This window comes from Punica granatum, chromosome 1 (assembly GCF_007655135.1).
Source record: "Punica granatum isolate Tunisia-2019 chromosome 1, ASM765513v2, whole genome shotgun sequence".
In the NCBI taxonomy this organism is placed as follows: domain Eukaryota; kingdom Viridiplantae; phylum Streptophyta; class Magnoliopsida; order Myrtales; family Lythraceae; genus Punica; species Punica granatum.
Window position 1 is genome coordinate 20,101,664 of NC_045127.1, and position 71,646 is coordinate 20,173,309.

At 42.5% G+C, this 71,646-nt stretch overlaps 3 protein-coding genes, 3 non-coding genes and 1 pseudogene across 9 annotated transcripts; 5 read left to right on the forward strand and 2 right to left on the reverse strand.

Moving 5' to 3' along the window:
• Positions 1-6,307: 6,307 nt before the first annotated feature.
• On the reverse strand, positions 6,308-18,507 carry LOC116204227 (annotated as a pseudogene).
• A 991-nt stretch (positions 18,508-19,498) lies between these two features.
• Positions 19,499-19,605, forward strand: LOC116193388. The gene has a single exon (XR_004154295.1). It is a non-coding gene; the product is annotated as a small nucleolar RNA R71 (small nucleolar RNA).
• Positions 19,606-27,041: 7,436 nt separating this feature from the next.
• LOC116191280 (polyadenylate-binding protein-interacting protein 5-like) lies at positions 27,042-29,922 on the forward strand. Of its 2 annotated transcripts, none has more exons than XM_031520245.1 (3): positions 27,042-27,199; positions 28,527-28,952; positions 29,286-29,922. In XM_031520245.1, the coding sequence occupies exons 2-3, from the start codon at positions 28,536-28,538 to the stop codon at positions 29,448-29,450; spliced, it is 582 nt and encodes a 193-aa protein (XP_031376105.1). In that variant the 5' UTR covers positions 27,042-27,199; positions 28,527-28,535; the 3' UTR covers positions 29,451-29,922. The 2 variants fall into 2 exon arrangements, 1 of the variants encoding a protein (XP_031376105.1); XR_004153387.1 differs by lacking the exon at positions 27,042-27,199 and having other exon boundaries at positions 29,286-29,512; positions 29,580-29,922.
• A 297-nt stretch (positions 29,923-30,219) lies between these two features.
• Positions 30,220-32,917, forward strand: LOC116191254 (dnaJ homolog subfamily B member 1). Of its 2 annotated transcripts, none has more exons than XM_031520243.1 (4): positions 30,220-30,376; positions 30,736-30,906; positions 31,360-31,748; positions 31,929-32,917. In XM_031520243.1, exons 2-4 carry the CDS (start codon positions 30,742-30,744, stop codon positions 32,368-32,370), a joined length of 996 nt encoding a protein of 331 aa, XP_031376103.1. In that variant the 5' UTR covers positions 30,220-30,376; positions 30,736-30,741; the 3' UTR covers positions 32,371-32,917. The 2 variants fall into 2 exon arrangements, with proteins under 2 accessions (XP_031376103.1, XP_031376102.1); XM_031520242.1 differs by having other exon boundaries at positions 30,222-30,376; positions 30,540-30,906.
• A 635-nt stretch (positions 32,918-33,552) lies between these two features.
• Positions 33,553-39,221, reverse strand: LOC116191227. 2 transcript variants are annotated; one of them, XM_031520240.1, is made up of 5 exons: positions 39,064-39,221; positions 36,141-38,360; positions 35,666-35,786; positions 34,957-35,016; positions 33,553-34,774 (listed from the first exon to the last, which is right to left on the reverse strand). In XM_031520240.1, the coding sequence occupies exons 2-5, from the start codon at positions 38,246-38,248 to the stop codon at positions 33,875-33,877; spliced, it is 3,189 nt and encodes a 1,062-aa protein (XP_031376100.1). In that variant the 5' UTR covers positions 38,249-38,360; positions 39,064-39,221; the 3' UTR covers positions 33,553-33,874. The 2 variants fall into 2 exon arrangements, with proteins under 2 accessions (XP_031376100.1, XP_031376101.1); XM_031520241.1 differs by having other exon boundaries at positions 36,141-38,224; positions 39,064-39,219.
• Positions 39,222-43,884: 4,663 nt separating this feature from the next.
• LOC116193339 lies at positions 43,885-43,993 on the forward strand. Its single transcript, XR_004154251.1, has one exon. It is a non-coding gene; the product is annotated as a small nucleolar RNA snoR99 (small nucleolar RNA).
• Positions 43,994-44,057: 64 nt separating this feature from the next.
• On the forward strand, positions 44,058-44,183 carry LOC116193357. The gene has a single exon (XR_004154266.1). It is a non-coding gene; the product is annotated as a small nucleolar RNA SNORD14 (small nucleolar RNA).
• The last annotated feature ends 27,463 nt before the right edge of the window (positions 44,184-71,646 follow it).

The window sequence follows — 71,646 nt, forward strand, 5'->3', positions numbered from 1 at the left end:
CGTTCGTTTTAGCCACGAACCTCATACACGCGATCAATCGAGACTCGAACTTCGTCCCTAACTTCCCTCAAGGCCTGCAGGACCCACGGCCTGCCCTAGGGCAGCCGTAACCCTCCTTTGCCACCCTTCCTCCTCGGCTTCTTCCTCCATGCAACTTGCCTCCTCTTCCATGGAAATATCAAGCCTACAATTCCATTTCAACACTCCATCTTCATCAATGCTCCTGTCTCTTCTCCATTAATGCAATGGATGACGATTGAGCTTGATATTTCCCTAAGCTAACCGCCCAAGCCTAATCCAAGAGGCCAATTACACTTTTCTTCACTTAATTGCACTTAAGCTTTGCCTATATATTACATTTATGTCATTAAGCTAATCACAACATCCTCCATGACATCTCTCTAGCATTTCTCACTCTTCAAAAGCTCTCAAAACCCTCAAGCAAACCGCAGCAATCTAACAAGCATTCAGCAAAGAGAAAACCAAGCAAAACCCTCAAGAACTTAAGTCGGAATCATGGTGATCACCATCCCGGTTCAAATTCAAACTTGACCAAACTTCATATCTCACATGTTTTCGACCCCCTCAATCCATTTTCGAAGTTAGATTTTAAGTTTGAAACCTCTAAGCCATAGGAATAGCCCACCACAGAACCGAATCCTTGTTTGGTCCTTCTCGGGTCAAAATTTCCTACCCGGGTTTCCCACCCTTTCGGGTCACTTGGAGCCGAAATACCACCTCCCTACATGACCTAACGGTGTCTAGGAGTCGAGAGATCTCGGAAAAACCAGTTGGTTTTGGCTCACTTGTAGTTTTCCTAGCAGATCGGGTCAACCCGAGACTCTTTTCTTCAAACGAACACCACAATCACCTCCGAGGGTCTCTAAGGAGTCGAGAGCCACCGACCTTACAGCAAAATTCCATCGGGATCCACCGTGATGACGTTCGATCCGAGACTTGCCCAGTCAAGTCTGTTTCTAGGCGTACTTTGTTTTGCTTAATCTTTGTAGGGCTATAAGGGTCAAACCAAGACCACTGCAACCAAACGACCACCACTGAGTCCCTTGGCTACCCAGAACCGCAGTGAATCGGCCAGAAAAACAGTCGAAACGACCCGAACCAGCTTTTTCTTTCCCGGGTGCCAATCGGGTTTGTCCAGCGCCCCAGTCGGGTCTGTTGCTTCCATTGGAGTCTGTTCAAGCAAAAACAGCCCAAACCCGACCCACCAACGGTCCAATCCGACTTTTACAGTCCCATCCCGCATCTCGGGACTAGGTATAACCATTCCCGACTTAGAGGAGTGCCCTGTTTGGATTCAGGAACAAAAAATTTTAACTTTAACTTTAACTTTAACTCAACACACTACACAACAAAAACACACATTTCCAAAGTCAAAAATTTTAACTTTAACTTTAACTTTAACTCAATACACTACACAACAAAAACACACGTTTCCCAAGTCAAATTTATAATCACATCTCATTTGTCATTTTCCACAATCAAAATTAAAATCAAAATCAAAGTTACTTTAACTCTGAATCCAAACGCACCCTAAGACTTTTAGGGCCCGTTTGGTTTCGAAGTTTGATTTTAGAATCATGATTTTGATTTTAACTCTACCCACTACACAACAAAAACACACATTTTCCAAGTCAAATTTATAATACCATCTCATTTGTCCTTTTCCACAATCAAAATCAAAATCAAAATCAAAATCAAAGTTACTTTAACTCTGAAACCAAGCGCACTTTAATCAAGCATGATTACTTGCAAAAACTCCATTTCTATGCATTTTCCCTGTTATATCATGCATGTTTATCATCTTATAACGTGTTAACATGTCGGGAAATGTTTAAATCGTAGTCGAGGAAACCATCCCGACCCTAAAAAGCCAAGAAACCTCTCGAGTTAACCTCTTGGAAAGGTAACCGAGGGTTTACTTGACCTTTTCGGGTCAAGAGTGGATTCCTTGCCCCGATTTAAGTCGTTTCCCGAGTTTTTATATTTTTTCCGCATCCATGCAGTCACGGGTCAAAGGAGTTCACGGCCATCCTCAAGAAGAAAGAGCCGAGAGTTCTTTGACCACATTTGGTTTAAGAACGACCTCTTTACCTCGATGAAATCCATTTCTCGGATTTTGTGCAATCGCAATTAAATTTCATCGCAAATCCCGTGTTAAAATTCCTTTTAGAATGTCATTTTCCAAACAAAATGCATGGATTCACGTATCGGTGACTCTTTCGGGGCCATTTGGATTCCGATGGTATTTTGGTCATTTTGACCTAATTATCCTCGACCGTCCTAGACCCATCTTGGTCGTTGTGTCGTGAATTGTTTTCATTAAATTAAGCTTTTTGGGTATTGAGACTTCATCCAGTGGATCAATTCATGATTTGTTTGACTCAGTTCAGGATACCGAAGATTCTTCTAGATCACTTACGGGCAGATCGATTGGTTCTTTGGCTTTTTCGGGGTTCTTGCTTAACCTTGAAAGATCCAGGGAATTGGTCGACACCAGCTACAGGCCGAGGTGGCCCGCACTGCGATGTTTTGTTTTTCTAAAAACAATTTCAAGTAAAGGGCAAAATCATCATTTCACAAATTAGCAACAACTCTAAGGTTAGCTTAACAGAGGCACTACAGTATCAGGATAAGAATAGACTACATGTTCTGATGCAGGTTCATCTGCAAAGCTTTTTCTTATCTAACTGATGAGTTTCTGTCATTCTATCGTAGATTACGGTAATTAGAATAGTTATCTCTATCAGAAAACATGCCAAAATTCTGATTAATCATTCACTCGACCTAACCAAACGTTAGACAATGGTTAAGGGGAACTCTAGGTTCCAAATCTAGAGTCAAAACACGAGTTTGGCGAATTTAGTGGAGTTACAGTGTCACAATACAGAACAACTTTAAAAGCAATCCACATACAAATGACTTGCCTACAGACACCATGTCTGTCAGGTCCTTGAAACAAAGCCGAATGCAAAATGCTTTACACACGTTTGCTTGTTTAGCATAGGACATTTGCATGCCAAAACATTCAGGGTTAATAATATTAACTCACGTAAACTTGGTAATGATAAACAACTTGTCTATAATCCACATGTTGTTTGTTACTTTTCTGCTCTTGTTTGTCCATGCGAGTCGAGCTCGACCCATAGGACGCATTGCACTTAGGGTCCAATGCCCTAATCACCGATCATAGGGTCCAACACCCTATCCACTGAGAGCACATGTTGAATTTCAGTTTTCGGTATTTTCCTGAACTTACGGTGAGTCAGAGCGGAATAATAACCGAAAGCAAACTGACTTGGATTCAACCATTTGTAATTTGTAATTTGTAATTTGTTGTATTATTTTGAGAGCATTGTGAGGAATTTTCTTTGTACATTCATTCTGTAAGAATCCCGGTCGGTGAGCGAACGCTCCGAGAGTCGAACTAATCGAATCGATCCAATGCTTGCCTAGACAAGAGTAATCCCAAGATCTCGCGGTTCTGGTTCACGCAGGAATTCAACCTTTATAGTTTGATGAACTGTAATGCAAGATAGTGAACTGATTCCCCAACATACGGGCCTACTTTTCTCTCTTGGCTTCTCAATCGACATCGTTTAGTTCACAGAATTTTCGGTGTCAAAACGTGTAAGCCGAGGGCAACCTAATTCACGTGGTAAATGAAATAAAATTGCAAACCTAGCAAGCTAGAGTACCGAAAGGGTGTGCGGGATATAGGCCAGCACGTAACGTGAACCCCGAACTCGGACTCTCCGGTTCCGTACAGACCAATGCCTTAGCAAAACTAGGTATACCATTAACCCTAAACCCGGGCAACTCATCGGCCCTCGACCTTCGGGTCGTAACTAGGTAGTGGCGACTCTTTCTCATGCGTGTCCGTCATGCACCCCCGGGAAGGTGGACACTCCCAAGACATGCGATTCGGTCGAGCGCATGCAAGCCCCGACAAGAGCTCATTTGGGTCCGTACATGGCCCAATCTCCAATCGTAAACTGCCTAGCCTTTATCTTCCTGTTGAAGTACTTCGCAACCGAGTTTCTCGCGCGGGCCATAGAGTCAATTACCTCAAGTCGTAAGCCCTCCAGATTATCTAACTCCTCAGCTCATATCCCGTTGTTTAGATCTTTATTATATACCTACACCCTGTAGGTGTGAAGTCTAATTTTCGTTGGTACAATTGCCTTAGATCCATAAACTAAGCTGGAAGGGGTTTCGTAAGTTGCCCCTAGGCGTGGTTTGATAGGACCAAAGTACATTGTATAACTCGTCCGCCCAACTTCCTCCTAGCTTAGCGAGCCCGGTGCGCATCCCATGGCGAACTGTTTGGTTAGTCCTCTCCACAAGCCATTGGTCTTTGGATGCCCTACTGACGCAAATCGTTGCTCGATCTGCAGCTCACTACAAAACTTCTCGAACTCTTTCCTAGCGAATTGTGTGCCATTGTCAGAAATTAAGGCATGTGGGACTCCAAAATGGTTGATTAAGATTGTGAAGAACTTGATAATCGCCTTCTCAGAAATAGAGGCCACCGCTTCAGCTTCAACACATTTGAAAAAGTATTCTACAACCACAATGATGAATTTTCGTCAACTCGAAGCTGGCGGGAGCGGTCCCACGATGTTAATGCTCCAAGTTGAGAATGGCCACGTAGCTAGAATTGGTGTAAGCTCAGGTGGAGTTCCTTCGACGCTCTTCGCATTATGCTACCAACTTTAGCACTTTCGGACTAATTCCTAAGCATCAACCCTCATGGTAGGCCAAAGTATCCTTGCTTAAGTGCCTTACCATAAATGGTTTTCGCTCCCTGATGTGCTCCAGCAATTCCTTCATGGAGTTCGCGAAGGACGTAATTTGCATCCGCGGGTGACAGGGAAAGCAGCATGGGCTCTGAGTATCCTCACTTACAAAGTATCCCATTTAGTAAGGTGTGGTGAATTTCCCTTTTCTTCAGGCATTTCGCTTCTTAAGGTCCCTCGGGAGAACATCCGTGTAAAGGTATTCTCTTATGGGAGTCATCTAGCACTTCTCTTCTACATTCATCACGATTTCCTTGGACTGGCTTTCATTCGTCCTAAGTAACTCCACGAAGCGGACCCCCTTCGCTTCTAAGCCCCCAGTAGTCACTTTACTCAGAGAATCTGCTACTGCATTTTTTCGCGAGGCACTTGCTCCACAACTACCTTAGTGAATCCGGAGAAAAGGGCCTTTGCTTTATTCCCGTACCTACTCATCCTATGTTTTTGTGGCTTTGCATTGACCCAAGACTTGTTGTACCACAAGCTGGGAGTCACATTTGACGTGGAGATTCGTAATTTCGACCCCTTTCGCGATCAGGAGTCCTGTGATCAAGGCATCATATTTTGTATCGTTATTAGTGGCTAGGAAGGTGAGCACCAGAGCGTACTTCAAGGGTTCTCCTTCTAAGAGAATGAGGATACATTCGATGCCTAAGGCCCTCACTGTGGAGGATCCATCAGTCATGAGAATCTAGGGTTTGTCCTTAATGCATGTGGGGCCATCATATATCTCTAGCTCTGCAAATCCTGTCGTCTCACTAATGAAATCTACCAAAACTTGTGCCTTGATTACCGTTCTTGGGGCATAGTCTAGGTCAAATTGCCCAACTTCAATTGCCCACTTGATCATTTGCCCAGAAACGTCAAGACGTTTAAAGACTTGCTTCAGTAGTTGATCGGTCCTTACGATTAACCATGAAGTAGGGCAAAGTTTCCTAGAGGCCACTATTAAAGTGAAGCCTTACTCCTCAATGGTGGAGTAATTATTCTCCGCGGGTAGCATGAACTTGCTCACGTAGTAAATCGGTTGTCATAGTGTTCCCTCTTTGCAAACCACAACTAAGCTCACTGCCATTGTAGAAACCCTCAAGTAAATGTACAAAGTTTCCCTCACGCGAGGCTTAGCTAGCGTGCTAATGAATGGAGGTGCTCTTTGATGGCCTAGAAAGCTACTTCACACTCATCCGTCCATTCGAAATTCCTTTCCCCCTTAAAGGCCTTGAAAAATACATGGCACTTGCCTCCAGATCAAGCCGGAAAGTGACTAAGTGCAACGAGCCTTCCAATCAGTCTCTGGATGTCAAGGGGGACTTCTACGAGACCATGTCTAGGACAGCCTGAACCTTCTCTAGATTGAACTCAATGCCCTACTGCGTAATCATAAACTCTAGAAACTTCCCAGATTGGACCCTAAAAGTGCACTTCTCAGGGTTCAACTTCATCTAGTACTTCCAAAGCATCGTGAATGTCTCCTTTAGATCCGCGTGGTGCTAAGCGGCGAGGAGGGATTTGACGATCATGTCGTCCATGTAGGCTTCAACATGCCTACCCAGCTTTTTCACGAACATTCTATTGACCAGTCTCTGATAGGTTGCCCCAACATTCTTTAGCTTGAAAGGCATTACCTTATAGCAACAGACTCCATTGTCTGTGTAGAAAACTGTGTGCTCCTCGTCCGTAGAGTGCATCCTGATCTGGTTATACCCAGAGTAAGCATCCATGAACGTTAGCAACTCATTGCCTGCAATGGAGTCCACTAATTGGTCAATGCGTGGTAGCGGGTATGCGTGTTTTGGGTAGGACTTGTTCAAATTAGTGTAGTCAACGCACATCCTCTACTTGCCATTACTCTTCTTGACAAGCATGGTATTCGCGACCTAGGTTTAGAACCTAACTTCGCAAATGAACCCTGCTTTCTTTAGTTTCTCGACCTCTGCCTTCATTGCTTCGAGCTTTTCTTTCGCGAGGGGTCTGACTTTTTGCACCACACCTTACTCCATCCTTGATGCCTAAGCAATGGGTTATGATGCTTGAGTCTATTCCCAACATATCCGAGGCTTCCCAGGCAAAGCAGTTTAGGTTGGAGGATAAAAAGTCCAATAAAGACTCTCGAGCATCAAGAGAAAATATGGTTCCCACTTTCAGCTTCTTTCCATCAGGGCCTACTTCTACCTCTTCAAGTTCCTCAACCGAGGCAGGTCCAAAGGTGCTCTCGCGTGGATCTAATTCCACTATCAGTGTTTTCCCTACCTACTTCCCTTTCAACGACGCTATGTAACAGTTTTGCATCGTTGACCGGTCTTTGTAAATTTTCCAGCTCAATTGTAGGTGGGGAACTTTAGTGTCAAGTGGAAAGTCGAGGCCACGACCTTGATAGCATTGAGTGTGGTCTGCTTATAATGGCATTATATCCTGAAGGGAGGTCTACCACTAAGAAGTTGCCCATCCTGTTGACTCTCTAGGGTTCCTTACCGAATATTATGCGCAGGTTGATAGAGCTTAGTGGCGCGTTGACCTGTTTAAGGCTTTCCTTCGCTAACCCTATTTGGTTAAAGGCATCCAAAAAGAGTATGTCCTCGGAGCTCCCTGTGTCCGCCAGAATTCGCTTTACAATGTAAGCCTCGACTCAAGTTGATGTCACAAGCGCATCATCATGAGGGTGGAGTACATGCTTTGAGTCCTTCTTAGAGAAACTAAGGACTGGGACCTCGGGTCCTCTGTCCTTGACTCGTTTCCGTGCTAAGGATGTGTCCACAAACTTTATTTGCCATGTATAGGCTCTTCGTGCACTATTAGACGCTCCTTCAGAGGCTTTTCCCCTAAATATCACATGGATGACCCCTTGAGGGTATGCTCCCTCCTGGGACTTCCTGATTCGTGACGATCTTCTTGAGAGTTGTCGCGATCACAATGTCAACCCTTGCAGGGCCTGTCCCTTTCAGGGGACTCCCTCCTTAACAAATAGTGGCCCCGTCTATTAGGAGAAGACCCTCGCGGATGCTTCTGTCATAGCCTCTACCCCAGACAAACTTCTTTAGGTGCCCTTGCTAGATTAGGTTATAAATTTCAAACCTCAACTGCTTGCATTTGTCAGTGTCGTGATCATACTCCCCATGGAATTCACAATAACTGGACGGGTCATTTCTTTACTCCTTTCTTGGACAGCGGAGGTGGCTTGATCAGTCCTAGCTTCGCCAACTCATGAAGAACTAGTGACCAATGGGCAGTGAGAGGCGTGAACTGCTCTGGACGTTTCCCTTTACATCTTTTATCCCTAGGGGGAACCTTTTGCTTTTCTCCCGAGCGGTACATACCCTTCTTTCTACTGCTAGCGACTCCTCGAGGGTCATGTACCTCTTGGTCTTCGCGAAGAGGTCACTAAGGTCTTGAGTAGGGTGTACAATGAGTTCCTTCTTGAAGTCTCCCTGCGTACACCCTCTTTGGAATGCAAATATGGTTTCGCACACGGTGACTTCAAGCACCTCTACAATCACTCCAAAGAACCGCTCGTACCAAGCACAAAGCGTCTCCCTTTCTCGCTGCAAAATGCTGAACAAGTAATTCACATCCTTATTTATTCTATGGTTACCCGCAAACCTCTGCACAAACAACTCCCGCAGTTGACCCAAGTTGGAGATGGATCCTATGGGGAGTGAGTAGCACCACTCTGCTGCTAACCCAGTTAAGTCCCTAGGAAGAGTAAACATTTTACCCTCTCATTGGAAGTCTTTCCTAACAGCGAGGTGACATGTCTACAAATGTGGTCATTGGGGTCGTACTTACCGTCGTAAGTGGTGATCTGGGGGAAAGCGAACCTTTGTAGTATACTGGTATAGAGGATTTCCTTCGATATAGGACTTTTGTCATCCACATGAAAGAGCACGATTCCCCATTTCTTCTTTTCATTCTTCGCGATTCAATCCTCTATAAGCTTGTTAAGCTCCTCAACTATCATCTCCACCTTCAGAGGAACAACAAGTCCCCCTTGCGGAGCGAAGGTTCTTCTTGACTCGAACCTCCTTTCTTCTTCTTGTCCTTCTGGAACTTCTCAGGAAATTCCTCACGCTCTGATTGAGCTTGAGACCCCTCACGCTCTGCGAGGCCGCTTTAAGAGCCCCACAAGGTACCAAGGGCATTCTTCAGAGCCATCTAATTGTACTGTAGAATGGTGGCCCAAACTTGATCCCTCGTCTCCGGTGAGAGGGCCTCTAACAGCTCTTTTTTAGCTTGAGAATCTCCTTCAAGAGAGGCGGTGACGAGTACTGGAGGACGGGAGTCGTCCACAGACTGTTGGCGAGGCAAATCGTTGTTACTTAAGGCTTAATGATCAGTGGGAGGTGTTGGCCATCGTTGCCGGGGGGCAGCTTTGTGTTAGGGTTACGGACAGAGCCCCTAGCACTGGGGCAGTTGCATGCGAAATTATCCCGACTTCGAGTGAAAACCATCTTGCTAAGCTCTTGGACGGTGACAATGTTAGGACCACAAAAATCGGGTCCCAAACCACAGGTGATTCACGTGTGTCTTGTTGATGAAGAAACTGGATCCACAACCCACATTTGACCTCGAACACCTACACAAGGGAAGATCGGAGGTGGTGTCCAATTTTCCTCTTTAACGTTCAAGTCAGTGTGAGCCGTGAATATGGGAAAAAGTAATGAATTTTTTATCAACCCCAAAAACATGTAAAGTGCATGTATATATAGAAGGCTTAAGGATAGATTGCGTTACCACCCTGACGAGACATTCAGTATATTTTTGTATCTCATATCTAGATATATTAGGAAGTGCATCTTGTTGTCGTAGAAAATTTATTATAATAACCCTTGATGATAGGCTCTGGCCCGTGGGCCTCGCTGGAAAGATTAGGTATGTCTCGTGAATGAGTGGATTGGGCCTTGTAGGGCCTCGCTCGTGTTACTAGGCCTTATAGGTCGTATCGGATCGGAGCTCGGAATCCTATCCCCAACACAATTGAACTTGCATGTAGTTAATTTGTTTATTTTCTCTTGATCTAATGAGTTTTTGATCTTAATATGTTTATTCTATCTTGTATTAATTAAAAGGTATTCTATCAATATATAAAAGAAACACGCTTAATTCAACTTAAATGGTGTGCCTAGTACTATAATCAACAATAATACAAGAAAATTTTGGAAAAAATAATTCGTAAAATAGCATTTCATTAATTTTGTTGTAACTACCAAGGAGAATTTTTCGATCAATTCAAGAATAATTAATAAATATTTATAATAATCTACATATAGGGTTGGAGGCATCTTGGGGTTGAAGAGATTAAACCCTGTCAGCATCCCATTTGGGTTCATCAATTCAAGCAATGCGCCTCAGCAGCAATTCAGGGTATGACTTGAGCATTGATACAGAAGAAAGCTCGACAAAGCAGCAAATTGCTATTCATCCTCAAGTCAACAGAGACAAGCAGATGATTCAAGCATACGACAGAAGAACTTCCAGAATCATCCAGCGATATATAGGGCAGATAGAGAGCCTAAACAACTTCCAAACCGGCATTTTCAGAATACAACACTAACAACGCTTTTTTCTACTGATCCACTCGACCATCAGAAGATAGTCAATATTGGACTTCAAAAATCTCTTGCGGTGCCAAACAGATAAAAAGTGTCTTCAAACACATTTCGCAGATCATCTGCTCTATACAGAGCAATTTTCTAAATACAAACAACTTTTCTGTGGAACTCCAAAAATGCCGGTTCATTAGACAAAAGCTAATGCCCAATGCTAGATACAGTCATACCCCGCAATTCTACAGATCATGAGCATCGCTTTAGATTACTTCTCGGAAGTCCCACAGACTCCTCAAATGACTCCCGAGTGACAAAACAAGCATACCTTTCAGTGGAAATGCGTAACCGGAGATTGGTCTGACGAAACATCGGCAAACGAAGTTAACCAAGCATTGCCCCAAAAACTGCAACAGTCGTACACAATTAGCTAAATCAGACTGCATAACTGCTTTTAGTTTCATGAGTGACCTCCGAGTTACAGAAAACGTCGTTTTCAACATAAATCCATAACCGGAGGTCTTTTTGGCGGAAACTTGACGCCGGATGATTGGTCAACCCAGTGCTAATTATCCCAAGGCTCAATGTAAAACCTTCAGACTGAATTGCACAAATCATCTAGACCTCTAGAACATAGCCTTTATGACCTCAAATGCCCATTAACAGTCCTTGGAAGTCAACGAACGAAGATTGCAGCAATCTCCGGCTCGCCCAAGCAACTCAGAAAGCAATCTAAGAAATCCGACTGCGGACTCCTAGGACATCTCCTGCTTCACATTTGCAATACCGGCTTAATAGTCAACTATTCAGTCAGAATGACAATGCATGTCAAAACGGCCAACGCGGAATGCAAACACGAGATATGCATTCAAAAATGCTAACTTTGCTCTAATCGCCTGAAACGAGCAAAACTGGTTTTTGAGCCCCAAAACCACACGAGCATTTCTCATGCAAACATGGCAATCTTTGGCTCATTTGAATCGTTTTCACACGCACATCGTCAATTTGGAAACTCATTTGAGCCACTGGCCTCGAATGCGCGACCAATCGAGACTCGAACTTTCCCTGACTCTTCCCCAAAGGCCCATGGGACCCATGACCAGCCATGATCAGCTCCCTCCAAGCCATGACCGCCTCCTTCCCTTGTCATCTTCTTCATCAAGCTAACAAGCCAATTTGCATTTGTCTTCTTCAAAATATCAAGCCTACAATTCCTTTCTTACACTCCACCATCACAATCCATCCATTAAATGCATTTTGTCTTCCATCCATCCCTTAATCATCATCATCAAAACTGCCCCCTCTAATCCCATCTCTAATATAGCTTTGCTTTCATTAATCAAGCCATTAGTTTTGCATATATATACCCTAGTCTTCATTAAGCATCCACACACACATTACATCTTCTTCAAGCTCAAACATTCAAGCAAACACTCTCAAAACCCTCAGCAAAACCACAGCCAACAGCAAGCTTCAGCTCAGCCAACAACAAGCAAAAACCGAGAAAGACTTAAGTCGGGAATCATGGTGATAACCATCCCGATTTAAATCCAAACTTCACCAAACTTCATATCCCACATATTTTAGACCCCCTTAGTCCATTTCCGAGCTTAGATTTTCATTTGGAGCCTCCAACCCATCGGAGCAGCCAGTTCTTTTCCGGACGTCCAGTCGAGTCAGTTATACCCAGTCGGGTTTGTTCATTCTAGACAGTCTTCACTTTTTCTTGCAGATTGGGTCGACCCGAGTCTCTTCTAGCCGAACGACCACCAAAGCCACCTTCGGGGGTCTCTTAGGAGTCGGGAGCCGCCGACCTTGCAGAAAAATACCACCGGGAGCCTCCGAGAGAACCGTTTCTTTCCAACCTACCCAATTGGGTCAGTTCTGCCCAGTCGAGTCTGCCTTTTTCTAGGCGGTTTCATTTTTCTTGCAGATTCGGGTCAATTGATCCGCCATGAATATATATAAAGATAAGCGCGAATTCTACCAGCAAGTGCACTAGGTCTGATCAAGTAATATAGTGATAAATAGAGTGTCAATCCCACGATGATTAATTAAGTATTAAACCTATATTAGATTCTATTATTATCTAGGCAGTCAAATTGAGAGAATTAACTAATTAACTACTAATCAACCTAAATCGTCACAAAGAGCAGAAAGAGAATTGTATGAAAATATATCAATTGAAAGTGGAAAGAACAGAATCCACCCTAGTTTCACTAATCAAATTGCCATAATGTTATATAGATTAATAGCTATGTGGTGATTCAAGTGAGTTTATCAAGCCTTTAAAATTAAAGTCTTAAACCCCTAATTAATCAATCAGCTCCCACATCTCTAATTAATAGTGGACTCTAAATTACAATAATACACCTTCCAGTGCTATGATTGTCTAATCCCCTAAATTAATTATCCCTAATGTCTTAGCGAATAACTAGCTAGAAACATTGCATTAATCCTTGGATAATCTCTAATTAAACTAATTAACGCAACTTCTGCATTTAACTAATTAGTCTAATCAAGAATTCGTAACAAACCCTATATCAACTCCCGTATCAATAGTGTTTCTAACAATTATAACCAATTAAAAATTAAAATTGAAATTATAGGAATTGCAATCATGAATCATCCACACATCTATTAATTCTATAACATGGCGACAATCATCATATTAGCTACCTAGGATTTCATCATATTCCCACAAGAAAAGCTTAGAACATCATGGAATTGAAAACACAATTATAATTCAAATGAGTCATGGCAATAGAATTCATATTCAGCGTTAAACTCAAGACATTGAATCCTAAAACAAAAACCCAACAATTCCTTTAAGGAATGTCACTTCCACAATTCTTCGCTTCAAATTAATTGATCCAGGTGACGGTTCCAGACAAAATTCTCTCCAAAAACTCTCTAGGTTAAAAGAATAGTGAAAGATGGCACCCCCCAGGGTTTCCTAATCTTGTTATGAGGAGTATTTATATCCAAAACTGAAAAGATTTCCGAAAGATATAGGCTGGCTCCAAATTGCGCAAAACTCTTCAAAATTACTCGTATTTCAATCTAAGTCCTCAAAGACCTACAATATCAAATTACACATAATTAAGCACCAACTTCTTATAATTTCTATAAAATTAATAATAATTTAACATGAATTGCACAATAAAATATGAGTATAATATGCCTTTACCAACTTCCCCACACTTGAACTTTTGCTTGTCCTTAAGCAAAATAAATAAGACCAAGGAGAGTACAAATTTTCATATTCACTGATTCAAGCATCAGATATCTCACAATTTATGACTCGCTATATTGTGGTGCCCACTGCTCAAACCAAATTGGAAACATGTGATCAGAGTACTACAGTTAAAATTAACCAGCTAATCGAGAAAAAACAAATTTTAATCCGAGCGTTTAGCCTATGATTTCTATCTCAAAAGTAAATATTCAGTCCTATAAGGAAAATTACACATTTAAACTTCACAGCTGTTAGTAGGCATATGATCCCTCTAATTATCCCTCTAAGCAAGTCAACAAGGTAGTGAAAGCATATGGTATCTGCTTCATCCCTAGGTTTTCTTCCTTTTTATTACAAGTCTTAATTCATTTTTTTGTTTTTTTTTCAAGTCCAATTTTTGTTTGAACTTGGGCCTTTCCGCCCTTCTCGTTATAGTGAGTTCATTGAGTTGGCACGTCCCAGGCTCATCACCCAAGTGACCGGGTTTTAAAGGGACCCCTACGAACTCTTCCTCACTCTAACATTCAAGTTAGGATACTCATAACTCAATTCTTGAGTCATTGGAGTAAAGGCTATACTTGCTTTTTCTTTTTTTTTATAATGCTCACTAACACTTTTCAGACTTCTTTTATAGGAATCACTAGTACAAAGCTTCTTCTACCTCTTTCACTAAATGTTAAAGTGCTATTAGAACAATTAAAAAGAGGATATACTAACTAACTTTTCTTAGAAGTAGACCTGTTTATTTTTCACTTAAGGACTTGACCGACTCTTAAACTTCAAACTCTAGGGCTAAAAACTAGGTAAATTTGATTTCTAAAGATTTGACAAATTAATTTTAACTAAGTACAAAAATCACAACAGTGGTGAGTAGGGTGCCTAAGTGAGTCAATTTTTTCAAACAATTCCTAAACAAATGCTATCAACAGTATTCTTCGTACAATCTCTAGATTTCAATAAAAAAAAATTAAAAAAACTTTGGCCTAACAATTGCCAGATAACTTAAGGACAATTATAGTTCAAGGTGATAGGGAAGTATAACCATTTATCAACAAAGACATGTATTAGATGTCATCAGTAACAAATTAAATTACATAATTCAGACACCAACACTATATTCAATTTTATACTCCATTTTTTTAGTATCTCTGTTCCCCACACTTAGATTAAACAGTATCCTCATTATTCCTAATGTAGCTCCAGTAAAACGAAAATCAAAATAAAGAACAAAAGAGAAAAAGAGATACTAGTACTTCCCTGGTTTTGAAAAATTAAGCTGAAACAATTGGAGTTCCAACCGGTGTAGCAATAGAGAGAGTCAGTAGTTGTTATCCACCCGGCTTCAAAAACAAAAAGAAAACAACGAAAAGAACAAAAATAGCAGATAATCCATCTTAACTAAAACAGTCAAATAGCAAATATCCCAAGTCTACCCAATGAGTGGGTACTTGATAGGGACTTTAGGGACTTTAGCTCTCAGACATTGGCTGCCTCCCATAAAGCGTTTAGTTTATAGTCGCTAGTTCGACTTTTCCAGATCTTCAACCGGATTTGCTAGATCCACCGTAGTGGCATCACCAACAATGCTTTCCCCTTCAAAGTAATGCTTGAGAAGATTACCGTTTACTTTAAAAGTGCGGTCGTCTTCTAACTTCAGCTCAACTGCACCATAGGGAAAAACATTAGAAATAACAAATGGTTCAGGCAAAAACTCTCGCTTTAGGATGTTCCTAACATGCCATCGCTTGGCTTGCTCCTTGAATATCCAAGCATTTTCATATGCTTCCCCTCTCATCTCAGCCATCTGATTCAAATGGATTAATCTCTTTTCACCTGCAGCTTGTAAATCAAAGTTAAGGTATTTTATGGCCTAGTATGCCTTGTGCTCAAGCTCTACTGGTAGGTGACATGATTTACCATAGACAATCTTGTATGGGGACATTCCTATAGGGGTTTTGAAAGCTGTCCTGTAAGCCCACAATGCATCATCAAGTTTTAAAGACCAATATTTCCTAGATGCATTGACTGTTTTCTCAAAGACACTTTATTTCCCTATTGGACACCTCAACCTGTCCACAAGTCTGTAGATGATAAGGGGTGGCAATTTTATGAGTAACTCCACATTTTGATAATAATTTTCCAAACAGCTAATTACAAAAATGCGATCCCCCATCGCTTATAATGGCTCTAGGTACCCCAAATCTTGAAAAGATGTTCTTTTTCAAAAATCTGATTACAACTCTGGCGTCATTACTTTGTAGAGCAACTACTTCTACCCATTTTGAAACATATTCAACAGCCACAAGATTATATTTATTTGAAAAAGAAGAGGGAAAAGGACCCATAAAGTCTATTCCTACACATCAAAAAGCTCAATTACAAGAATATTGTTTTGTGGTAATTCATGTCTCCTAGAAATATTGCCAGTCCTTTGGCATTGTGCCCAAGACATAATGTAATTCCTGCAACCATGAAATATTCTAGGCCAATAAAATCCACAAGATAAGATCTTAGTTGCAGTTCTTTCCACACCAAAGTGGCCTCTTACTTCCTTAGAATGACAATGTTGTATTATGTTAAGCTATTCAGTTTCAGGCACACAACGTCTAATTACTTGGTCAGCACAACATTTAAACAGATATGGTTCATCCCAAAAATAGGATTTCACATCATGGAAAAATTTATTTTTCTGTTGAGATGACAAACCATATGGTGTGATTTTGCTGACCATGTAATTGACTATATCAGCATACCATGGTAATCCTTGGATTTCTACTGCATGCAATTGTTCATCAGGGAACTTTTCATTAATGGGTGGATCTAAACAATCAAATTCCAAACGGGATAAATGATCAGCCACTACATTTTCAGTTCCCTTTTGTATCTCTAATTTCCAAGTCAAATTCTTGCGGTAGTAGAATCCAACGAATTAGCCTAGGTTTAGCATCAGCTTTAGCAAACAAATATTTCAGGGCAGCATGGTCTGTGTATACTATGATCTTAGAACCTATCAGATAAGGCCGGAACTTGTCACATGCAAATATGACTGCTAAAAGCTCTTTTTCAGTTGTGGCATAGTTCCTCCGGGCCTCGTTTAAAGTTCTACTAGCATAGTATATTACATGAAATACCTTACCTCTCCTTTGCCCAAGTACTACTCCTACAGCATAGTCGCTGGCATCACACATCAGCTCAAACAGAAGCTCCTAATTAGGTGCAACGATCACTGGTGCAGAAGTGAGTTTCTCCTTCAATAAATTGAATGCTTGTAAACAACTATCATCAAAAACAAAAGCAGAATCTTTTTCAAGTAAATTACAAAGAGGTCTAGAGATTTTAGAAAAGTTCTTGATAAATCTCCTGTAGAAACCAGCATATCTTAAGAAGTTCCTGACTCCTTTTGCTGAAGTGGGTAGTGACAACTTCTCTATTATTTCCACTTTTGCTCGATCAACTTCAATCCATTTCTTTGACCCCTTGTGACCTAAGACTATTCCCTCTCTTACCATAAAATGACATTTTTCCCAGTTCAGAAGCAGATTAATCTCCTTACATCTTTTAAGCACACAACCTAAATTTGTCAGACAAGATTCAAATGACTTCCCAAAAACAGAGAAATCATCCATGAATATTTCAATAAAATTCTCTAACATGTCAGAAAATATAGACATCATGCACCTTTGGAAAGTGGCAGGTACATTACAGAGACCGAAGAGCATTCTCCTAAAGGCAAAAGTGCCATAGGGACAAGTGAAGGTGGTTTTCTCATGGTCCTCGAGTGCTATATGAATCTGATTGTAACTAGAATAACCATCTAGAAAACAATAATAAGCAAGTTTTTCTAGCATTTGGTCAATGAAGGGGAGGGGGAAATGGTCTTTATGGGTGGCATCATTTAGTTTCCTGTAATCTATACAAACTCTCCACCCAGTCACAGTACGAGTCGGGATTAATTCATTGACCTCATTCTTAACCAGTCATACCACCCTTTTTAGGCACTACTTGAACAGGACTAACCCGTTTACTATCTAAGATATGATAGATAATACCTGCATCCAGTAGTTTAAGCACTTCTTTCTTCACTACCCCTTTGAGAGTTGGGTTAAGTCGTCTCTGTGGTTGCACTGTGGGTTTGCACTTAGCTTCCAACAGTATCATGTGAGTGCAAATCTGAGGGCTGATCCCTTTGATATCTGCAATGGTCCATCCTACTGCCTCCTTATGCTCTCTCAGCACGCTTAGGAGCTGTTGCTCTTGATCACCTATCAAGGAAGAATAGATAATTATTTGCAAAGTATCATCTATTACAAGATAGGCGTTTTTTAATTAGCTCATCAATAATATCAATGGTGTAACAGGATTTGCCATCATCAAATTTCTTTATGGCTTCATAAACATTAAAAGTTATTTGTTCATCCATAACTCTTAAAGTGAGCTTACCTTGTTCCACATCTATTAATGCTTTACCTGTTGCAAGGAACGGTCTGCCCAAGATCATGGGCACCTCTCTGTCCTCCTTCGTCTCCAGGACTATGAAGTCAACTGGAAATATGAATTTGTCTACCTTCACCAAGACATTCTTGACAATGCCCTTTGGATATTTGATACTCATGTCAGCAAGTTGCAAGGTAACATGAGTTTCCTTACATTCTCCAAGTCCAATTTTCCTGAAAGAATATAGAGGCATTAAATTTATACTTGCACCTGAATCGATAACAACTTTTTCAAAATGAAAATTCCCTATAGTGCAAGGGACAGTGAAACTCCCTTGATCTCTTTGTTTGCGTTGTAAGTTAGGGAAGTCCTTCTCGAGAATCATAGAACACTCCCCTGTAAGTATCACAGGCTCACTTCCATCAATCTTCCTCTTTTTAGTGAACAGATCCTTCATGAATATGGCATATGAAGGCATTTGCTAGAGTGCTTCTGCAAAAGGAATGTTGATTAGCAGCTTTTTAAAAACATCTCGGAATTTAGCAAATTGGGCGTCCAATTGCTGTTCCTTCAATCTTCTTGGAAAAGGGATAGGTGGAACATACGGTTTCACCTCTGGTGACTTCTGCCTTGTTTCCTCCACCTTTTGCTTACCTTTGTCTTTTTCTGGACTCTCCTCCTAGGTTTGAGCTTTTCTGTTGACTGTGTCCAATTCCTTGCCACTCCTCAGCATTATAGAATTAACACCCTTGGGATTCTCATCAGTGTTGCTGGGTAATGACCCTGATGGTCTATTACTCAACTGTTGAGAAATCTGATTAATCTGACCCTCTAGGTTTCGAATAGTGGCTTGTTGATTCTGTAGCATGGTGTCAGTCTTTTGCATATAGCTAAACATGAGCTCTTTCATTCTCGACTAACTCTACTGAGGTGGAGCATTCTGAGCAGGGCCTTGCTTCTGGAATCCAAGTGGCGGTTTAAGTGCATTATTCTCATTCCTCCATGCGAAATTAGGATGATTACGCCACCCTAGAATGTAAGTGTTCGAATAAGGTCCTTGATTACCCCGTTGAAAGTTGTTGACAAAGTTCACTTGCTCTCCATTGGGTGAAGCTGAGGGATTTCCAGATATGCATTCAAGAGTCAAATGTAGTCCTGAACACAACTCACAAAAAGCAACCTGATTAGTATTAAAAGAATGTGCTGAAGTGAGTTTACTTACCTGGGTAGTAAGAGCTAAAATCTGGGTTGTCAAATTAGCAATAGTGTCCATGTCATTGACCAATGCCACTCTTGATTTGCTTCTCTCATTCTGCCAATTATGTGCACGGGAGGCCATCTCTTCTATCAAAGCACTTGCTTCATCATAATTCTTACCCATCAGTGCACCTCCTGCTGCAACATCTACTAGAGACCTCCATGTATCATCCAGGCTAAGATAGAAAACCTCAATTAGGAGATTATCTGGAAATCCGTGATGTGGGCACTTTTTGATTGCCTTCTTGAATCTCTCCCACGCCTCATAAAGTGATTCACCACTGAACTTGGTGAAGTTAGTGATTTCGTTCCTCAATATTGCAGTCCTAGCTGGTGGGAAAAATCTCCTGAGAAACTTAGATGAGAGGTCGGCCTAGGTGGTGATGGACTCTTGTGGCAGTGAATTGAACTAGGCTCTCGCTTTATCCCTAAGTGAGAACAGAAAAGGTTATAATCTAATAACATCATCAGTGACATTAATCATCTTTACCGTGTTACAGTGTTGGAGGAATCCTGCTATATGCTCATCAGGACTCTCGTTGGGATATCCTCCAAACTGATTTGATTGAACAATCTGGATGAGTGTCGGCTTCAGTTCAAAGTTATTAGCCGGAATAGTGGGCCTTCTGATCACGGAACCCATAATAGTAGGTACTGCATAGTCTCGAAGTGCTCTGGTAGCACCCTGTATCTGGCGGTTGATGTCATCGTCTGCCATCTCAACTACCTGCAATTCTTCCCTTCTTTTGTTCTCTCTTCTCAACTGGTGTAAGGTGCGCTCTATCTCAGGATCTAATGGTAGAAGTTCAGCACTTCTACTCCTGCGCATAAAATACCTGCAAAGAGAACGAGAAACAAACACACAGTAAAGTGCGCCTAAATTAACAATAGAACGAAAGGTGGTCTAATATTAAGTTAATCCCCGGCAACGGCACCAAAAACTTGATCCGCTGTGAATACATATAAAGATAAGCGCAAATTCTACCTGCAAGTGCATTGGGTCTGATCAAGTGATATAGTGATGAATAGAGTGTCAGTCCCACGAGGATTAATTAAGTACTAAACCTATATTAGATTATATTATTATCTAGGCAATCAAATTGAGAGAATTAACTAATTAACTACTAATCAACCTAAATCGTCATAAAGAGCAGACAGAGAATTGTATGAAAATGTATCAATTGAAAGTGGGAAAAACAGAATCCATCCTAGTTTCACTAATCAAATTGCCATCATGTTATATAGATTAATAGCTATGTGGTTATTCAAATGAGTTTATCAAGCCTTTAAAATTAAAGTCTTAAACCCCTAATTAATCAATCAGCTCCAGCATCTCTAATTAATAGTGGACTCTAAATTACAATCATACACATTCCAGTGCTATGATAGTCTAATGCCCTAAATTAATTATCCCTAATGTCTTAGCGAATAACTAACTAGAAACATTGCATTAATCCATGGATAATCTCTAATTAAACTAATTAACGCAGCTTCCGCATTTAACTAATTAGTCTAATGAAGAATTCCTAACAAACCCTATATCAACTTCCGTATCAACAGTGTTTCTAACAATTATAACCAATTAAGAATTGAAATTGAAATTATAGGAATTGCAATCATGAATCATCCACACATCTATTAATCCTATAACATGGCGACAATCATCATATTAGCTACTTAGGGTTTCATCATATTCCCACAAGAAAAGCGTAGAACATCTTGGAATTGAAAACACAATTATAATTCAAAGGAGTCATTGCAATAGAATTCATATTCAGCAATAAACTCAAGATATTGAATCCTAAAACAAAAACCCAACAATTCCTTTAAGGAATAGTCTCTTCCACAATTCTTCACTTTAAATCAATTGATCCAAGTGACGGCTCTATGCAAGACTCTCTCCAAAAACTCTCTAGGTTAAAAGAATGGTGAAAGATGGCTCATCCCAGAGTTTCCCAATCTTGTTATAAGGAGTATTTATATCTAAAACAGAAAGATTTCCGAAAAATATAGGCTGGCTCCAAATTACGCAAAACTCCTCAATATTGCTCGTAATTCCATCTAAGTCCTCAAAGACCTACAATATCAAATTACACATAATTAAGCACCAACTTCTTATCATTTCTATAAAATTAATAATAATTTAACATGAATTGCATAATAAAATATGAGTATAATATGCCCTTATCATCAATCCGAGGCCTTGCTGTCCAAACAACCACTACAGCCACCTCCGAGGGTTTCTTAGGAGTCGGGAGCCTCTGGGAGAGCCGTTTCTTTCCTGACTGCCCAGTCAGGTTAGTTCTGCCTAGTCGGTTCTGTTGTCTGCTAACTAACCCGACTTTGCTCTTGATTTTCGAAAAATCTACGCATGTTCTCCTCCCGAAGCCACCACAGGGACGTTAAGCATCCTCTTGGCTATCCGAAACATCCGAGCACTCTTTGAGAAGCCACCCGAGCCGTCCGAACCGACCTGTTTTCTCCCGAGTGCCAATCAGGTCTGCTAGCGCCTAGTCGGGTTTGTCCAGCTCCAATCAGGTCTTCTCAACAAAACCAGCCCAAATCCGACCTCAACCTGACTCCTATTCACCAGACCTGACTTCCAGTAGTCTCATCTCTCATTCCGGGACTAGGTATAACCATTTCCGACTTAGAGGAGTTAGGACTTTTACGTTTTCTTTGCGTTTATGGAGCGATAAGGCATTTTAAGCTAGAGTCATATGCAAGATTATGTTTTTATGCAATTTTCACGTTATATCATGCATGTTTATTATCATGTGATGTGCTAGCATGTGAGGAAGTGTTTAAATCGAAGTCAGGGAGGCCGTTTTAGTCCGAAACCACCAAAGAAGCTCACAATTTCACCTTGAGAAAGGTGACCGTGAGCTTTGCTTGGTCTTTCCGGAATTAAACCGGCCTCCTTGCCCCGATTCAAGTAATGTCCCAAGTTTTTATATTTTTTCCGCATCCATGAAGTCGGTATCGTTTTATCGATTCCTTAAATGACATGTTTGTATATGTTTACATGTTTTAATATGTTTTCCAAAATAATGACGATACTGGCTTTGTTAAATACGTGTTATTTATAATGTTTAATGTTTAAGCATGCGAGAAATAGTCGAAATTGGGTTAAAGAAACTGCTTGAAACCCGAAACCAGTTAAGGGAACTCACGGCAATCCTCAAGAGGAAAGAGCCGAGTGTTCTTTGACCTCATTCGGGTCAAGAACGGCCTCTTTACCTCGATGAAGTCCGTTTCTTGGATTTTGTGCAATCGCAATTTCAATATCATCGCAAATCTCGCATTAAAATTCCTTTTAGAATGTCGTTATTCAAACAAAATGCATGGATTCATGAATCGATGACTCTTGCGGAGCCATTTGGATTCCAAGGGTATTTTGGTCATTTTGACCAAATTATCCTCAACCTTCCTGGACCCGTCTTGGTCGTCGTGTCATTAATCGTTTTCAGCAAATTAAGCTTTCTGGGTACTCAAACTCCTTTTAGTGGATCAATTCATGATCTGTCTAATTGTCTGTAACCCGCACATTTACTGCATTCGGCAATAACTTATAAGCTGTAATCCCATCAATGGGTCAATTGGGACATTCACACGATTAAAACCACTTGGCATTAATAAGCATGCATGAATTAGCCATTAATCGGAAACTCGCGTCGACAAGTTGCAAAATGACGTTAATGCCTTTTTGAAAACTCGCATTTCCAAAATCTCGAGACGCGCGATCCGATGTAGCAGGGACGTCTAGGAAGAGGTTGCGTATCTTGACTTGAGTTTCTACCTGATTTCAAGTAACTTAGGTCGAGATACATAAGATCTTTCTAAATCACTTCCGGATAGATTGACCAATTCTTTGTCTTTTTCGAGGTTCTTGCATAACCATGGAAGATCCAGGGAATTAGTCGACATCGGTTACAGACCGAGGTGACCCACATCGCATTGTTTCCTTTTTTCTGAAAACCGTTTTTAAGTCAAGGGCAAAATCGTCATTTTGCAATTTAGCGACACCCCAAGGGTTAGCTTGATAGAAACACAACAGTGTCAGGATAAGAACGGGCTACATGTTTAGGTGCAGGTTCATCTGCATAGCCTTTTCTTATCCAATTGATGAGTTTTTGTCATCCTAGCATAGTTTCGGATATTTAGTCGGGTATTTTAGATCAAAACATAATTACCTAACTAAGCATGCATTTGACTTAAACATACGCGGGCAAAAGTGGGTTAGGGCTTTATGTTCTAGGCTTTTAGGAAAAATGCATATTCTGTAATAACCTGTAAACATTGCAGTGTCGCAATACATAACAACTTTAAAAGCAATCCACGTACAAAGGACTCGACTACGGACACCATATCTGTCAGGTCCTTGAAACAAAGCCAAATGTGAAATGCTTTACACGCATTTGTTTGCTTAGCAAAGGATATTTGCATGCCAAAACACCCTAGATTAATAACCTGTTAATTCACGTACACTTGGCAATAACAAACACCTTATCTGCAATTTGCATGTTGTTTGTTACTTTTCTGCTCTTGTTTCTCCATGCGGATCAAACCCGACTCATAGGACGCATTACACTTGGGGTCCAACACCCTAATCATAGATCACGGGATCCAACGTCCCATCTACTGAGCACGCAGTTGAATTCAGTTTTCGGTATTTTCCCAAACTCACGGCGAGTCTGACCGGAATAATAACCGAACGCGAACTGATTGGGATTCAACTATTTGTAATTTATAATTTGTTGTATTATTTTGAGAGCATTATAAGGACATTTACTTTGTATATTCATTTTTGTAAGAATCTCGGTCGACGAGCGAACGGCTCGAGAGTCAAACTAATCGAGTCGGTCTGATGCTTGCCTGGAGGAAAGTAAACCCGAGCTTTTGAGGTTTCGATTCGCACAGGAAATCGACCACCATGGTCTGATGAACCGTAATGTAAGAATGGTGAATCGATTCCTCGACAGACGGGCCTACCTTTTCTCGACTTCTCAATCCGCATCGTTTAGTTCATCGAATTTATGGTGTCAAAACATGTAAGCCGAGCGTATCCTAATCCACATGGCAAATAAGCAAAACAGCAAGCCTAGCAAGTTAGAGTATCAAAAGGGCTTGCGGGATATAGGTCCGCACATAACGTGAACTCCTGAACTAGGACTTTCCAGTTCCGCAATAATCAATGTCTTAGTAAAACTAGGTGTTTCATTACCCCTAAGATCGGGTAACTCATCGGCCATCGACCTTCGGGTCGTAAACAAGTAGTGGCAACTCATTCTTACGCATGTCCGTCAAGCATACGGGCCCCGATGAGAAGACATTCAGGTCCGTACAAACCCTATAACCTAAACCCTTCCGAAGAGAAATAATTTTATACTTGGAATTGCATTTTGTATGGGAAATGAATGATATATAAATTATTTTTCTACTTCATTTTTTTTAATAACTGCACTTATTCGAGTTAAAGTGAGTATTCAATAAATATATAGATTGTGGAGGGAATCTGAAGAGTCAGTCAGCCATACGCTGCGAAAGTGTGGCGAATTCTCAAGACGCGAACAAAGGCTTCTCATTACACAAGCCCGAGTCTATTTGAATTACCTATATATATAGATAGATGTTGATGTGGCAGCTAATGTGATGGCACATGTGTTGCTTACATGCTACTTCCAATTTTTCAATTTCAGTAAAGAAATCCTCAAAATAATTATAAAAAGCCCAAATCACCGAGAATGGACGAGGGGATTGGTGGTGGCTTACACCTCACCATCTAAAGCCTCCGGTGACCTCTCCAACGGTGACAATGGTTCAAGAGCGAGCCACTAGCGCCCCCTCTGTCCTCTCTTTCTGTTCTCTCTATTCTCTCTCTTAAAAGAGAAAAAGGGGTGAACATATGGGGTGGTGATGGCTTGTCCCAAGCCATCTCCCCCAATTTTTTTTTATCATCAGAGCTATATTTTTTTTTTTGCCGAACATATCAACAATATTGAATAATTCAATTTACAAAAGAATCAAATTATTGTAATGTAAAAGACGACCTTGAATAAAAAGAAAATGCAATGCACTAAGTTGATCATTCCTCTAAACATAAACGACTAAACGTATACTTATTTTATTCACCAAAAAAAAACGGATACTTTCTTTTTATAATTAATATCCGTATGGATTTACTCAACCAATGCAAATGGAGGGTTACATGAGAACCCGGCTCCTTCCGACTTTATTTCATAGGAAATATCATAACCAACCTATCCTATTTGTGACATGTAATATAAATAAATTTAAACGTCTCTGATACTATTTTCTCGCATTGGGAGACATATTTTACTAAATGTCTCAACCTCTTATCCATCTTTCGCTCTCAACAATTTCGACCGCATTGACGATTATTGCCATCCCATTCATGTCAGTCTGGACCAAATAGAGATATTTTTCTTAAACGCTGGAGGAATGATTGTTATATATAATTCGATTTCTAGGGCACAACATCAGCAGGGGCACCTAATCCCCATCAACAGGTCCACCCAGTTTGCTGATAGGTTCCCTGACCAGATCCACGATAAGAAACAACTACAAAGGTTCTTAGGAAGTCTAAACTACGTTGTAGATTTCTTCCCTGGCCTAAGTAGACTTTGCAAACCCCTCCATAACAGGTTAAAGAATTCTCCTCCACCATGGACGGATGAACAAACCAAAATTGTGAAGCAAATCAAGCTTCAAATCAAAACTCTGCCTTGTTTACACTTGGCAGACCCATCTACAAAAAAGATTGTTGAAACAGACGCCTCTGAGGAAGAATACGGAGGAATCTTGAAACAATCCAAAAATGATATGAACAGGTTGTTCAGTTCACTTCAAAACATTGAAACCCTACCCAGAAGAATTACTCAACCATAAAAAAGGAAATTCTTTCTGTGATCCTTTGCATTTCAAAATTTCAATCTGATCTTTTAAACCAAAGGTTTTTACTTCGGATATACATATATATATATATATGTATATATTTGCTTGGAGAATGATTAGACAAACTTAATTTGTGGAGAGCGATTTGGTTATCTCGCGTAAATTATGTGGGGCTAAAATGAAAATTTGAGAAAGAGTCAAGGTTGTGCCGCGGATGGGGATGCGAATACGGTATCCAAGTAACCAAACAGAGCCCCTTCCAACTCCCCTCCCAGATTAAACCGTCACTGTGACTATGGGTGATTGGTTTCGAGTACACTGTATTTTTCATAATACCCGGGCCCTACCCTATTGAATCCTGAAACCGAAACATACCCGGAACCTGTATTATACCACAGATTCCGAATATCCTATTAGAACCTGTAAATTTTTTTTCTTGCTAAATAAAATCGAAAATTTCACATACATAATCAGTAATCATGCCAAATAGAATATCAACAAAGATTTAGGTTAATCCACAACAACAAAAAAATAATATGTCTCATCAATCTATCGATAAAATTAAACACCTATAATACGATCTCATACAACAGAGTGCTTCTGTTATGATTTATTAAAAGAGACAATAACTTTACCTTTTCATATATTTTTTTAAAATAAATAATTGATTCCGGGTACCCTGTAGGTAGGAACCGAAACCGAAATTGATTTTCATCGATTCCTGATTTTAATATCCGAAACCTAACTATTTTTAATACGAGTTAACGGGTAGGATCAGATCGATTCTGGATATATCGGGTACTCGTGCACACCCCTAACTGCGACACTTCCCCTTCCATCATTTTCCCATTACTCTCTCTCTCTCTCTCTCTCTCTCTCTCTCTCTCTCTCTCTGCGTCCTCTGGCTTCTCTCCCCTACCCGACGTACGTACGTTCATCCGATTCCCTAAACTAGGGTTCTGCTCATTCTCCTGGTTGTGGTCCGATCATTTTGCCAGGTAAAATTTGATAATTCATAGAGCTGATATGTGATGGAAATGATCGAAGAATATTCCCCTTGTTCGTCGAACGTCTTGCAGCTTTTATCCGAGGCAACGAACTTTGTTGTTCCCGTTTGAGTCTGCGAATTTCTGTGTTGATGGTGACGACTGCTTCGGATGGTTGATCATGCGCATCTATTTCAGTGCTTGGTGGTGATTAGATTTTTCTGATGATCGGTTCGTGTAGAGATTCATGGTAATAGTTTTCTTGGCTCGAAGTGGAGTTTTTCTGTTCCGCAATATTCGGGAGAGAGTGGCATTGATTCAAGGCCAGGAGTTCATGGCGAGCGCTTTCATGCTTTGAGACGGACTGAAATGAAAGCTATTTTTCATATTTGGTTGCAGTACGAAAGGCTCGGCACAAGAAACATAGGGATTCTGATGATGAGACGGATGTGGAGTTTTATGAAATGTGAATCTATTTTATTGTAATCTCACTAGGTTGATGAGAAGGTCTTTTTTGATGAGGTTCTCTTTAGTAGCGGTGCTGCCGCCCCAAAATAAGCATTATTGCCACTGTTATCTTCTCGATTGTGTTCTGAGGAGCGCCACGGACTGCATGCTTCAACCTTGCTCCTAAGATGTCGAAAATTTGACATATCTCAATTAGTGGGGTTTTGAGTTGCTCTATTGTTTATTGTTTGTGTTATGGAAGATTTCTTGTTTGCATGCACTTGTGGGACATTTCATCATAGCCCAGTTCTTTGATAACTCGGACTTCCATCCTTTATGAAGAATATCAAATATAAATGGCTGTGGCAAGTTGCAGTGGTGGTCTTCTCCTCATATGGAGCAGCTGTGTTCCGTTGATACTTCTTGATCCTTAATTGTTTTCTTTGATTTGGAGGAAAATTATATGATTACTGTGGGTGGCTATATAAACTGTTTATAAAGAAACAATTCTATCTATTGGGTTCTGAAATTGAATTACATTCTATGTATAATCCTTGATAATTGCTCTGGTTATCTGATTGCTCTTGGAATTTTAAGGTTCTATCTATTATCTAGTCCTGCCCTGAATTTGGCAATATAAGCTTTTACCCAGAAGATATATGCTTATTCATGATTATATACCTGAAATTGGCAATGCTTGGCCCATGATATTCCTCTTATGCTTGACCCCAAATATTGTTTTTAGCTTTCATTTTGCTGGTGGTGTTGTGGCTGTCACCAATGGATCTCTCTTTTTTGTTTATTTGACCTTTGTCAAAGCACTGGGTCGTGGTGCTTGGCTATCTTTATAGGGTAATTATTTGTTACTGATAATTTTCTCTCCATCAAACAGTCGGAGGAAATGAAATCCAGAGGATCTTCTTTAAATCCACATGCAGTATCATATATACCACTGTCCAAAAGGGTAGTGGACAGTAACACTGGCACTCCTGGAGGAGCAACTAGAATTACTGAGTGCTCCATAAACTTTGCCCAAGGTCATGATGAAAGGAAAGCTTGGCTTGGCTCCAATGTGCATGAAACTGTAGACTTCTCTATAGGAGGAAAGTATGCTCTGCAGAACCACCATGCCCAGGGTTCTTCATCACAACATCCAGCTACTTTGCCAGATAATCTGATGGCAGACGAAATGTATGATATGAATATAGAATATCTTCAGATGGCATTCCCGGGTCTCTCTCATCAGTCACTGGCTGATGTCTATATTGCAAATAAGGGCGACATGGAAGCATCTCTTGATATGCTGCACGACCTCGAGGTAAACTAAATATCTTTAGATGTGTGCGTCTACATTTTATGGGAATTTGTAAGCTGAGATAGTTAATTCCAGTAGCAAGATTCTGTTGTGAAGTTAGAGATCCTTTTCTTGTCATAATCTACCTTATAATGGTTGCTCAAATGGCCCATATATTGAATGGTGAAAAATCGTCATTCCAGAGCCTTGAATTGCATTTTGGTGAGGATTATCTAAGAATCTTATTTAGTTAGTTGGAAGATGAGTATAAATTAGTCTGAGTATATTCTCTTTTGACTTCTTTACTCGGTTAGTCATGTTCACAACCCTAACTGTCAAGTCCATTGATTTCTGCAGTTCAACCAGTACGAGTCCCCAGAAAACCTACCCGATACACTGGACATTGGTGATGTTGCAGAAACGGTTCCTGCCACCAAACAGGGTACATTAAAATTGAAGAATGTAGCCGGTGAAGGAGCAGATGCTTCGTCCTCAACAAGCCATCCATCATCACTCAATTGATGGCTTTGGACATCCTTGAGATGTCTATTCAATGCGGTGCAAAACATTAGTGTATAGATAAGGTAAAACCTTATGTGGCCCTGTACAGTGGTCGATGGATTGTTTTCTTCACTGGTCTTTTGTTTTCAGGGGGGTCGATTGTTCATTGATTTTTGAGATCATGAGCCGAAGCTGCTGTATCAACGGGATATATCGTGGGTCGAAGCGGAAGTCTATCTTTGCTGGTTGATTTCAAATGAGAAGGGAATTTCTCAATCCTTTTCGACAATTGTATTCTGAATGAACCTCCTTTTGCTTTTGCTTCCTCTCTCTCTCTCTCTCTCTCTCTCTCATCATAACTCTACAAAATACATGGAATTCGGGCCTGAAATTCCAGAGTACTTTGGACTGTGTCTTTTAGAAGTTATCGGATTGGCCCATATGGTTCACTTTGTGTATGAGGTTCTTTATGAACGTCTTGGCTCGCCTTACATCCTTAAGGAAGGGAAATTATCACTGGTTTGGTAGATGTGTCCCGAAAATATATTCTTAAGGAAGTTAACTGCTGCACTGCAACTGAGCTAGAGATCTTGGGTCGGGATTGGCTGAGCTCGAAAATTGAAAGCTTGAGCATAAGAAGAGACTAGACTAGTACTAAAAACATGAATGAGCTCGTACATCTATCTATCTGTCTGTCCAAAGAAGAGACAAAAAATATTATCAAAATTCAATGAAAAGGAAATCAACGAGCTCAAAAGTGTAAGACTCCGTGGCCGCCCGTGGACTCGGACAGAATAATGATTTCATTCGTTCATTCATCTGCCTTTGAGTACCACTCTGTCTTGTCTCCTAACAGAATGAATTGATGGCCTTCATTTCACCATTCAAACAAAAAGAACACAGAGAGAGAGAGAGAGAGAGAGTGATTCCACGTGGAGGCATTAGCGGTAATACTAATTTCTTCCTCTCTTTCCCCCTCTGTGGAAGCGATTCTCATGCTATGATTTGTTAGTTAGATGAGATGATCGTAAACACGCACGCCCATGGTCTTTCTTCCCTGCACGCCCATGGTCTTTCTTCCCTTCTGTACTAATGATTGTTTGTGCCCAGAGGAAGAAGAAGAACAGGAGGAAGAAAAAGAAAACAGCTAGGAACCCATCAATTCATATGATCTATTGATCATTCATTTTAGGGAGTATTTTGAAACTGGGTCTCTGTCTGGATGAGATTTTGCCCCAAAAGTTTCGATTTTTCTTTTGTTCATTTCTTGGGCGGTGAATGATTCAGAATTTGATTAATTTATAAGGAAGAAATGGGGGTAGATTACTACGAGATATTGAAGGTGAACAAGAACGCGACTGACGATGATCTGAAGAAGGCCTACCGGAAACTGGCCATGAAATGGCACCCCGATAAGAACCCCACCAACAAGAACGAAGCTGAGGCTCAGTTTAAGCAGATCTCCGAGGCCTACGAGGCAATATATTCCATCTTTCTTTCCTTCCTTGTGCTATTAAGCTTTTCACATCTTGTTGGGATTTTCTATGTTATGCATTTTGGTCAACCAAAATTATCGATGGGAATCGAATCCAGGATTTCATGGTGTTGGGTGGTGTGGGGCAATGTAATCGAACTACATGTTACTTCGGTGGGGCTATATTATTCATGAAGAGTCCTAAAACATGAACTACAAATATTATCTTGAGAATGTGTTTGATTGGATAGAATATGTGATAATTCTTTCGTGTTATTTATGGGTTGGATTTCGGTTGAAATACTAGTCTTATGATCCTGCTCATTTGACCTATATCTACAACCGAGTCGAACATCTATCGTCCAGGGGGATTCTTAGGCTTCCACGCAGCCTCTGTTGTTGCATCATCGAAGAACGTTTTTGAGAATCTTCGTTTCTTGGTTTGCATCGATCCAGGTTTTAAACGACCCTCAGAAGAGAGCCATCTACGATCAGTATGGCGAGGAAGGACTCAAAGACCTGCCCCCACCTGGTAGCAGTGGCGGGTCAAGCGGCTTCAATCCTCGGAATGCCAAGGACATTTTCGCGGAATTCTTCGGGAGTAGCCCCTTTGGGTTCGGGTCGACGGGGCCAGGTCAGTCCATGAGGTGTCAATCTGATGGAGGGGGTATGTTCGGGGGGTTCACTGGGGCTGATAATATCTTCCGGACATACAGCGAGGGAACCAGCGCCATGCCAAGGAAGCCGCCCCCAATAGAGAGCAAGTTGCCCTGCAGCCTTGAGGAGCTGTACTCTGGATCCACGAGGAAAATGAAGATATCCCGGACAGTGATGGATGGGAATGGGTGAGTTTGTCAACTTAGATCTCGGCGCCACTCGATGTAATGTCGGAAAATATAGTTCGATTAGTTGCTTCCTTACTTGGGCAATCTTATATTAAATTTACTACCTGAATTGGCTTACTATTTATTTGTCCTGGTTACTGTGATCCTGATGCTAACCAATTGATGACGTTTTAAATGAAGGAGGGCGATTCCCGAAACCGAGATACTAACTATAGATGTAAAGCCGGGATGGAAGAAAGGGACGAAGATCACCTTCACGGACAAAGGAAACGAACAGCCTAACCAACTCCCAGCGGACCTCGTGTTTGTAATCGATGAGAAGCCCCACGACATCTACAAGAGGGACGGGAACGACCTCCTGTTGGTCCATCATCGGGTGTCACTGGCGGAGGCGCTCGGTGGCACGACGGTTAACCTGACAACCTTGGATGGGCGGAAACTGTCGATCCCAGTGACTGATATTGTGAGCCCGGGCTACGAGCTCGTGGTGGCGAGGGAAGGGATGCCCATAGTGAAGGAGCTGGGCAACAGGGGAGATTTGAAGATCAAGTTTGAAGTCAAGTTCCCGACTAAGTTGACGTCTGAGCAACGGGCAGGGCTCAGGCGCGCTCTTGGTGGTTAGCCCGTGTGTATCATTTAGTAACCCAGAGGCAGACATGGGGTTTGAGGTTTTTTATCGAGGGTGCTGTCCACAAAGGAGAGACAAGTCCAAGCTGCTAGCGTGAAACTAAAAAAAAAAAAAAGGGAATGTGAAGAGAGTTCGTACTAACCCGACACGACTACCCCCATTGGGTCAAACCTCACCTCCGGATCCATCTGATTAGGTTGATTAGACACAAGACACTATATACAGAAACGACACACTGTTCCTTATGCTCCCTTTATTGGAGATTTACGGGCCTTCCCACCGCCCAAGAAATGGCTTAGAACTCAGCGGGGATCTTCATGAATGTGTTGCAAAAGCTGAAATTGTAACAAGGATGAGATTCCTGTTGTACCATTTTATCCTTTGCTCTCTCTCCTGTCCATTTATGTGTTACTAACTCGAAAATCTTTCGCTGAATGTAAGGCCGGTGAGAAACAAGCATTTTTTTGTTGATAGTAGAGAGAAGAGGTTTCTGTAACTGTGTGTCTCATGGTCTCTCGTATTAAGAGGAGTTGGTAAAGCATATGGAGTGGACTACCATTGTCGCCTTGCACTTATTTATTTATAACTATTTTTACTCCTAACATATTTTTGTCACTAATTGACATTCCGTCTAATATTTATACCTTTCCGTTAACCTCCGTGACGAAAAATTCAGGAACGGCGTTATGTTTTACATCACTTTTCTATCACAGAATGGTATAAATATTAGACAGAATGTCAATGTTTGGGGCTAATTGAGGGCAAAAATATGTCATGAGCAAAAACAGTTACTAATAAATAAGTGAAGGACGACAATGGTAATCTACTCAAAGCACATGAACTCAATGACGAGACTGTCATTCACTCGTGCCCCGTTGTTGCTGGTCTTTGTGAGTGAAGTATAATAGTATTTGCCATGGCGATTTTGGTATCGCTCTCCTTAGACTTTGAGAATGGACCTGATCTTTCAATGACATAGGGATGCAAGATTCGATCTGCAGCAGGAGAGAGTATAAGAATTGCATCTTTTTTAGGGAATCAATGGAAAAGAAATGGAATACAAAGGTGACATCAAGCTCCACCACATCAAGTCAGCAACATTCGCATGGCCAATGTCTGCTAAAAGCAACGAGGCCCATGTGGTTTTAATGTTCCTCATAACACAAGAACAGGCAATTTAATCAAACCCATGAAGAGTATCCTGTGTGCGCTTTATTGGGATCAATCCCTATAAGAAGTTATTTCAATCCAACCCCGGTACATGACATTCGCATTTGTTATTGCCATGTTCCGACACAACGCAGTCCAACTCCGAGATAAACGGCTAAAGTAAACAAAATGTAAAAGAAAAAAAAAACTCAAAAAACAAAGATGCAGATACGATCGATCTTGACATTACAAACGAAATACATATCTATCTAAGAGCCAAAACTTGACCACCGGATTTACATCACCGAATAGAAAAAAAAAAATGGCGTACTAAGAAAACCAACGCCTTTCAATACCCTCTTCTACCCCTGTACCCATCTTGCCGCCAAGCAGTTGTTCTCCCTTGAGGCGGCCCGAAAGACTGGCCACCCCTAACTGAAGGGGAAGACCAAGAGGCTGATTGTTGAGTCGTCACCGATCTAGCTACCTGTGAGAACTGGTGCCCCGCAGAACGTCGGTTCACTGCATCCGCGTGGGGATTAGGGGTGTGGAAGCTCTGCCCTGGGCCTTGAGGCTGCCACTCGGGGATATCATCATCGTCATCATTCCAGGGCTGAACTGCGATGCCCTCATTCCCAAGACCAGGATCTGCTTCTGATTGTCCATACTTGTGTATGAGCTCTCTTATCTGATCAACGGGGCGTGATGGGACCAGGGCGGGATGAGACCCAGCCTGGGAGAGGCTCCGACCCAACCTAGAATCCGACCCGCCCCCACCGCCAGAGAAGTTGAACTCCGGCAGGTCATCAATGTCCCGGCTTAATCCAGGGGCAGGGCCAAACCCAGGTGGAACATCATCCTCATCATCATCATCATTCCCACCACCATTAACATTATAAGACGGGTTCGTGCAGGTGCTATGTGAAAACCGTGAAGACTGGAAGGGATTCGTTACATTAGGGTCAAACTTATCCTGGGGCTGCCTACTTTTTGTTGTAGAATTGGGGAAGTGCTGCTTTTTGGAGGAGTGTTGTTTAATTGCAGCGGTAGAAGTTAATTGAGTTCTTCTCCAAATAACTACACCAATCAGGCCACTATCTACAGAATCAAGCGCATGTCTTTGGTCGTCGGGAAGGATCTTGCCGAGTATTTCTCGGGTCCTTGAGTGAGGTGGGCAGAAGTACAGCTCCACCCCCTGGGACGGCTCAGCAAATCCCGTTCTCTCATCCAGAACATACGAGTCCGCTACCTGCGAGAACAGGAGGGAAAAGAAAATTAGGGCAGGACCATCCAACAGCCAAGAAACACAGCCATGAAAATTGGTAAAGACCAGGATGCTTGAAAACAGTATAGCCACACAAAAAATTGGATGGTTCTCTAGAAATAGCAAGACTTTCCACTCCATACCAAAAAAGCAAGTATTATAGTTACCTCACAAATGCTTGCACGCTCGTTCTCGGATGTTCCTTCTTTGCAAATAAAATGCACCACCTGCAAGAAAGGTATCGTGAATTTGTTAGCAGAATGAATGATGATACCCATTTTGGAAAGAAATAAACTATAAACAGGCCCTAAATTCCCCATTGACAACGATATTAAAGTACATCTGTTTAGCATATTCGCAACTGTTCCATTTGCAGTAGAATAACCGCACATCTCCACTTCCAGCATGCCATATATCTAATGTTCATGTTTCTTCATTGGAAACCTAATAAAGGAATTCGCCTTTTCATCCACCAGATAACAAGTTAACTTCTCTTCTTCATGTCAACGGTTTTCTCGCTACAGGGAATATCCAGATTAAATCACATTTTCTGATAGCGGTCCAATACATACATCACAAAACAAAGATACTACTCCGTGAGAAAAGTGATTAGAGATAAGAGGCATGGACAAAGAGGATTAGCCCGTTTCCATTATCTTTGTAGTACAAAGAGCTCATACACCCTGCAGTTAGCCTAGCATGTGCACGCCTAATAAGAATGTAGTAGTGAGTGCTGTACAAATATCGAGGGCCAACCCCAGCTGAGAAGGAAGCAAATATGAGATTTTGAATCCTTATGTCCTCAAATGGGGTTTGCCCGTTCGAAAGCAACACCAGGAATAATTTACAATGTGAAAAAAGAGGTTTCTTAGATACCATGATTGCACGGCTCCGAGACATCCTAAGATCTTGAAGGAACTTCTCGAATGCATCAAGCCTCACTCTACCCTTAATTTCAACGATATTGCTCCATTCCTTTGCAATTGTTCTCTCACCGCTGTTGGAAGAACGCAATCACATTATGAATATGGAATTGATCTAAGGTTCATCAGACATCAAAAAATATAATTTTACTAGAAGCAACTCCTCTACTACCGACAATAATGCAAGAGCAAAATCATTAGAAAACTTTTCATAGATTGCAAACTTTAAGAAATAAAAAATCAAATTATTCAAGACATACAAGAAATCGATGTCTATCAATTACTTATGGCATTCTAAGATATCAAACTGCAGGGAGCAGAGAAAGACTTCCAGGAAACACTGCATAATACTGAAGAATAGTCTTCAAAAGAACACCATCAGAGACAGAACTGAAATGTTAAATTGATGTTTCAAAAGTAACACATACCATTTAAAGCCACCAATGACTGGAACTGTTGTTGATATATTGAGCTGCAGATGGCCCTCCCAAACCTGTTCATCTTTGGATATGACTGGAGATGGGCCCGCCAATTTTCCAGGACTTTCATTAGATTTGACATCAATACCTGAGGTTGACAATGCTTCATCAACTTTACCAGATTTCTCTGGGACAGCATCACCTGCAACTTTCGGACTTCTATCAGGAGAATTCAACGAAGAACCAGGCTGCGCATCAGTTTGAGGGGACTCTGACTCTGTTTTCCCCTTATCAACTTGTAGATCCTCAAAAGGTGGTTCCGAATCAAGAGATTCCATGAACTCATCCAAGGAGACAATGGGAGGAAGATCCCCCATTGCATCATCCACCATAATATCCACCTCAGATTCCTGGCCCTCAGATGGAATAGTAAGAGTGTAATCTGTTCCCTTGCCAACTACACCAGTTTTTACACCTCGCGCATTTTCTTCTTTACTTTCATTTGGCTTTGGCTGAGGGGTTTCCTTCTCCTTTGTTATTGACCGACTACGGCTAATCGAACTACCACCAAGAGAAACCTCCTCTGATACGCTATCATCCTGTTCTACCTCTACTTGGAACTCACCCTTATGTGTTTTCTTCACCAAACGCCTAACATCAACCTCAGAATCGGGTAAAACCACCATTTGAGCAAGCTCTTCAGCTTTTGCCATCCGCCATTCTGAAAGCTCCTTTGATGCAAGCTCCTCGGCAGTCATGGAACAGAGCCTTTCTGGTAGGATTTCTCCAGATAAAACTCTTTCTCTAAGTTCAGGATTATTACGATCCTTCAAATTGAACAACAATGATCTTCCCTTTTCCTTGTACTTCTTATTCACACCTCCAAATAATTTATAGAGTTCAGCTTCAATTTTAGAAGCCAATTCTTCTGGAGAATGAGTGACTTCTTTTTTCTCCACTTGCTCAGCCACGGGGTCTTTGCCGTCAATAGATTGAATAGCATCTGTTTCACCTACGCCTATATCAGACTCCAACACCCAAGATAGCCCGTTCCCTTGCAGAAGCTCATCCTTGACAAAGAAGTGATCACTGAAAGGAACATCATCAGTGGACAGGGTATTATCTGACTGAAAATCTTGTGTATTGGACACTGCAACCATTTCTGGACTGCCATCATTTTCAATATCAGAAGCCTCCCGAGAAGCCATTTGGTCGCCAATCAACTTCTGATCATGAGAACCTTCACTGGAGAGCAATGCCTCCTTAGGTTCTTCAAAGGAACGATCAACAGCATTGATCACAGTGGTATTTGATGTACCGGGCTGAGACCCTGAACTTGACCCTTGCGAGAACAAAGCGTCATCCTGGGAGTTTTTCACTGAGATCAGAGGCTTGCTACGCTCCTGAGAAACCAAGGCCAACGCACCAGCTAGTGATTCCCTCATCTTGGACCTAACAGATTCAAATGACTCACCCTTACCCGAAGATTGCCCAGATGTCTGAATCTTCGGGGTCGTTGCACGCTGAGACGCGAATTTTGGGGAAATGGACTCCATCTGGGCAAGTTTCTTAGTTTGGGCAGACAACTGCTTGGCTCCTGGAGCCTGCTGCATGGACTGTGGCAGCATGACCTTTCTACTTCCCACAGGCTGTTGTAGGAGCCATGGCCTATGCTCCACCTGTGCTGCTCGTTTGACAGGAAATGATGACGATCGAGGTGAAATGCCTCCAGTAGGTTCCGTTGGAGCCTTTCTCTTACTCAGTACCGATAACTGAGCTGATCCCTGATTGTTCAACATGGTAACCATCTCCAATGGTCTGGAAGGAACCATGTGCTGCTGTGGACCCACAACCTTTTCTCTGCTCTCAACCTGTCCGTAGTTATTACCTGATGCCGACAGCTTTGGCACCTCAAACCCTTTAGACACGGGCACCATAAATCCCATTTGCTGCTTTGAGGCAGAAAGCTGTTGTGAGGCATGATTTTCTGGAACTAGCCCCATGAGTCCCATTGGCATCACTGGCATTGACACCTCTATTTTATTTGGGACGGGCTCCAACTGACCCGTCTGTGTGCCTGGTATTGACAAAGGCTGTGAAACTAGATGGTTAGACATGCTTTAATTCCACCATATAGATTTGTACAAGTCCAAACAAATGTATCCTATCCCTTCAATGACTTGTGCAGCCTGCTGGCAGTCATTCACGTTGGAGCCTGGACCCTATAGTCTGATGAGAAACAGTTGAAGTGATATTAAAAGAAAGAGAAACTCTAAATTGGATGACCTCAAATAAACATGCAAAGTTCAGAGCTTCAACAAACACGAAAACCCACATTCAGGAATTGATAAAACAATGAGAAGAACACTTATTGTCTAAACAGAGAAAAAATGATAAAACCTTATCCAGAGGATTGGAGAACCTAGCACGAGACCCAACAGCTATGTGAATCGGGTTACCAATTTCCAGTCCACCCCTTCTTTTATCTTTTGTATGTAAAATTAAGTTAATAAATAGGAGGAAAAGCGATGAAGAGCTGCTATTGCAACCAGAAAATACTCAAAGAAATCAATCACCAACGAAATTCAAGCATGCAATAACAGCATATCCCCAGCAGAACAGAAACAAAAAGCAAAATCAAACCTTCCAAATGGTAGGGGTTAAAATAAACCCCTGACAGAACCCTAATTAACGATTCTTAGGTCAGCAAAATTTACACTTAGATACAGAAAAGGCCCACAAATCTACCCCGACAGTATAAGACAAGAAGGAGGCAGTGGAAGAACAAAAAACGATTCCCACGCGCAAATCACTACAACATCAAAAGCTAAGAAATTCCGCAGCCCATGTCACTGACATGATGAACTATGATACAGAACAGAAATTTTCACGTCAATTTGCTCAGAGATCAGTAGGCCAAGCGGTAGCATACCTGATTGGGAGAGCCCGAAGGGGCCGACGATCAACTCGGAGCAGAAGAGGTCGGCTACAGAGAGAGAGAGGAATTGGGAACGTAGCGGAAGCAGGATAAAGAAAACCCTAGCGGCATAGGAGGAAACGAAATGAAACATGGTCGATGGGTTTAGATGAGAACCGTGTCAAAGCTCGAGAAGAGCGGTCGATTCCAGACGGAGGGGGATGGCTCGCCACGTGGGGTTTCTAGTACCCGTTGGATCTCCATTCCCACGTGCTGTTCTGCGCCGTCGATGCATACTTCTGCTCTATTTTCCACTTTTTTCTTTCCTTTTCTAAATTTATCGATTTTTTTCTTTTTTGATAAATAAATTTCTCGATTTATTAGTGACTACTAGTACTAGAGATTGTGCCCAGCTCTGCCAGACTGCAAGGGATTACAATCGATTACCAGGAATTTTATTAATTTTATGTATTTATCTTAATCAAGATAATAAATAGGAACAATGTATAGCATGCATAATTAACATATATAATTCAATAAAAATTATGGTAAATTGCACCGGTGGTCCAAAATGTTTTACAAATGTTTCATGATGGTCCAAAAAGTTTTTTTCGCTACATGATGGTATAAAATGTTTCAAAATTGTTTCATGATGGTACAAACCGTTAACTCGAGCTGACGCCGTTAACATTTTGCTGACGTAGCGCGTCCTATGTGTCACTTTTGTTACGTGTAAACCAATCATAGTGCGCCACGTCATTTAAGACAAAATAAAATTTTAAAAAGTCCAAAAAAATACAAAAATAATTAAAAAATACAAAAAAAGAGTAAAAATTTTGAAAAAAAAATAAAAATATATTTTAAAATTTTGAAAATTTTAAAATTATTTTTAAAAAATTTTAAAAATTAATTTTTTTAAAAAATACAAAAAATACAAAAAAATAGTAAAAAGAAAAAAAATAAAAAAATTATTTTAAAATTTTGAAAATTTTAAAATTTTTTTTTTTTTTTTTTTTTTTTTTAAAAAAATTTAAAATTTAAAATTTAAAAAAATTTATTTTATTTTTTAAATTTTAAATTTAAATTTTAAATTAAAAGTTTAAAATTATTTTTAAAAGTTTTTATAATTTAAAATTATTTTTAAAAGTTTTAAAATTTTAAAATTTTTAGAATTATTTAAAATTTTTCGGCCACGTCAGCAAGGAGGTGACACGTAGTAGCCACGTCAGCGTCGGCTTGACGGCGTCAAGTTCGAGTTGACGGTTTGTACAATAATGAAACAACTTTGAAACATTTTGTACCATCATGTAGCGAAAAAAACTTTTTGGACCATCATGAAACATTTGTAAAACATTTTGGACCACCGGTGCAATTTACCGTAAAAATTATTGAGAAACCTTGTATTTTTTAGAACCGTTATCCTTGCAATGTGGCACTACACACATTTCATTTTTTCCAACAAAAATAGTAATATAATTAACAAATATTGGAATATTTATGTTATTTTATGCAAGAGTTAGGTATATATCTAGTCTCATACTCGTGTCACCTATAATATGTTATCATTTTCAGTTCACATGAATTGGCCAAAAAACAGTAAGGCTGCGTTTGATGGTTGAATAAGGATTAGGATAAGAGTTTCGAAATCTTGAGAAACTAATCCTAATTAGAGGTTTGAATATAGTGGATTAGGATAGTGTTGGGAAGGGATGTACTCAACCAAACAATAACACAGCGATTAATCTTCCTCCCCTACTAGTGTAATCAAGATAGGAACTAATCAAATCAACCAACAAGCAGTAAACTAAAAGAACACTAAGAATTTTACGTGGAAAACCCCGATGTGGGGAAAAACCACGGGACCAACTCCGAATCAACGATCCACTATGAATGAAGGTTATACAATGTCTTTCATCAAGGGTAAACCCTTGGATCACCAAACTCAAGAGAAACACTATTTTGGATCACCAAAACACTAAATTCGTCACCCACACCGGGTGGTTCACAAAGTCAGCTGAAACAGCACTTACAGAGCTCGAATAGAAATTCTGACCGTTCAGAACTTAGCCCCACGTGTTGTGAAGCTGCTGTCAAATTTTCGTCCCAATCGGAGTTCGTTTGACGTCCCGATCGAGGTTTGATCTCCAGCTGCGCGCTGCCCCTGTTGATCCGAATTCTGCTCTGCTCTTCTCTGTTATTCTGTGCTGATCTGCTGCTTAATTCTGCCGCCTCTTACCCAGCGAATTTAGCTGAAAATTAACCCTAACTAAAGTGGGTCCTTGGGCCTATTAAAGCCCGATAAAAGCCCAACATGATTTGAGCCCAACTTCCTCCAAATTGGAGGGATACCCAACAGATAGTATGTTTTGCGAAAAGACAAAAACTGTCCCTATGTTTGTGTTGAATCTACCAAGTAGTTTTGAGGATGGAAGAGGGGGGGTGGCTGCCCGACGTCGGCGACCATCGCCTTGACATGGTCGCCGGTAGCCTCAGAGGGTGTCGGCACCCTCGCCTAGGACGGTGGAGGCCATCGTTGAGCACCACCACCTTAGAATTCATCCTCCCCTCTTCTTTACAATTTTATTTTCTAAAATTATGGGCAGTGATGGCCTGACGCCGACCACCACTGCCAAGACAAGGTCGCCGGCGACCTTGCTGGGTCGATCGTTACAAGCTTCAAGTAGAGCACCGCCCCTTTCCTCCAAGGCAGTGTTATCAGAACCGGACCGGACCGACCGTTTCAACTGGTCGGACCGAAAATCGGAAGTATGTCCAGTTCGGTTAGCTTAAAAACCAAAAATGCATAAATAGACTGGTGAACCTAAAAAATCGATCGGTTTTTAGATAAACCCATCGAACCCATTCGAATCGGCCGATTGCATGGGTTCAGAATTTGTAAAGGGAATCCGAACCGAATCCCCTGACCCAAATAAAAAATGAGCAAAATTGAATCTTGAAACCCTAGTTTCTTCTATTCTTCGTCTTCATCAATCATCGCTTATCATCACTGAAGAAACTATATAGCAAGATTCCTCTCCTCCTTCAATTTGAGCATCGCAAGTCCTGCTGCATCAATCTGTTGAACACTTGAACTGATCGAGCAGAGCCTCTACTGCAGAGGAGCCTTGATTCGAGCTTCCTCTTCTCCTTCGAGCATCAACTACTTTGATTCGAGCTTCCTCTACTATTGGGATTGGAAGGGAGAAGGCAGGCTAGAGCTTTGTTCTTGTTGTCGTCGATGTACTAGAGGATGATGAGGGACTCAAAGATGGGTTGAACGTTGTGAATGAGGACGGGGATTTTCTTATGAATGGGGTTCATCTCTGGTTGCAAGAAATTTGTGGTGCTAGAGGGGCTTTGTTTTCTTGGGGGATTTTTGGGTCTGTCTTGCTTCTTGCGTCTTCTTGCGGGGCTTTGGATTATCAAGATGTCGTCTGTGCTGGAATGATTTGTTTGAGCTATCTCCTCTCTTTGTACGCGAACTGGATTGAGGGTGGATCGAGGGAGGACATACAGAGCAGCGAATGAGAGAGTGGGAGTTCAAGAGAGGGGGATACAGAGTAGCGAAAGGGGGTGGGGTAGGTGGGTGATACAGAGCAGCGAAGAAGTTGAAAAGGTGGGGGGAGGGATACAGAGCAGCGAAGAGAGAAGAAGGAGGGGATGGGGTGGGGGAAGGGGGGCTATTTTTGAAAAAATAAAAAAACTGGGTCTATTTTTATAATAATAATAATAATAATGTATTATATAATTTTTAATTAAACATGCGGTCCGACCTATCGACCCCGGTTGGACCCATCGAACCCGTAAACTCATACCTCGACCGGTTCAACATTCGGTCCGGTTCTGATAACACTGCTCCAAGGTCCATTCTTGATTTGATTCTTTCTTTTTTTTTTAAATTTCGAAATTATTTTTAGTTTAAAAAATTTTAAAGCATAAAACTACTAGACATATACGTCATTTTCCTTCCTTAACCCAATCCCAAGACATATAATAATAAACCAATTTTAGCGACCAATTTCTTGAGAACAAATAATATTTAGTTGCAATTGGTTGGAATTAATGACGAAATTTAATTTTAGTCACATAAATCCAAATCTTTTTTGCAGCCAAATAATATGTGGTCGCTCATCCTTATGTTATAGCAGCCAAGGAAATTGTTAGTTTCTAAAGGTTCAAGCACGACTTCGCACCAACTACACGATGCAACTATTTTATAAACTTAGTCGCTAAATAACCAATATTTCCTGATTAAAAATTTACTTGCTTGCTGTAATTTGGCAACTAAAATTAATTAGGTGCTAGAGACTAGGGGTGTGTACGGGTACAGGGCATACCCGGAACCGGTCGAAATCTACCCATTAGGGTAGGGTCCGAGTAGTTCGTATATAAAATAAGGTAAGGTCTGGGTATTAAAATCAGGAACCAATACCCAGAACCATATATTAAAAAAAAGAAAAAAAGAAAAAGAAAGAGTAAAGTTATGGAATCAGAATAGAAAGCCCTAGGCGTGCAATCGCTGGCTCTCTATCTCTCTCTCTCTCTCTCTCTACGTCGAGCCACTAAGGTTGGTTTCTGATCGTACTATTGCTCGGATGCCTGTAAGATCGTAGGTGGATGTTGTTCTGTGAACATGATCAGCTCTCATGAATGCTTGATGTGTTTAGTTGTAATCTCTGCTTAGCTTGACGATTGTGTCTAGTTTGATGGAATTGATGTTTCTGCTTTGAATTAAATTATTTTAAGCGGTGAATAAATTCCATGTGAGATCGATCGATCTTGTTTGTGTGTGCAAGGGCCTATACGTCTGCCCCTTGAGCAGTTTTGAGTATGAAGTTGCTCTAGGGATGAACAAGTCCCTCACATGGAACTCTCAATCCATCTGCTTCACTTTGTCATAAGTTATTTTTCACTCTCTTGCTGATCATTGGCCAATGGAATATCCGTTGGCTCTCTAAATTTAATCTTTCACTCTCATGATCTTGTTTTCGATTGTTGCTACTTTGATCGGTTGGTGATGATAAATCCAAAGGCATGTTTCTCGCAAACATTCGCAGTGGCCGCCAGAGAGCTTTTGCCTTTCGCCGGGCTTGCGAGCTCGTGCTGCTCTTATCCTTCCTTGGATGTCAGAAACCTCAGCTTTGTACCGTAAAAGCGCCTTCAAAATTTCAGCTTTGTGAATCCCTTTTACATTATCCTTTGTGGTAAAGATAGTAAAAGCTCTGGTAGATGCAATGGGAAAGAAATGGAAAGTGGTGTTTTCCGGTTCTTCCAATCAAGAATAAGAACAGCCACAACAACAAGAATAGCACGAAAAAGTTCATTTTCTGACGCCGTCTCCGATTACAATTTTCTCAAGTTCCCCCCAACCCTTGACAATATTCAAATCCTCAGGTACCACCTTCTCTGTAATAATGATACCTTAATTTTTGCCATGCGCAGCGGGCCACATACCGCTTGTAATTGCCTAATTTATCCCTTGAATCGAGTAGATTTTAAACCGAAATAATAAAATTTACAAGTTTCAACAGGCTACCCGGAACCTGTGGTATAATATAGGTTTCGGTTCCAAGTTTCAACAAGGTAGGGTCCGGTTCCAAAATCTTGGAACCGGTCTCTTACAAGGTAGGGTCTGGGTATCGTAAAAAAAAAATCGATCACCCTTACTAGAGATTGTTAATGGCAACCAATGTATTCGTTGGTCGCTAAAGGGCTTCGTGGTTTTTGCACATTTTGGCGGGAACTTTATGAATTTTTGTAGTTTTGGCAACCAAAACCTTCTTTAGTTGCAAAAAGGAGGTTTTAATGGCAACTCTAGACCCCTTTGGGGACAAAAGTAATCTTGGTTCAAAAAAATATCTATGTATATCTTATTATTAACATATGATGAAAGTAAGAATTCACTTTTTTACGGTTGTTATCAATTTGATAGAAGAAGCAATGAATTATTTCTGATATGATTTATCAAATCTTTCCACATATTTCACATAAGAATATATAAATGTCCGCTCAAAATAATTATACGAGTAAATTGCACCAGTGGTCCAAAATGTTTTACAAATGTTTTATTATGGTCCAAAAAGTTTTTTTCGCTACATGATGGTACAAAATGTTTCAAAGTTGTTTCATGATGGTACAAACCGTTAATTGGCCCTAACGCCGTTAACATTTTGCTGACGTGGCTCGTCTTATGTGTCACTTTTGTTACGTGGAACTAATCATAGTACGCCACGTCATTTAAGAGAAAATAAAATTTTAAAATGTCCAAAAAATACAAAAAATAATTTAAAAAATACAAAAAAAGAGTAAAAATTTTGAAAAAAAATATTTTAATTTTGAAATTTTAAAATTATTTTTAAAAATTTCAAATTTCTAAAATTTTTTATAAAAAATACAAAAAATAATAAAAAAGAGTAAAAATTTAGAAAAAATAAAAGAATTTATTTTAAAATTTTGAAATTTTGAATATTATTTTTAAAAAATTAAATTTTTTACATTTTTTAAAATTTTTTTAAATAATTTTTTTAAATTTTTTTTAATTTAATATTAAAATTATTTTTAATTTAAAATAATAAAAATTATTTTAAATTTTAAATTAAAAGTTTAAAATTATTTTTAAAAGTTTTTATAATTTAAAATTATTTTTAAAATTTTAAAATTTTAAAATTTTAAAATTTTTAGAATTATTTAAAATTTTTCGGCCACGTTAGCAAGGAGGTGACACGTAGTAGACACGTTAGCGCCGGTTTGACGGTGTCAAACTCGAGTTGACGGTTTGTACCATCATGAAAAAATTTTGAAACATTTTGTACCATCATGAGCGAAAAAAAATTTTTGGACCATAATGAAACATTTGTAAAACATTTTGAATCACCAGTGCAATTTACCCTAATTATATGGACTTTAATTAATTACACTTGAGTGATGCTATTATTCTAACACATCATAAATGATGACAATAAACTTTGAGACAATTAGTATCATTACACATTTTTATCAGTTTAATAGAATTACATGATTTAAAATTTTCAAATTGAATATAATATTGATCTAAAAATAATTTTTTTAACAAAAAATTTATATTTTTTTCCCAACTATTGGACTCTTTTTTTTTTGATGAATCCAACTTTTGGACTCTATGTAATAGATAATATGTAACTTTTCTAAATTAAATTAAAAATAATTATAAGTTTCTCATTATAAAGCAATTTAAAATACAATTATATACCTTATTATATTGATAATTTTTATTACAATATTAATGTAATTAATTAAATTAGATGATTAGCAGCTCACTTTTCATCTCCTCACTCACGTCTGCTCTCCTTCTTCCTCTGTCAACTGAACTACTCTGCTCAAGTAATGCCTTCCCTTGAAAACTTCATCTCGTTTCTCTTTTCCCTCCTCTCACCATTCTAACTCCTTCCTTTGTCGATTCCTCTTTGCTTCTCAGCCTACCAGATATCATCCCCTTTGTCCTTTGGTCAATCCATTCTCAGGTTAACAACTCCTTCCTCTTGTGTGGATCGTCGGCTCCAGGTCGATGGTGTTCGAGAAAGAAGCAAACTTTCAGATAAAGCAGGTGCATTTTTCAATTTTGAGCACTCTTTGAGGCTTCGATGAATTTATGAAGCAACAATACCGCCCCATTCTACCTATTCATGCAGGTTTACATTTCCTTCATCTATCTCCCGTTGTTTTCCAGTTCAGGTTGGCATCTCGTTCCTCTTTGCGTGGATTGTCAGCTCCAGGTCGATCGTGTTCGAGAAAAACGCAAACTTTCAACTAAAGCAGGTGCCTTTTTTAATTTTGAGTACTTTTTGAGTCTTCGATGAGTGTAAGAAGCAACAAATACCACCACAATCTACCTATTAATGCAAGTTTCCATCTCATTCCTCCATCTCCCATGGGTTTCGAGTTTAAGTCAATCGTGCTCAAGTAAGAAGCAAACCTTTGATTCACGCATGTAGCTTTTTCAATTTCAAACGCTTTTTTGATTCTTAGATGACTTCACGAAGCAACAGCATCACTCCATTCTACCGCATAATGCAAGTTGCCAATTTTTTTTCTCCATCTCGAGCAGGTTACCATCTTTTTTCTGTCTCGTACTTTGTTATGTCCAAATCTGTCATCTTCAAGCAAGCTACAAACTTTCGTTGAAATATCAGGTAACTAAACTTTTCGGCTCTGAACAATTATGATTACTAGGCCAGTTAGTAGAGCATAAAGTGTGGCTTTCTCCACAAGTTTTTATATTTTCATGCTTTTGTATCTTAGAGCAGAACATGGGTTAAAGCTTTCACATTTTCTTGTGTTTATATGAGATTAGTAGACTGGTTGAATGTTGTGGGAATATTCATGCCTTTAGATGCTTATCATGGATGTATGGCTTAGTTATGAATATGGTGCAAGCCTTTTAATTTTATACTTAGAATGCTTTATGCCCTATTTGCTTCTAATCACTCCAAAAGAGAACTAAATTTTAACTTTTTTCATTGATCTGGAGTGAAACCTTTTTCCCCCATCCAATGCCAAGTAAGTTGAAGTTTTAACTTTGTTGTGTTGATGAACGGCCCTCTGATTGCCAAGTTTAGCCTATATTCACCTGATGATATGCATTCTTTTGGACCCTCTTTAATACTATCATACTTTCTTCTTCTTGTGAACAGCAAACCTCAAAGAATATTTATATTACAGTTGTATCTTAATCTACCTTTCCTATTCTTAGCATCTTGTATATTTGTATAGTATTCTTAATTTAGGTTAGCTATTATACGTTTCCCGAATAGGTCCCATTATCCTAGGATTTTCTTTTTCTATCTTGACGAACTTGGCTATATTATGAGCCCTCTTCTGATGAATGGTAATCGAGAAATTATTCAGCAAATTACTCTTCCTGTTTGAGCCATCTTCGGCTCTCCTCATCCCTAGCTTTATCATGGTATCAGAGCAGGTTGTCTAAGGGGCATACCGAGCCACAATTGCGATCTTGTTCTCGGCAGATTGATCAGCCGACTGTTGATTAGCCATGTCTGGGGTTAACACAGCACCGGCAGCTCTTCCTCCTGCAGGAAACGTCCAAGTTGACGTTGCTTTGGCTCCAGCAACAATTACAGCATCGCATGCTATGCACTCAACTTGATATCTCGTATGCTTTGAGCATGACAAGTCGGTACCAGGTAGATCCAGGTGAAAGTCACTGGTTTGTAGTGACGAACATCCTTAAATACTTACGAAAGACTAAGGAGATGTTCTTGGTATATGGAAACGAAGAAGAGCTCGTTGTAAGAGGTTACACCGATGCTAGCTTCCGGTCCGATAAGGACGATAGTAAATAGTAGATCGTAGTCAGGTTATGTGTTCTGCCTAAGTGGAGGTGTTGTGAGTTTGGAGAGTTCTAAACAGGAAACGCTAGCCTACTCCACCACAAAGGCCGAGTATATTGCTGCCTCTAATGCCGCAAAAGAGGTCGTTTGGATTAAGAAGTTCGTAACAAAACTTGGAGTGGTTCCTAGCATCGCAGACCTATTGGATCTCTATTGTGACAACAATGGAGCATTGCGCAGGCTAAGGAACCTAGATCTCACCAGCGATCCAAACATATATTCAAGTGCTTCCATCTCATTTGCAAGATTATCGACAAAGGAGATGTTAAGATATGTTGAATACTAATAGGTGAGAATCTCGCAGATCCACTTACGAATCCTCTTGTACGGGGTAAGCATGAGGCTCTCACTAGATCCTTAGGCATTAGGGAGATGCCATATTAGCTTTAGTGCTAGTGGGAGATTGTTGGGAATTGGTGTTGTGCGGACTTGAATTTCGTCTCGTTGGGGCCCGCATACGTGCGCACTAATCACATGGCCTGGGAGTGCCCACCTTCCCGAGGGAAATGCATGACAGACACGCGTGAGAAGAAGTCGCCACTACCTATTTACGGCCCGGAGGTCGAAGGCTAGTGAGTTGCTCGGGTCTAGGAGTAATGGGTACACCTAGTTTGCTAAGACATATGGTCTTGCAAAACCAGGAGTTCTGAGTTCGGGGGTTTTGTTACGTACAGACCTATATCCCGCACGCCCTATCGGTACTCTGATTTGTCTAAGGTTTGCCATTTTTAGTTTATTTACCGTGTTGATTAGGTTTTGCCCGTCTCACTCGTTTTGACACCGTAAATTCGTGGAAATAATCGATTCGGTTTGAGAGACCGAAAGAGGAGCAGATCCTCGGGTTAGGGGAACGATCCACCGTCCTCACATCTTGGCTAACTAGGCTATGATGGCTGGTTGACCACGTTGATCTGGCCCGTGACTCGTGTGGTCTTGCTAATCTCAGGGACCCGTAAATCGACTCGATCAGTTCTGACTCTTAGACTCCATGCTTACCGACCGAAATCGTTACATAAATAAATGTACAACTAAATACTTCACAATGTACTCTCAAGTAATAAATAATAAATACAAGTTACAACAAATGGGTTCCGGTTGACTCACGTCTGGTCAATATTCCGCTCGCACTCACCGTGAATTTTGAAAAGACTGAAATCGAAATTAATGCGACGTGGGCTCATGGGAGCCGAGAGTCGGGTCCGACCGAACCAACGAATCCCAAGAGGACAAAATGATCCTCGAGATAGCTGTGGGACCGGTCGAGCTCAAAAGTGATTGTCTGATCTTATTTCGCGCATCCTGACCCTATTCAACCTCCGCTAGATACTATTAGGGTCGAAACGGTGACTCAAGGCTAGACCCCATACTGCACTCGAGTCGCGCGCACAAGGTGTGTGTGGGGTCATTGGACCTCGTGTGAACCATATCCTATTGGTTTGGGCTTAAATCGTCACAAAACAAACAAAGATAGATAAAAACAGACAAAAACAAATAAAAACCGATAAAAGTATATGAACACAGACGAGTAGTGTGTTGATTACCGTGTTTATGTGATTATCAAATTATGAACTAGGGTTGCTTAATAATTGCGTTTCTACCCTAAACAGACAAAAACAGAGCAAGTATGTGTAGTGATAATCGGCCATTGGCCGCTCTAAAAGGGCATGTAGCATTCAGCTTTGCTTAAAAAGGACTTGACATAAATGATGTCTGTTATCAAGCCATGAATGCATGAGTTTCTTTTAAATTATACTATTTTGTGACACTGACAGATTAACAGATTATGACAGAAATGTGTTTTGCCAAAGACCTAAAACCTAGGGTTTTGACCTGCCCGTTTCCCTGTGTTTGATTATGTCAAGTGCGTGATTAATCCTGTTTTGTATTTTATGACATATAAACTCAATCTAAGCACAAACTTAGGGAAGTGGAGACGTAAAACACCATGGAAGTGCCAAGATCTCTGCTCATGCCCCATAGAGGGCCAAACTACCTTTCAAAGGCCATCCCCGCTCGCGTCTTTGGTCCACCTCCTAAGCGCCCGAAACTATGCTAGAATGATAGAAACACTTCGGTTAGGTAAAGAGGGCAATGCAGATGACACCTGCGCCTGTACAAGCTGCTCGTCTTTACTGATGGCTCGGAATGTTTCGATCACTCGAACCTTAGGGTTGTTGGTAAATCATAAACTAATAATTTGCAAAAATGAAACTGTGTGATGGGGGCCACCTCGGCCAGTAGCCTGTGTCGACCAATCCCTTGGATCTACTAAGGTCGTGTATCTACAGGAGCCGGAAGACTGGTTGGTCTATCCAAAAGTGGTCTAAGAAGAATTCTCGTGTTCCGACCTGAGTTGCCTCAAATCAGGCCCAGACTCGAGTCAGGACATGTGAATCGTTCCAAGATATCCATTCTACACTGACCACACGTCTCAATATTTGTAAAAATTATTGGTTTGAAAGGGCACGATTATCAGTTCATGATTTATTGACTCGATTACAAATTATTAGCCGGTTCATGCAATTCATTTAAATGTCAAATGGGTTAGTTAGCCGAATGGATCGTCCCAATTACTACATATGTGTGAAATCAACTAAATTAAATTAGATAAATCGTCGAACGCTTTTATTTAGTAAATGCAGGGCCGAAGCCCGACGTGGGGCCGAAGCCCGATGCAGTAAATGCAAGGCCAAAGCCCGATGTGGTAAATGCATGCTCGATAGGAAAGTGCAAGAAATGCGAAAGCAAAGGTCAATGCTGAGGAACAGCGCAGGGTGCTGCAAAGCGGTGACGGTGATTTGCTTGCGGTCTTGCTCTGTGGAGCAAAGATGGGGACTTAGTGTTGAAATCCCAAGGAGCTGGATGAGAGACGTTTGTTGTCTCAATTGTGGTCGCTCAGTATTCAGGTTGTCTTCTTGTTGAAAATTTCCTGCAATGGGAAAAGAAGACAATGAATGAGCATGAACTGTTTAGGATTTCAATGCAAAAGTGTAGGGAAGCGAACTGGCCTGGAAGGCGTTGTGTGAGCACACCAAGAGACATGCATTGATACATTGAGCATGCATGTATGAGTTGGTGTGAACATACTTGGACATGTGTGAGGCGCGCTTAGTCGCTAGTAGATGTGTAAGGTCTTGCGGAAAGATGTGCTTCCGATCATGCGGTGACGCTCTCTGTTAGGAAGAAATTATTGTTGGTTAGTCTCGCCTTGGAAGGTGGGTCGGCCCTCGGTCCACAGCTCGCCTTGCCATGGAGGAAGAGTGAAGGCCGCAGGTGGCCTGCCCGCGAAGGTTAGCACGACTCGCCGGTCATGCGAGGTGGGTGGCCGGGATGGACTCAGCTTCTGGTCACAGCGCATCTCGCCATGGAGAAGTGAAAACCGCGGGTGGTCTACCCGCGAAGGTTGGCACGACTCGCCTGTCGTACGAGGTGGGTGGTCGGGATGGACGACCTCTAGTCATAGCACGTCTAGCCATGGAGAGGTGAAGACCACGGGTGGTCTACCCGCGAAGGTTGGCACAACTCGCCTGTCGTACGAGACATGGTAATTGATGTGCAAATATCGGATGCAGGCAATGTATGAGTTTTCAAAAGCTAATGCCATTACATTAATTTGATTCAAGTCCCCAGATTTACGAAGATGGTTAATTTGAAAAAGGGAACTTAAGCAATAAACCAATGCAATGTCCTAGTTTGTTGGAAAACATGCATGCACTACAGAAAAGTAAAGTATAACTGTATTTGTTACAATGTACATCGCTCATTATAGAAAAACAACAAAAGGCCCGCCTAATAGAAAACTAGGGGTTGACTCAAAGACCGAACTTTGGGTCGATTGACGGGCATGAAGGCAATTTTGGTCCAACATGACGTTCCCTGTTTATGCATGATTTCAGTGTTCTACTGGGAAAACCACTAACTAGGGATGGGGATTCCCGATTCAAGGGTGTCAATTCCTTGAAATCGAGAGAGGATCTTTGGGGGCCGGTTCGGTGGCAGAGCCTACTCGATCCGTTCCCTTACTCGGAACCTCTAACTAACCTAGCTTCCTATTTCGGCGCCCGTGGGATTTCAGGCGAGGTACTTAGAATTGCGCTAGAATGATGCAATGCAAAATGCAGAAAAGTAAATGTGCTTAAAATAAATGTACGGAAAGCGATAAATAAACATGCAAGCAAGCAAACGAATCGAGCCTGAACCCACTAAGTATTTCTCCAGCGGAGTCGCCAAGCTGTACGGACCCGAATGTGGACTCTCGTCGGGGCCCGTATGCGCACTTTTGGATCGCGCGGCTTGGGAGTGTCCACCTTCCCGTGGGGACGCGTGACGGACACGCGTCAGAGAAGGAGTCGCCACTTATCATTTTACGACCCGTAGGTCGAGGGCGGATAAGTTATCCGAGGTCTAGGGGTATGAAACACCTAGTTGTTGTTAAGGCATTGGTCTATGCGGAACCGAAAAGTCCGTGTTCGGGAGTTCATGTTACGTGCGGGCCTATATCCCGCATGCCCTTTCGGTACTCTGGTTTGCTAGGCTTGCATGTTTTATTATTTACCGTGGGGATTAAGTTGCGCTCAGCTCGCACGTTTTGACACCGGAGATTCGGTGAACTAAACGATATCGGTGGAGAATCCAAGAGAGAAGTAAACCCGTGTGTTGGGGGATTTGGTTCACAATCTTGCGTTACAGTTCATCGAACCATGGAGGTTGAATCTCTGCGTGAACCAGAACCGCGAGTTCTTGGATTTACTTTCCTTTGGGCAAGCATTAGACCGATTCGATTAATTCGACTCTCGGACCGTTCGCTTATCGACTGGAATTCTTACAAAATGAATGTACAGAATAAAATCCTTACAATGCTCTCGAAAACAATAAATACAACTTGCAAATGGCTAAATTCCAGTCGACTCGCATTCGGTTATTATTCCGCTATAACTCACTGTGAGTTTAGGGAAAAGACCGAAGAATTGAAATTCAATGCACGCTCTCACTGAATAGGGTGTTGAACCCTGTGAGTGTTGATTAGGGCGTCGAATCCTGTGATTGATGATTAGGGCGTTGAACCCTAATATTGTTCGGCCTAGGGATCAGGCTTAACCCGCATGATAAACATGTGTAGAAAGATAACACGCAACATGTTAATAACAGACAAAGTGTTTGTTACTGTCAATTGTACGTGTCTTATTAAGTTTATTGACCCATGGGTGTTTTTGCAAGCAAATGCCATATGTTAAGTAAAAAATCATGCAAAACATTTTACATTCGGCTTTGTTCTGAGAACTTGACAGAGAGAGTCAAATCTCGTGTGCGTGGATTGCTTTTATAGTGATTCGGTGTTGTGACACTGAATTACCACTGAATTGATCCAAACTTGTATTTTGACTCTAGATTTAGAACCTAGAGTTCCACTTAACCATTTTCTAGCATTTAGTTAAGTCGAGTGAAATGATTAGTCAGGTAATTGTATTTTTTATACAGAATACCCAACTGACATCTTAAACGATGCTAAGATGATGCCAAATCATAAAATGATGTTCTTGCCCTTGATTTGAAAATTTGTTTTCAGAAAAGGGAAACAACACAATACGGATTTGAAAGTATGAGGGTTTTGAAAAAGGCATTAACGCCGTTTTGTAATTCATCGATGCGAGTTACAAATTAATGTCCAATTCGTGCAAACTTATTTAAATTGAATGAATTAATCGTGTGAGCGTCCCGATTAACCCGTTCGTGGAATTAATGCTCAAGGTTATTGCCGAATGCATTAATTGTGAAAACGATTCGTGACTCGACGACCAAGACGATTCCATAAGGATCGAAGATAGTCCGGTCCAATGACCGAAATTACCCTCGTAATCGAATGGACCCGAATGAGTCATTGATACCCGAATCCATGCATGTTTTGTTTTAAAAATACATTTTCATGCGATATTACGATGATAATATTAATTGCAAATTACACAAAAGCCGAGAACAGACTTAAAACGGGAAGAGGAAGCCTCGTGCAACCCGGATAAGCCCATGAAGCTCTCAGCCACTACTCTTTGGAGAGAGAGCCAAGAGGTCCCATGGCCCGAATAGGGTTCCACGAGTTTTCCCCGTCTCATTTCGAATCATTTCTCGCATGCTCAAACGACAAACACGATAAATGACACGATTAAACTAAAGTCGGTATTGCCATGATTTGAATAACACATTCTAACATGCAAACATGCACAAACATATTATTTAAGGAATCAATAAAATAATACCAACTTCATGCACGTAAGAAAATACGAGAAAACTCGGGAATCGAGCTTGGATCGGGCTAAGAAGGTCGTTCTTAACCCGAGAAAAGCAAGCCAAGTCTCGGTCACCAATTCTTGAGGCAAACCCGAGAGCTCTTTTGCTTGTTTCGGGTCGGGATGGTCTTCTAAGTGATGATCCAAATGTTTCCCAACATGTTGACATGTTAATCAAGGATAAACATGCATGATATAATGTAAAGTGCATAAAAATGAAGCCTTGCAAGTGAACACGCTTTGTGCACCATACAACTCCATGAACATGCAATAAATGTAAAAAGCCCTAACTCCTCTAAGTCAAGAGATATTTACCTAGCCTCGAGATATGAGGAAAGAGTCCGAGAGGTGTTCGAGAGTCGGGTGACTCGGTTGAACGCTTGGAAGGGTGCTCGGGTGCAAAGGATGCACGTTCGGGCAAGGATGGGTGTCAGCACCCCATTTTGGCTCACCATTCCAAACAACGATATTAGCAATGATCCAAGCCACGACTTGAGCAGAATACAGAAAACGGCTCGACAGAGCAAGAATACACTATTCATCCTCAAGTTGGCAAAATTGAGCAAATGACCCATGGACGTGGCAGAAGGACTCCAGGGGTCACCAAAAGGCAACAGAGCGACCAGAGAGCTCAACAATGTCCAAAACCGACATTTTCAGTATATCACACGGACGGTACTATTTTTCGATAGTTCGCTCGGTCGTCGGAAAATAGCCAATATTGGACTCCAAAAATCCACTTTAATGCCAAATAGATGAAAAGTGTCCCCAAAGGCATTTTGCAAATCATCTGCTCTATACAGAACAACTTTCTGTATACAGACGACTTTTCAGTGGAAGTCCAAAAATGCCGATTTCCTGGAGAAAAGTTAATTCCAAATATCAGACGCGGCCATGCCCCATCAGCACACAGAGCATGAACAATGCTTCAGATTGTCTCTTGGAAGTCACACAAACACTTCAAATGACTTCCGAACGGTAAAACAAGCATACCCCTCTTCAGAAGAGCATAGCCGGAGAATGGTCTGATGGAATTACGGCAAACGAAGTTCATACCGCATTACCCGGAAAACTCTAGCAGACATTCACAATTGGGCAAAACAGACAGCAAAACCCTTTTCAGTTTCCCGAGTAACCTCCATGGAGCGGAAATTGCCATTTTCAGTGGAAATCCATATCCGGAGGTCCTCTTTGGGGAAACTTGACGCCAAATGCTTACGTTACACAATGCTAGCCTTCTCAAGGCTCAATGTGGAATCGTCGGAATAAATCACACGACTCATCTAGACCTCCCGAGCAGTGCTTTAGAGGTCTCAAATACACTTTTCAAGTCCTTGGAGGTTTGATCTCAACAAACAGAGATTACAGTAATCTCCGGAGTGCCCAAGCAACTCAGAAATCATCCTGAGAAATCCAGTTTCGGCCTCCTAGGACGTCTCCGGCCCCACGTTAGCATTATCGGCTTAAGGGATAATTGTTCACGTTGTCTGACAATTTATGTCAAAATGACCAACGTGAGATGCAGACACAAGATATGCTGTCAGAAGCGGACAACTTCGATCTGGTCATCTGCAATGAGCAAAACCGACTTCCGAGCCTCATATGCTTCCGGGGCATTTCTCCATGAAAAATGCCAATCTCAGGCTCATTAAACCCGTTTTCTCGTGCATATCGACAATTCAACGTTCAATTCGAACCACGAACTTCGAATACGCGACCAATCAAGACCCGAGCTTTCTCCCGGATTCTTCTCTTAGGCCGTGGGACCCACGGATCAGGCCTAGCTGCCCCATCCTTGCCCTAGGTGTCCTCTCCTTTGTCTTCTTCATCTCCATGAAGATAAGAAGACAACTTGCACACTTATCCCCTAAAATATCTAAGTGTTTCATTCTTGCACTCCAACTCCCCATCAATGCTCATTAATGTTTTATCTCTTCTCCATCAATGCCACTTGCAAGAATATCTTCTTCCTTCATTAAAAATATTCAGATCTCCTAATCCATGCCCCTTAATTGCACTTTTCTTCACTTAATTGCACTTAAGCATAGCCTATATATACTTTCTAAGTCATTAACTTAAGGAGACACCTTCAAGCACTCTCTCTCTAGCATTTCTCACTCTTCAAAAGCTCTCAAACTCTATAGCAAACCGCAGCAAGCTTCAGCCATTTCCAGCAAGCAAAACCAAGCAAAACCGGACAAAGTCTTAATCCGGAATCCCTCCCGGCTTGAATCCAAACTTTACCAAACTTCATATCCCATATGTTTTCGACCCCCTCTATCCATTTCTGAGCTTAGATTTTAAGTTTGATGCCTCTAAGCCATAGAACCAGCCTTGAACAAAATCTGGACAGATTTGGTCCTTCTCGGGTCAAAAATGTCAAACCGGGTTTCAAGCCTTTCCAAGTCGGTTTGAGCTACCAAAACCCATCAAACACCTCCCCACACAACCCTAGGGTGTCAAGAAGTCAAGAAATCCAAGAAAAACCCGTCGGTTTAACCCCAGGAAGAAGAAACAGCCCGACTGCCCAGTCGGGTCGAAATTTCTGACTGTTTGTGCGGTTTTCTTGCAGATCGGGTCGATCCGAGACTCTTTTCGAAAAACGACCACAACAGTCACCTCCAGAGGTGAGTTAGAAGTCGGGAGCCGTTGGCCTTGCTCAAAAATTCCATCGGGAGCCTCCGTAGCGACATCCGACCCGACTGGTGCCAGACGGGTCCGAATTTCCAGACGTGCTCTGTTTTCCGTGATCTTTGCAGGGCTGTACGGGTCGACCCGATAACTCTGGGACCAAACGACCACCACAGTCACCTCCGGGGGTCAGTTAGGGGTCAGGAGCCGCTGACTTTGCCTCAAAATTCCATCGGAAGCCTCCGTGGCGACGTCCGACCCGACTGGTGCCAGACGGGTCCGAATTTCCAAACGTGCTTTGTTTTCCGTGATAATGGTTAGGAGGAATTCTAGATTCCAAATCTAGAGTCAAAACACGAGTTTGGCTAATTCAGTGGAAATTCAGTGTCACAATACAGAACAACTGTAAAAGCAATTCACACACACGTGATTTGACTCTCTTTGTCAAGTTCTCAAAACAAAGCCGAATGCTAAAACATTGGCACATGCTTGTTTGTCTAGGGTAGGATTTGCATCCCAAAATACCCCGGATTAACAACTTGTTAAAACACATACACTCGATAATAACAAACACCTTGTCTGTTATTTACCTGATGCGTGTTATCTTTCCGCACCTGTTTGCCATGCGGGTCGAGCTTGATCCCTAGGCCGAATAATATTAGGGTTCAACGCCCTAATCATCGAGCACAGGGTTCAACACCCTAATCAACATTCACAGGGTCCAACGCCCTATTCAGTGAGAGCGTCCATTGAATTTCAGTTCTTTGGTCTTTTCCCTAAACTCACGGTGAGTTAGAGTGAAATAATAACCGAACGCGAAACGACTAGAATTCGACCCTTTTGTAATTTGTATTTATTGTTTTCGAGAGCATTGTAAGGATTTTATTTTGTACATTTATTCTGTAAGAATTCCAGTCGGTGAGCGAATGGTCCGAGAGTCGAATTAATCGAATCGGTCTAATGCTTGCCCAGATACAAGTAAATCCAGGAACTCGCGGTTCTGGTTCACGCAGGGATTCAACCTCCATGGTTCGATGATCTGTAACGTAAGATTGTGAACCAATTCCCCGACACACGGGTTTACTTCTCTCTCGGCTTCTCCACCGACATCGTTTAATTCATCGAAGTTACGGTGTTAAAACGTGTGAGTCGAGTGCACCCTAATTCATGCGGTAAATAAAACAAAAATGCAAGCCTAGCAAACGAGAGTACCGAAAGGGCGTGCGGGATATAGGCCCACACGTAACATGAACCCCCGAACACGGATTTTCCGGTTCTGTACAGACCAATGCCTTAACGACAAACTAGGTGTTCCATACCCTTAGACCCGGGGTAACTTATCCGCCCTCGACCTTCAGGTCGTAAAATGATAAGTGGCGACTCCTTCTCTCACGCGTGTCCGTCACGCGTCCCCACGGGAAGGTGGACACCCCCAAGCCGCGCGATCCAAAAGCGCGCAATGCGAGCCCTGACGAGAGTCCACATTCGGGTCCGTACAGCTTGGCGACTCCGCTGGGAAAATACTTAGTGGGTTCAGGCTCGACCCGTTTGCTTTGCTTGCATGTTTATTTACCGCTTTCAGTACATTTCCCGCTTATCTACTTTACGCACTTTTATTTAAAAGCACTTGCATTGCATATCACGCTAGCACTAGGTACCTATGGGTCGCGTCCCACGACCGATTTTAGGCAACCCAGGTTAGATAGGGGTTCGAAGTAGGGGTACGGCGCACAGTTCGACTGACGTTTAGGCCTTGAAAAGAATCCCGCCCGATTTCAAGGAATTGACACCCTTGAGTCGGGGGCCCCCATCCCTAGGTAGCACGGTCCCTGTAGCACTGAACCATGCATCGTGCTATGCTTCCATGCAAGCCTTCTACCCGACTCCGGCAACAGTCTATCGAGTCGGCCTGCGAGCCACTTGAGTCTTTTCCATTTCAAGAGCGGTGTACATGTACCTTGTAATTTTATTAAGCTGTGGGCATTTATTTTTCGCACTCACGCATCATACAGTTTTCAAAATTAGGATGTCATTTGCATTGATGAGTCCTAAGCTGATCTTCTTTACATCTTGGTAAGGGATGTCGCATTCGGCTTCCTTTCTGCGCCTCGACAGAATCACGCCACCGCTTGAGCAGATCAGTCACATATGGACCAGCCTGCGTCAAATTGACCAAAACTATATCACTTCCTTCGTCGGAGATGTGCCCATGCTCTCCACACGCCGAGTAGATTGGAATTTCCTAGGAGCAGCTACGACGTTCTGGGATCCAACCCATGCGGTCTTCAACATTCAGGGTACAGAGCTTACGCCTATCATTGAGGAGTATCGGACCCTCATTGGTAGGACTGCTATTTCCCACGGCATTGTGGAGCCTAACCTCCGTACTACTCGATTGGTCTTAGTCTCGCGCCTACTCAGGGTGCACAGATCTCAACTGCATGCTGAACTTGCATACTCCGGAGGCACTGAGATAGTAACCACGAAACTTCTCTGCTTTATCAAATCACAAGCACGCGAGGTTCGAGGGGACATTTTTCAAGCAAACTTATGTCATGCAGTTTTGCTCCTTATTTTTGGAACCCTTTTATTCCCTAGCGCAGTCGATCGCATCGACGCAGCTTTGGCTAGCGTCATCCTCCAAGTGGTCGGAGGCCGCGGGTACGAGGTAGCCCTAGTGGCTGAGACCATTCGGTCGCTCGACCGCGTTACGCGAACAGCTGATCGATGGTTGAGGGGGTCCCCAATCCTTTTGCAAATTTGGCTACAGAGCCACGCAAGCCCCTTTGGCCTCGTGCCCCCAGTTCTGTTTTTCAACCACTCGGAGTCGATCATTTCCCTGATCCCGGTTACTACCTTTAGTGCACGTGGAAGAACGCAAGGTTTCCGAGTGGATCAAAATTTTTCGTGAAATATCACCCAAGGGCTTTAAGTGGCGTGCCGCGTGGATGCCACCCGGACCCATGGCCCTTAGAGGCCATGATTTTAACGGAATCCCACTTTTGAGCCATGTGGGATCCACCACTTACTTCCCGTCGCGAGTAATGAGGCAGTTTGGTAGCCTACAGACAGTCCCCGAGGACACGGCACGGATTAGGTTCGAACACACTTGGCGGGAGGATCAAATGTCCGAAGATTGCCAAAGTGATTTCCAACAGGTCCTATCCGCATGGCGCACTGCGGTCACAGAGCTACCTTACTTTCCCGAACACTCTACTCAGGATGAACGGGATTTTCAGGCTACGGAAGAGTACATCCTCCGTTTCTACCTACGGAGTTCGTTAGTACACGAAGATTCCACCGACTCTCCACAACTTGAGGATAGCACACCATATGGGGCACCCTCAACTTCGAGCATCGCCGTCCAAGCGGAACTCACTAGCCTCAGGTCTGAGAGGGACCGCCTTCGTTGGGAGGTCGCCGAGAAAGATGAGCAACTCATCGATCAGCGCCAGCTTCAAAGGGAGCTCGCCCAAGCACGCGCCGAGTTACAAAGACGTGATCAGGAGTTGGCACGTGCGAACGCTACCTTGGAGAGGTCCAAGAAGAGGACCCATGGAGGTCCCTACCCATCTTAGGATAGATATCTCCACTAGGCTTTCGCCTGGAATTGGTGTTTTCCGTGGCAATGTTCACTTGTGCCCCGAGCGGGATGGAAGATCGACTTAAGGATTTATTTTCCAAACTGCATTGTATTTTAAACTCTTTGAATCAATGCGAATGACAGCATTAGCTTTCAAAACCCACGCATTGCATACATTTGATATATTTATTGTCTTGCGGCTACAACGCATTTCCGTACGATAGACAAGTTGTGCCGACCTTCGCAGGTAGACCACTTGTGGTCTTCACCTCTTCATGGCGAGACGTGCTATGACCAGAGGCCGTCCAGCCCGGCCACCCACCTCACACGATAGGCGAGTCGTGCCCACTTTCGCGGGCAGGCCACTCGCGGCCTTCACCCTTCCTCCACAGCAAGACGAACTGTGGCCCGAGGGCCGATCAACCTTCCCAGGCGAAGTTAACCAACACTAACTTCTTCCTAACAGAGAGTGTCACTGCGTGATCGGACGCACGTCCCTCCGCGTGACCCAGAGCATCTACCAGCGATCGAGCGCTCCTCACACATGTCCAAGCATGTTCACACCAACTCATACATGCCTGCTCAACGTATCAATGCATGTCTCTCGGTGTGCTCGCACGACACCTACCAGGCCAGATCGCTTCTCTATACTCTTGCATTGAAATGCTGAACGGTTCATGCTCCTTCATTGTTTTCTTTTCCCATTGCAGGAAATTCTCAACAAGAAGGCAGCCCGAACCACCACAAGCTCATCTGAAGTCCAAAATCAACTTGGATTCAAATTCATCCAAGCGATACTCCGAGGAGCAGGTCTAATCCTTCAACTGCAAAGACAAAAAGTGACAGCTCCACAAACAGAGCATGACCCAACTCTCGATCGCAGACCAGCACGGTCATGCCTCCGATCAAAGAATGGATCTCATCCACTCCGTTGTGGTTACCGACTAAACACTGGGGCAACACGCGCAGTTTTCTTTAAACTCTTTGTTGCTTTCATTCAAATGCATTCCCACAAATGGGCTCCCGACATGAACAAATCCTTCAATGGAGCATTAGGACAGTCTCGAAGACGCCCTATCAGTTCTGTTGGACCTGTTCGACTCACCTGTCCTCGTGGGACCCGGCTTCTCGAGCCTTCCCTAGGACGGCTGCGCATGCCTACTCGCAATTAGGGAAAACATGCTTATGTGACCTCAGTCATGGTCTAACCACTCCAGAGTGGTGATGACTACGTTCCTGGAAACCAATGTCATCCACACGCGACACCCCATGGGTCGCGTGCGGGACAAAAAGGATTTTTCCCATGGGTCCACCCCATATTTCTTACTGCATACTCCACCGCACAGTCGCCTAACACACCATCTTCTTTGTCATCTTTTACAGGGACACGCAGGTCACAGGCGAAGAATGATGCACAGGCTCACGCCTTTCCGAGAACTCCTCTCGAGCCTCCTCCCTTATACTTTGACAGGGAAGGGGCTTGGCACGGAGGTACCCCCTACAAAGCTAAAGACAAAAACAACTGAGCGAGCCTTATGCCATCAACGCAACAATTTCAGTTGACATTGACGACATGAGACGGCCAGGGGCGACAGTTGCACAAACCGCCCACCACGAGTCACATCGACGATAAAAGACCAGGGCATTCGCGTTCAACGCTTGCACCGAGACCACCTCGAACATCATCCACCCACGAAAAGCATTTCCAAGCGACGTACACTGGGGCATCCCCGGTTGAAGTTCGCACTAGCACAACTTTTCCAAGCGACGTACACTGGGGCATCCCCGGTTGAAGTTCGCGCCAACACAACCTCGGCAAGCGACGTACACTGGGCCTCCCTGGTTGAAGTTCGCCCCGAGAACGCCATCGTGGGTCACTCCAGCAAGTGACGTTGGAACGCTCCTGGTCATTTGCGTTAAGTCCAGGCCTCCTCCACAACAAGCATCAAGACAACTCCGGCCACTGATTCCCTAGGGCAAATTTGTATTTTCCTTCTAGACAATAGGGGAATTCACCTGAAGAGATTGCAAGGGAAAATGACACGAAGTCCAACTTTCGAGTGCACAGGAGTCAAACTTCCAAGAAAGCCGGTCCTCACAAAATAGGGCTAGCAACACACAACAAGTCTCCACGAGGCGAAGCACCCCAAAGTGGCCTCGGCGATACAAAGTCGAGGAGTTTCAAACAAAGACACGGGGCACAAAACAAACCCCAGCTGCAAGGAAAAAAAAACAGAGCGAAAAGAAGCGGGAAAAACCCGCCAATGAAGAGAGAGAGAAAAGATGCAGCAAAAACCTGCCAATGAACAAAACAAGGCACCGCCGAGATTTAAAACTCCGGCGTCGCCAATCCTAAGAAATCAACAAACCCCGACAAAAAGGGGGAGCAGCAAACATAATTCCTCGACAGAGACATAACACAATGCACTCGGAGGTTGAATCCTTCGAACCCTTCGCCCTTGCAAACTCGAGAGATAAAAGAATCGAGCCCGCTAGGTCGAAAACCCCTTTAGGGGCGGCCTAGGCAAAAGTTAGGGTAAAAGAGAGGCATGACCGGAAATCCTTCGGGGCGGTTGTGGCAAAAGGAGAGCTCTTCCCCTTTAGGTTGAGAGGTGCGGCCCCGAGGTGGGTGACCGTAGCAAAAGGAGAGTTAAACGAGAGATGGATAAAAAATGACCCCCTGGTTCCTCACACATCGTGCGGACAAGGGATCCCCAAGGAAAGTGGCCAGGTTATCTTTTTCAACATGATCCTCGATCAGCCCTCCAACACAGCTCAACCATCCAGCGCGAAGGATTCCTCCTCAAGCATAGTAGGCAAACCGAGCATGCCATCCAAGCAGTTCGGTACAACCTACACAACAGTAGGACGAAGGAATATGGGGGTACATCTCGCTGCAGGCGTGAACCCGTGTATCCTTTTAGCTTGGGGCAACGTGCTTCCCAAGCTTTCTCTTTCCTCTTTGTCTTTGCTTAACTCCAAACGGGTCACAACAGCCCTTTAACAGGCTACCACAGAGCCAAAATCCCAAACATTCCTCTCCGGGGTTTAGTCATAACGCTTTGAAAATGGTCAGACCGAGTCTGACCAAATCTGAACAGAAATCCCCAAGCGGGTTGCAAATGCAGCCGCCCTACTGTACCCTATTGAGAAGGGTTCAAAGCCGACGGGCGCGTCGAACAAACGATAGAATTGCTAGGGCATCGTCGGGGAAGTCTCGATATGCCCAATACATAGCTAACGGGAGCCCCTGGAGGCCTCGCATCTAGGCCTCCGAGAACGGGACCTACTTATACTGTCAAAGCAAAAATCTTCATGGGTTGTTTAGGTGACCCAAAACTGAAGATTTGCGTGTCGCAACAACATTTTCATGCTTACCTGTGTCCATTACTTGTTAGTATTTCTAACATGATTTACTAGTAATGTCAGGATCACAGGTACTGCAAACAGCATGAACTACGACAGACTCTGATTCCTAGTTCCATGGGATACGTAGGCGCTCTGTCTTAGAGCTCGAGTCTCGCAATACAAGACGCCGACTTTCGACGAACTTCTTGCAGGTCAAAGCATGACCGCCCAAGCAGCAGAGCTGGCCTCCGACAAAGCACAATCATTCCTCAGCAGCAAAATCGGTTTCCGGCAGCCCAATAGGTAACCGCCTAGCGGCGAGCCCGGCTTTCGGCAGATCAAACACATCACTGCCACAAAGGTAAGGCTTCAGTGAAATGACTTCGTTCCAACATCAACGCTTGCCTCCGACAAATCAACGCTCCTTGGAATATATCTCCCCAAGATCGATTCATCTTTACTTCATGTGACGGGTGACAATCTCAACCCAAGAGGAGAATCTTCAGAGCAGCACTCCAGGCACTCAGTTGCATCGCAATCAGTTGGCAAGTAACGAAGCATTTTGCAACCACATCGATTGTAACACGGACAAGCTCAGTGATGGAGGAAGCACAATGATTCCTTCCACACCTCACACAACTCCTCAGCGTTTGCATTTACTTCGTGCACCTTCATTTCCGTAATGCACTTTAATTGGCGTGCACCTTCTCAGGAACGCAGTGCACCTTTATTTCCGCAATGCACTTTAATTGGCGTGCACCTTCTCAGGAACGCAGTGCACCTTTTATTTCCGCAATGCACTTTAATTGGCGTGCACCTTCTCAGGAACGCAGTGCACCTTTATTTCCGCAATGCACTTTAATTGGCGTGCACCTTCTCAGGAACGCAGTGCACCTTTATTTCCGCAATGCACTTTAATTGGCGTGCACCTTCTCAGGAACGCAGTCCACCTTTTATTTCCGCAATGCACTTTAATTGGCGTGCACCTTCTCAGGAACGCAGTGCACCTTTATTTCCGCAATGCACTTTAATTGGCGTGCACCTTCTCAGGAACGCAGTGCACCTTTATTTCCGCAATGCACTTTAATTGGCGTGCACATTCTCAGGAACGCAGTGCACCTTTTATTTCCGCAATGCACTTTAATTGGCGTGCACCTTCTCAGGAACGCAGTGCACCTTTGTTTCCGCAATGCACTTTAATTGGCGTGCACCTTCTCAGGAACGCAGTGCACCTTTTATTTCCGCAATGCACTTTAATTGGCGTGCACCTTCTCAGGAACGCAGTGCACCTTTATTTCCGCAATGCACTTTAATTGGCGTGTACCTTCTCAGGAACGCAGTGCACCTTTATTTCCGCAATGCACTTTAATTGGCGTGCACCTTCTCAGGAACGCAGTGCACCTTACAAACCCGCCGAGCAAGCGCTTGTGCACTCCGCAAGTCCACTGGGTAGGCGCCTTTGAACCATGCAGTTCATTCGGTATGCGCCCCGTGCATATTGCAAACCCTTCGGGTCAATCCCGACTTTACCGGGGTTAATCCCCTTCGGGTCAATCCCGACTTTACTTTCTGCACTGGGTCAGTCCCCGTCGGGTCAATCCCGACTTTAATTGCCTATCTCAGCTCTGTTCCGGACTCTACACGTCTATTGCGTGCATCTCACTATATCTCCATTTTATTAGGTACAACATCCCACATATCCAAAGTAAGAAGGAGAAGGCCAAATAGGAAATTCCACCTTGATCATTGCTATCAAACTGGGGTGCTTCTGAAATCTTTGGCTGCATCCTCTACTCGAGCAAGCAGTCAAAGAGGGGTAAGCTGTCAGCACCCCATTTTGGCTCACCATTCCAAACAACGATATTAGCAATGATCCAAGTCACGACTTGAGCAGAATACAGAAAACGGCTCGGCAGAGCAAGAAATCACTATTCATCCTCAAGTCGGCAAAATTGAGCAAATGACCCATGGACGTGGCAGAAGGACTCCAAGGGTCACCAAAAGGCAACAGAGCGACCAGAGAGCTCAACAATATCCAAAACCGACATTTTCAGTATATCACACGGACGGTACTATTTTTCGATAGTTCGTTCGGTCGTCGGAAAATAACCAATATTGGACTCCAAAAATCCACTTCAATGCCAAATAGATGAAAAGTGTCCCCAAAGGCATTTTGCAAATCATCTGCTCTATACAGAACAACTTTCTGTATACAGACGACTTTTCAGTGGAAGTCCAAAAATGCCGATTTCCTGGAGAAAAGTTAATTCCAAATATCAGACGCGGCCATGCCCCATCAGCACACAGAGCATGAACAATGCTTCAGATTGTCTCTTGGAAGTCACACGGACACTTCAAATGACTTCCGAACGGTAAAACAAGCATACCCCTCTTCAGAAGAGCATAGCCGGAGAATGGTCTGATGGAATTACGGCAAACGAAGTTCATACCGCATTGCCCGAAAAACTCTAGCAGACATTCACAATTGGGCAAAACAGACAGCAAAACCCTTTTCAGTTTCCCGAGTAACCTCCATGGAGCGGAAATGGCCATTTTCAGTGGAAATCCATATCCGGAGGTCCTCTTTGGGGAAACTTGACGCCAAATGCTTACGTTACACAATGCTAGCCTTCTCAAGGCTCAATGTGGAATCGTCGGAATAAATCACACGACTCATCTAGACCTCCCGAGTAGTGCTTTAGAGGTCTCAAATACACTTTTCAAGTCCTTGGAGGTTTGATCTCAACAAACAGAGATTACAGTAATCTCCGGAGTGCCCAAGCAACTCAGAAATCATCCTAAGAAATCCAGTTTCGGCCTCGTAGGACGTCTCCGGCCCCACGTTAGCATTACCGGCTTAAGGGATAATTGTTCACGTTGTCTGACAATTTATGTCAAAATGACCAACGTGAGATGCAGACACAAGATATGCTGTCAGAAGCGGACAACTTCGATCTGGTCATCTGCAATGAGCAAAACCGGCTTCCGAGCCTCATATGCTTCCGGGGCATTTCTCCATGAAAAATGCCAATCTCAGGCTCATTAAACCCGTTTTCTCGTGCATATCGACAATTCAACGTTCAATTCGAACCACGAATTTCGAATACGCGACCAATCAAGACCCGAGCTTTCTCCCGGATTCTTCTCTTAGGCCGTGGGACCCACGGATCAGGCCTAGCCGCCCCATCCTTGCTCTAGGTGTCCTCTCCTTTGTCTTCTGCATCTCCATGAAGATAAGAAGACAACTTGCACACTTATCCCCTAAAATATCTAAGTGTTTCATTCTTGCACTCCAACTCCCCATCAATGCTCATTAATGTTTTATCTCTTCTCCATCAATGCCACTTGCAAGAATATCTTCTTCCTTCATTAAAAATATTCGGATCTCCTAATCCATGCCCCTTAATTGCACTTTTCTTCACTTAATTGCACTTAAGCATTTCCTATATATACTTTCTAAGTCATTAACTTAAGGAGACACCTTCAAGCACTCTCTCTCTAGCATTTCTCACTCTTCAAAAGCTCTCAAACTCCATAGCAAACCGCAGCAAGCTTCAGCCATTTCCAGCAAGCAAAACCAAGCAAAACCGGGCAAAGTCTTAAGTCGGAATCCCTCCCGGCTTGAATCCAAACTTTACCAAACTTCATATCCCATATGTTTTCGACCCCCTTTATCCATTTCTGAGCTTAGATTTTAAGTTTGAAGCCTCTAAGCCATAGAACCAGCCTTGAACAAAATCTGGACAGATTTGGTCCTTCTCGGGTCAAAAATGTCAAACCGGGTTTCAAGCCTTTCCAAGTCGGTTTGAGCTACCAAAACCCATCAAACACCTCCCCACACAACCCTAGGGTGTCAAGAAGTCAAGAAATCCAAGAAAAACCCGTCGGTTTAACCCCAGGAAGAAGAAACAGCCTGACTGCCCAGTCGGGTCGAAATTTCTGACTGTTTGTGCGGTTTTCTTGCAGATCGGGTCGATCCGAGACTCTTTTCGGAAAACGACCACCACATCCACCTCCAGAGGTGAGTTAGTAGTCGGGAGCCGTTGGCCTTGCTCAAAAATTCCATCGGGAACCTCCGTAGCGACGTCCGACCCGACTGGTGCCAGACGGGTCCGAATTTCCAGACGTGCTCTGTTTTCCGTGATTTTTGCAGGGCTGTACGGGTCGACCCGATAACTCTGGGACCAAACGACCACCACAGTCACCTCCGGGGGTCAGTTAGGAGTCAGGAGCCGCTGACCTTGCTTCTAAATTCCATCGGAAGCCTCCGTGGCGACGTCCGACCCGACTGGTGCCAGACGGGTCCGAATTTCCAGACGTGCTCTGTTTTCCGTGATCTTTGCAGGGCTGTACGGGTCGACCCGATAACTCTGGGACCAAACGACCACCACAGTCACCTCCGGGGGTCAGTTAGGAGTCAGGAGCCACTGACTTTGCCTCAAAATTCCATCGGGAGCCTCCGTGGCGACGTCCGACCCGACTTGTGCCAGTCGGGTCTGTCCAGCATTCCAGCCGGATCTGTTTGGTGCCATTCGGGTCTGTTCAACGGAAAACAGCCCAAACCCGACCCATCAACGGTCCAACCCGACTCTTGAAGGTCCCATCCCGCATCTCGGGATTAGGTATGACCATTCCCGACTTAGAGGAGCTAGGACTTTTACATTCTCGTTGCGTTTATGGAGTTATAAGGGGTTTTATGTATGTTTTATTTTCAAGTTTTAATCTTTATGCATTTTCCATGTTATATCATGCATATTTATCCTTGATTTATATGCTAGCATGTCGAGAAACACTTGGATCGTAGTCGAAAAGAACATCCCGACCCGGGAAAGGCAAAGAGCTCACGGGTTTCCCTCCAAGGGAGGTGACCGAATGCTCTCTTGCTCCTTTTGGGCAAAGAACGATCTTCTTGACCCGATCCAAGCTTGATTCCCGAGTTTCATCGTATTTTCTCACGTGCATGAAGTCGGTATTGTTTTATCGATTCCTTAAATAACTTGTTTGTGCATGTTTCCATGTTCGAATGCGTTATTCAAATCATGGCAATACCGACTTTCGTTTAATCGTGTCATTTATAATGTTTGTCGTTTAAGCATGCGAGAAATGATTCGAAACAAGACGGGGAAACCTCGTGGAACCCCATTCGGGCCATGGGACCTCTCGGCTATCTCCAAGGAGAAGTAACCGAGAGCCTCTTAGACTCGTACGGGTTGCATGAGGCTTCCTCTTCCCGTTTTGAGTCCGTTCTCGGCTTTCGTGTAATTTGCAATTTACATTATCGTCACAATATCGCATGAAAATGTCTTTTCAAAACAAAGCATGCATGGATTCGAGTATCGATAACTCATTCGGGTCCATTCGGTTACGAGGGTAGTTTCGGTCATTAGACCAAATTATCCTCGATCCTTATGGAATCGTCTTGGTCGTCGAGTCGCGAATCGTTTTCACAATTAATGCATTCGGCACAACCCTTAAGCATTAATTCCACAAACGGGTTAATCAGGACACTCACATGATTAAACCCACTTCACACTGATAAAGTTTACACGATTTGGCCATTAACTGATAACTCGCGTCGACGAGTCGTCAAATGACGTTGGTGCCCTTTTCAAACTTATCAATTTCAAAACCCGAAACGCGCGGTCCGATGTAGCATGGACGTCTGAAAAGGGCTTCTGTGTCTCAACTTAAGTTTTTACCTGATTCCAGGTAGCTCAGGTCAGGATACAGAAGATCTTTCTAGATCACTTCCGGGCAGATCGACCGGTTCTTTGGCTTTTTCGGGGTTCTTGCACAACCCTGGACGATCCAGGGATTTGGTTGACACCGGCTACAGGCTGAGGTGGCCCGCACTGCGATGTTTCCCCTTTTCTGAAAAACAATTTTTAAATAAAGGGCAAAATCGTCTTTTCACAATTCAGCGACATCCTCAGGGTTAGCATGACAGAAACACTACAGTACGGGATAAGAACGGGCTACTTGTTCAGGTGCAGGTTCATCTGCATAGCCTTTTTCTATCTAACTGATGAGTTTCTGTCATCCTAACATAGACTCAGGTAACTAGAACGGTTATCTCTGTCAGAAAACATGCAAAATGCTGATTAACCTTTCACTCGACCTAACCAAACACTAGATAATGGTTAGGAGGAATTCTAGATTCCAAATCTAGAGTCAAAACACGAGTTTGGCTAATTCAGTGGAAATTCAGTGTCACAATACAGAACAACTGTAAAAGCAATCTACACACACGAGATTTGACTCTCTTTTTCAAGTTCTCAAAACAAAGCCAAATGCTAAAACATTGGCACGTGCTTGTTTGTCTAGGGTAGGATTTGCATGCCAAAATACCCCGGATTAACAACTTGTTAAAACACGTACACTCGATAATAACAAACACCTTGTCTGTTATTTGCCTGATGCGTGTTATCTTTCCGCACCTATTTGCCATGCGGGTCAAGCTTGATCCCTAGGCCGAATAATATTAGGGTTCAACGCCCTAATCATCGAGCACAGGGTTCAATACCCTAATCAACACTCACAGGGTCCAACGCCCTATTCAGTGAGAGCGTCCATTGAATTTCAGTTCTTCGGTCTTTTCCCTAAACTCACGGTGAGTTAGAGTGGAATAATAACCGAACGCGAAACGATTGGAATTCGACCCTTTTGTAATTTGTATTTATTGTTTTCGAGAGCATTGTAAGGATTTTATTTTGTACATTTATTCTGTAAGAATTCCAGTCGGTGAGCGAACGGTCCAAGAGTCGAATTAATCGAATCGGTCTAATGCTTGCCCAGATACAAGTAAATCCAAGAACTCGCGGTTCTGGTTCACGCAGGGATTCAACCTCCATGGTTCGATGATCTGTAACGTAAGATTGTGAACCAATTCCCCGACACACGGGTTTACTTCTCTCTCGGCTTCTCCACCGACATCGTTTAATTCATCGAAGTTACGGTGTCAAAACGTGTGAGTCGAGTGCACCCTAATTCATGCGGTAAATAAAACAAAAATGCAAGCCTAGCAAACCAGAGTACCGAAAGGGCGTGAGGGATATAGGCCCACACGTAACATGAACCCCCGAACACGGATTTTCCGGTTCCGTACAGACCAATGCCTTAACGACAAACTAGGTGTTCCATACCCCTAGACCCCGGGTAACTTATCCGCCCTCGACCTTCGGGTCGTAAAATGATAAGTGGCGACTCCTTCTCTCACGCGTGTCCGTCACACGTCCCCACGGGAAGGTGGACACCCCCAAGCCGCGCGATCCAAAAGCGCGCAATGCGGGCCCCGACAAGAGTCCACATTCGGGTCCGTACAATGGGTGCACGGGAGGACATCAGGCGCGCGGGCGTGCGACAGGGCACG

Coding starts and splice junctions, on each gene's coding strand:
- LOC116191280 (XM_031520245.1), top strand. CDS start 28,536: ATGAAATCCAGAGGATCTTCTTTAAATCCACATGCAGTATCATATATA. Junction 28,953..29,285: donor ATATGCTGCACGACCTCGAG/GTAAACTAAATA, acceptor TGATTTCTGCAG/TTCAACCAGTACGAGTCCCC.
- LOC116191254 (XM_031520243.1), top strand. CDS start 30,742: ATGGGGGTAGATTACTACGAGATATTGAAGGTGAACAAGAACGCGACT. Junction 30,907..31,359: donor AGATCTCCGAGGCCTACGAG/GCAATATATTCC, acceptor GCATCGATCCAG/GTTTTAAACGACCCTCAGAA. Junction 31,749..31,928: donor ACAGTGATGGATGGGAATGG/GTGAGTTTGTCA, acceptor TTTTAAATGAAG/GAGGGCGATTCCCGAAACCG.
- LOC116191227 (XM_031520240.1), bottom strand. CDS start 38,248: ATGTCTAACCATCTAGTTTCACAGCCTTTGTCAATACCAGGCACACAG. Junction 35,787..36,140: donor GTCATTGGTGGCTTTAAATG/GTATGTGTTACT, acceptor TTCTTCCAACAG/CGGTGAGAGAACAATTGCAA. Junction 35,017..35,665: donor CTCGGAGCCGTGCAATCATG/GTATCTAAGAAA, acceptor CCTTTCTTGCAG/GTGGTGCATTTTATTTGCAA.